Here is a 70,728-nt window from a genome sequence, read left to right as displayed (position 1 = left end):
GAGAATCCACCCAGTGTTCCATCGGTTGTTGCTAGTACCAGTACTGGTCAACAGTCTGCATTGACAGGCTCCCCTGCCACCAGGATCAGTAACCCTTCAAAAAGCAGAGGAGTACGGGTTAGACAGCATTCAGGATTCCCACCAGTTGAGGGGGCAGTTCTAGTACCTAGTGGTGTGGAAAGGCTATGGACCGGAGGACTTCACCTGGGTGGACACCACTTATGTTCATGCCCCTATGTGGGAGGAGGGTGGCACACCCTCCTCACGAGGTCCACCTGGAGAGTAACATTTAAGGAGACACCATGAGGAGGGTTTTTTGCCAGGAACAAATGTTTGTTTTCCAATTACTCTCCCTTTGCCTGCTTTTGCTTTCCTTTAAGAACAACTTTTGCCCTGCATGAAAGTCTGCTTTTGCTGTGTGTGTCAAAGATTGCTTTCGCTTTGCTATGGACTATCCTTGGCTTGCTCTAGCCCTGAAGATTCTCCCTTCAGACATACCTTGCCTTGGACCCTGTCTTGTTTTGAGAAGTACTCTTTACCTTTTAATTTGAACTGTGATCTTGTTTTGTGAACTGCATTTGCATGTTGTTTCACTGTGGAAATTACTCCTCTTGGAGCTTTGCCTTGCTCTAAAGACTGCCCTTGCCTTATACCTAGACTTCTGCCTTGGGGGCTTACTGGGTAATCTATGGGCTGTTGTTTGGGAGACTGAAGATGGGGCCTGATAGGGGCCATTTGTTTAACCTTCCCAAGACAAATAAACAACTCTCTGTCAAGGCCTGCCTAGTCTTGCCCTCCTGGGTCATAACATCCACCTTGTTTGGGCAATGTGACCTGAACAAAAGGGAGGAAGAATTCTATGCTTTTACTATAGGGGTTTGGGTGGGTTCGGGCCAGAACTGGTTTTGCTTTCAGTTGTGACGAAGTGACATACTTAATATTTACATTAAAAAATCAGAATGTCTCGAAGGTGTCTGCTTGGTTGGCTTCATCATTTGGAACCCTGCCAAAAACTTTCCACTTAAAAATACTTTGTTTCTATTGCCTGTCTCATCCCTATTTTACACAGTAGAAACAAGTCTTGAGTTCAATTATTTTAATGTCCAAGAAGCAGTAACTATTTTGTGATTGGCAGCATAATGAGATGTAGCAGACATCTCCCACACATAGCAGGAGTGCTTATCCCAATTGTATTTCTGGGCCCAGTTTCCAAAAGTACTTTCCCTTCAGTTTGTCTTACAGCAGCACACTTTAGTTCTCTCTTTAATATTATTTTGGAGCCAACGTGAGGTGAGGAAAGATCACTATACAGTTAGGACACAGAGCCTACGAATTGCATCTTCTAATTCAGCATCACTATAACCCCATTCTCCTTCTGGTTTTCTCTCTCAGCTATTACTTGCATTAGATAATGTGACACGGCAGAAAGGCAGATTGTGACAAGATTAAGTAAAGGAAAGCTCATGCTATAATAAGGGATTTAGGACCAATTGCATTTTTTCATGCAATTTTGCTCTTCTGGATATATTCATCATTTCTTGAAATGATTGGGGAATCTGCATCACTTAAATACTGATATCTATATATCACTTTCAGACCTATTAATGCCCTTAATCTCCACTGGTTCTCATTTTTTACTTAGATACCTAGCTAAAAGCATAAGAAAGGATTGAGTCTTCACCTTGTCTTATTTGGATCATATCAAATGATATTTAATTATTTAACATTTAATAATATTTAATTATTATCCAGGTAGACCTTTGTATTAGATTTTAGATTACTATTCCCATTGAGACTCTGAATTGATAAGGCTATTCTTGTGTGGTTCCACTGATGGATTCCATGCATTCACATCATTTTTTCCATCTTGTTATGGTAAGCAGAAGAAACACTATAACTGAAGCTCTTTCCCCATTCCATGAAGTTGTAAAGTTTGTCCCAAGGGTGGAAACTTATGAGAACTAAGGGAATCATCATCATCAAAATATTTTCCACGTTCCATGCATTTGTGTTTTATTTCATGTGGACCATCTAATGGGAAGTAAGTTGACCTCTTAGGTAAAAGATCGTTCTACACTACGTGCATTTATGTCACTACCCCATGAGGATTTCACTATGGGAACTAAAGTGACCACTTCGACTAGAACTCTTTCCACTCTTCATTAATTTAAATTACTTCTCCTGTGTGTATCCTTTTATGGAAAGTAAGACTGTTGCTTTGAGCAAAGCTCTTTCAACACTCCATTCACTTAAATTGCTTCGCCCTTATGTGGATCTTTTTATGGGAAGTAAGACCACCGGCCTCAGCAAAAGTCTTTCCAAATTCCATGTATTTAAATGGCTTCTCCGATGTGGATCTTTTTATGGGAAGCAAGTCCACTTGCCTGAGCAAAGGTCTTTCTATTCTCCATCCATTTAAATGGCTTCTCCCGTTTGCATCCTTTTGTGGGAGGTAAGATGGCTGCTCTGACCAAAGGCCCTTCCACGCTCTATGCATTTATATGACTTCTCCCGGTGTGAATCTTGCTATGGGAGGAAAGATGAGTGCTCTGAACGAAGGTCTTTCCACACTCCATACATTTAAATGGCTTCTCTCCTGTGTGGATCTTATTATGGGAATAAAGATGAGCGCTTTGTGCAAAGGTCTTTCCACACACCATGCATTTAAATGGCTTCTCTCCTGTGTGGATTCTTTGATGGACAGTAAGATGACGCTTCGAAATAAAGATCTTTCCACACTCCATGCATTTATATGGTTTCTCTCCTGTATGAATCCTTTGATGGATAGTAAGAACATCATTCCGACTAAATGTTTTCCCACACTCGATGCATTTAAATGGCTTTTCCCCTGTATGGATCCTTTTATGAGAGGTAAGATGGCTTCTCTGACCAAAGGTCCTTCCACACTCCATACATTTGTATGGTTGCTCCCCTGTGTGGATCTTGTTATGGGAAGAAAGCTGAGTTCTCCGAGAAAAGGTCTTTCCACACTCGATGCATTTAAATGGCTTCTCCCCTGTGTGGATCCTGTTATGGGAAGAAAGCTGAGTGCTCCGAGCAAAGGTCTTTCCACACTCGATGCATTTAAATGGCTTCTCCCCTGTGTGGATCCTTTTATGAGAGGTAAGATGGCTGCTCTGACCAAAGGTCCTTCCACACTCCATACATTTGTATGGCTTCTCCCCTGTGTGGATCTTGTTATGGGAAGAAAGCTGAGTGCTCCGAGCAAAGGTCTTTCCACACTCGATGCATTTAAATGGCTTCTCCCCTGTGTGGATCCTTTTATGGGCAGTAAGATGACTGTTCCAAATAAAGGTCTTTCCACACTCCATGCATTTAAACGGCTTCTCCCTTGTATGGATCCTTTTATGGGAAGAAAGCTGAGTGCTCCGAGCAAAGGTCTTTCCACACTCGATGCATTTAAATGGCTTCTCCCCTGTGTGGATCTTGTTATGGGAAGAAAGCTGAGTGCTCCGAGCAAAGGTCTTTCCACACTCGATGCATTTAAATGGCTTCTCCCCTGTGTGGATCCTTTTATGGGCAGTAAGATGACTGTTCCAAATAAAGGTCTTTCCACACTCCATGCATTTAAACGGCTTCTCCCTTGTATGGATCCTTTTATGGGAAGAAAGATGAGTGCTGCAAGCAAAGGTCTTTCCACACTCCATGCATTTAAATGGCTTCTCCCCTGTGTGGATCTCATTATGTGAATAAAGATGAGCGCTTTGTGCAAAGGTCTTCCCACACTCCATGCACCTATATGATTTCTCCCCTATGTGGATTATTTGATGGTAAGTAAAGGAAGACTTTCGACAGAAGAATTTTCCACAATCAACACATTTGTATGGCCTCTCCCCTGTGTGAATCCTTTCATGGACAGTAAGTTGCCTGTTTTTTCTAAAATTCTTTTCCCATTCTAAGCATTTATATAGCTTCTCTTCTCTGTCAATTCCTTTTTGAGATGTAAGGGACTTACTTCCAAGAGAAAGAGTGAAAGCCCCATTGTGTCTACTTACGGCATCTTCGCCTTTGTTTTGGATTGGACAATGTTCATTTACATGCAATTGAGCTTTGATTAACTTTACACTTTTCCCAATGCATTTCTTCCTTATTGGCCCTTGATGGAGAAGATCTTGCATTGAAGCATGAATGCTTGATGAATTCTCCTGATTCCTATTATTCAACTGGTTTCTCTCATAATGTTCTTCTTCCATTTGTACTATACGTTTCTTTATTCTTTCTTCATGGTGGATCACTTGGAATGGCTCCTCAGAATTTTTATTCTCCTGCCCATTATTGCCTCCAAAGGAAAAGAGAAATGAAAATGATAACAAGATTAGGAGAAAAGATCAAATTGTAGAAAGTCAAGTGAATTACCTTCTATTTTTTTGCGAAATTACAATATACAGATAATCCTTGAGCTACGAATGTAATGGAGCCTGCTGATTACATTTATACCCGGAGGATTTGTTAATCCGTTCTGTGAATGAGCCCCTATGCCTATTCCACCCATACATTTGTAAAATGCCTTCAGTTTTCTAAGGAGTAATAAGGCAAACTTGCTGGCTCTCTCCACCAAACTAAGCTGTTATTGTTATGTTAATGCTGGAAAAAAAGAAGGGTTTCACCTTGCAAGAAAGAACTGCTGGTTCCCCCGCCCCCCAGGTTTAGCTGTGTTTGCTATTGCCTTAGGAAGAGAGGACTTTGCTTTACAAGCAAGAGCTGCTTAGAAACTGCCCCATTTGCAAGCAGAAGCAACTTTCAGTCTACATCATTTCATGGTCTGGGCGAAAAGTGTTTGTGTGGTATTGGGCGCTTAGTACCAAACTGCTGGTTTGCTAAAAAGAAGCAATTAAGGTAGGTTACCCACTTCCTACAGAAAACATGCTTAGCTTCTGTTCCTGGCCCCAAATCATAGTAACCTTCCACTCTCCACCATAATTCTCTGCCACTGTGGAGCTGGGGAGCTTGGCACATTACTGCCCATTCGCTTTTCCAAAGCATTCATTTGCTAGCCTGCCCTCCATGTCCATAATATTTCTCAGTCATCGCAGAGCTGGACAGCTTCGCATACCACTGTCAAGATCCCCTCTCTTCCCCAAACCATTCCTTCAATGACCATCGCCCGTGCAGGGAAACAAAAGTTTGTGGGACAAAAAAAAAAGATCAATCAGACCTTCCAACTTCTCAGACACACACACACAAAAAGATCTCAAAGAAAGCTGGAAGGTCTGGTTGAACTTTTTTTTAGCCCCACAAACTTTTTTTTCCCTGCATGCGGCGACAGAGAAATGCAACCGAGCTGGAAAGCAAGTTAGTGAAGGAATGCTTTGGGGAAGAGATGGGAGCTGGGCAGTGGCACAAACCTGGCATCTATTTAAAGGGGTGGCATTCCAGCTTTGATGCAGATGGGGCAGCCAGGCACAAATGCTGCAGGCAGGATGCTTGGTAGCTTCAGCACCCTCCCCGACTCTCGGGGGCTCTGCCTAATGCTTGGGTGGCTGTGTGGATAGAGCTGCGAAGGGGGCCAGGTGGTTGAAACTGCCACCCCAGGGACAATGCAGAGGTGCAGGCTTTCAGAGCTGCCGCAAATGAAATGGCAAACAGGGATCAGGAAGTGTGAGGCAGTGTGTTCAGGACCAAAGTAGCAGGTGGAGGAGACAACCTCCAGCAGGCACAGGGCAGCAGGGATTTAAAAAAGCCCCTCAAGCAGCGGAAGTATCTGATGCTCAGTAGCGGCAGAAACCTTTTGCCGTAACTCCCTCCTGGCTTTGAAACAGTGGAAGGGGACTGGGTGAGGGACCAAGCCTCTCTCCCACCCATACTCTGTAATATGGAACTCCACCTCAAGAGGGAAAGGGAAGAGGCAAGTGGGAAGCCGGATCACTGAATAGCCGGGGAGAGGTCACCAGTGGGGAGTGCTCTGGTTGCGGGGGCCTTGAGGTATGAGGGTATGGGAAGCATGGGGCACATTTCCCGCCACCTGCCTCACTTCACCTCATGGTGGTACCGTGCACTCTCCTGCTCCGTTGCAGCCGCGAACAACTTGACGGTAGGAAAGAGTGTTAAATAGGGCTTATTTTTGGCATAGAGTTTATATTCGGCGCATGGATAAAAATCAAGCTAATGCTTATTTTCAGGGAAACACGGTATGCAAATCTCACTCAAAGTCAGTTTTCAGTTAAGGAATAATCAGGGGAAACAGTCGAGATATTAGGAGATAACATAAGATTTATTGGAGTGGGTTAATCTCAGCAGACACCTGTGAAAACTGAAACAATTTTGTAACAGGTTCTTTTTTCCTATCCAAATTAATTTCCCTTTATTATTCCTCTTGCCGAAATCACATAGCTGCAGAGAAAAAAACAGGGGTCCTTCTATTAGTGCTTACAAGAAAGTCCCAAAATTACGAATATTACAGCAGCAAGGCAGTCGTTTGCCCTTATGAACGAATGCAGAGGCTCTGCAACATTCACGCTGGTTATTCCCTCCCTCCCCACCTCTACCCCAGGTCTCCCTAGGCACCAAGCCTCAAATACTCATCCCTGTGAAGATTGAAATCCTTCACTTTCTTGGCTGCTACAGGCTTTCAGTGTGTTCACAGAGAATGAAGGCCTAAAGTAATGTAAGACCATGCGAGATCACTGGGGCGAGATCTCATGCTACTGGTCTTGTGTGATCTCATACATTAGGCCTCTGTTTTCTGCAACAGAGAATTGAACCGAAGCTGGGGATGGTTCCATGTGCCTCCGGAGGCTGGACCGGGCCATCGGAGGCTTTTTCCAAGCTGCTGATGCCTGGATCTGAGGCCAGGGGAACGCTTCTGTGGCCTCCAGTGGCCCAATCGGTGTCAGAGGCCTTTTCCAGGTCGCTCCTGCCTGGATCTGGAGAAGGCCTCCGATGCCCGCATCGGGCTATTGGAGATATATGGAAGCGTCCCCTGCCCTTAGAGCCAGGCAGCAGGAGGAACTGTGGAGACAGATCTTTTCAAGGTGAGTCCTGCACAGCAGAAAGGGAGGGGGAAGCATGAGGTATCTTAGTGGGTTGAGGAGGCTTTGGGGACCTGTTCCATCACTAGGCCCTCCATGGCCTTCCCCACCCTGAGATACCTTATGTTCACTTAACAAGCTACATGCATCTTAATGAGCAAGGGAGTGACCTCCTTCGAAGTACGAGGTTCCCACAGTTTTCACAAGTGGAATGGGCAGGCACTATTAAATTCGTAACTCAAGGATTACTTCTACTGGTTAGCCACTAATCCCAAGACTCAGGATAGAAATGAAAAGGAATAAAAGTTATTAACCCATGAACTGGAAGAAATGACAACCCTTTCTAGGACAGATAAGAAAAAGCATCTGGGCTCAAATAGCTGATATTGGTGTTATTTAGCTGAGCATCTCCTCAAGACAAGAAATTAGTTTATCACTGATAGATTGAAATAGAAATGGAAAAATTCAGCAGATGAGAAGTGGCAGAGGAAGCATCTAAACAACCATAGACCCCTTTCCTTTTAGTTGTCCCAAAGATCTTATAAGAGGAGCCCTGGTGGCAAAGTGCCAGGAGGACCCAGATTGTTGGGGGCAACATGCTGACATTGTACACCAGTCACAGAGTGTGCTAAAGCACTGTGGAGTGATATGTAAGTCTAAGTGCTATTGCTGTTGCTATTCCTTCCCTGGAGCAGGAGAAAGCCAGATATGTTTCCTTCTCCTTCACAGGAGATGAGTTGGGGATTATTAATAAGAAATAGCTAATGGTAACTTTCTGAAACTCTCTGATTAATGAGTAGCAAATCCTTACCCAGAGAGGCCACATTTGTATGATTTTCCAGCATGACTTCATTATGTAGTACTTTTTGGTCAGGATCCAGCTGAGACCACTCTTCCTTGGAGAAATACACAGCCACCTCTTCAAAAGACACACGGTCACCCTGAACAAGGAAAAAGGAACAGAACAGCCCAAGAAGGATTCTCAAGATCTGGTCCATTGTTCACCAAATCCCAAAGTAATGTTAAGCACCAAGTTAAATGGCAATAAATGGAGGATTCCAAAGTTTATGTGAGAAAATAAACAATCAAAAACCTTTGACTGAAGAACTATTTGGGCAAATTTTATTAAGTTGATCGATTCTGCAGAACTTTCAATGCCTTTCAGTAAAGTAATTCTTCTACTGGTTCAATGGGTCTCTGTTTAGCATTTGCTACCACTGTGATACGTTTACTCCTTTTTCTTGAAGGACTTTTTCTAAAAAAAAATACTTCTTGTAAAAGCCTATTTGGAAGACTAGCTAGCTGAACGAATTAACTAATAGTTTTTTTAAAAAAATCCTAATAGAATTTGAGGGTAGAAATGACAAATCATTGTGTCACGACAACAGTCTTCAGAGGAAACTAAGTTGGCTGAGAGCAACATCAACCCGTTTTCCACGTTGTAACTTGAACCCGCTATTCCCTTTCCCATGTTGCTCAGGAACACAAAAATAATCCAGTCTAAATGGGGCAGGGGGAATGGAAGGAGAGAGTGGTCTGCACACCAGCTTCTCTTCTTGAAGGAAAGGAGAATACAAATCTAATCAATTAATTTCCACAACTTACTTGATTTGGAGGCTCAACCACTGTTTCAGCTCCATCATAAACACCAGAAAACCCCATCCTTTGTTTCTCTGTGAGGAATACAGAATTTTAAAATGCATCATAATTAACAAAATAGGAGGTATTCTACAGAAGGGAAGAGATAGAAAAGGTAAGGTAGCTGGGACCTCTCTGGATTATGGGAGGGCCTTCGCTTTACCTGAGGTGTCCTTTTCCTGAGAGATCCTCCTGAGAAACAGCTCCTGAGGGGGATCTGATGGATTCCTGTTTCCCTCAGGATCTCTGATCTCCACAGTGAAATAGGAGGAAGGAGAAAGAAGAATTAATGGACATCACAAAACATAAAGTGGATTCTTGTTCTCTGAACACAACCTGAAAGTCCACCCAAAACCCATCAATGAGACTGAAAGTGGTGGGACATCTCCACAAATCCGGGAAGGAGCGATAAAGAATTAAAAGAAAATCTTTATTCCATTCTGGGTTCCCTAGTTGAAGGTCTCCCACCTGCAACTCAACCTGCTCTTTTTTCTCCTCCGCCTGGCTCAAGAGGAGACCTTCAGCCAGGGCTACTGCCTGGGAGCTAGTCTCTGCTCCGCACTCCCGCACCCAGCTCTCCATCTCTGGGGGCAGGATAGCCAGGAGCTGCTCCAGAACAACCAGGTCCAGCATCTGGGCTTTGGTGTGCTTTTCTGGTCTCAGCCATCGCCTACAGAAGTTGTGGATTTGGTTGCAAAGTCCTCGGGGACCCTGAGTCTGGTATTGGACGCTCCTGAAGTTCCAGAACTGAACTTCTGAATGGATGGTTTCCTTCTGTACGATCTTCTGCCCAGTTCTTGAACAGCCTTCCCCACAACTTCCAAGCTGAATGGCAGAAGGGCCTTTTCCAATTCCCTCACTTGCTAAAAGTTGTATCTCCATTCCTTTTCTGTTCTGTAATGAAACTCCAAATGGGTTCAAGGAATCTTGTGGATCTCCAAATGCTTTTTATTCATAGGATTCTTCCTCTAGCCTCAGGACTGACCATAGTACGTCATTCAGCCCCCTTTAGCCAAAATGGCTTGCAGGTTGTATTTCTGAGATGGAAAGAAATTCCAAGAATTAGAAAGTGTGGACTTAACCAGTGAAACAACACGTGAAGATGTTGTCCTGTCCAATCCTCCTCCTAAGACAGGCTGAACTCTGGAAGATCTGACACTAGTTTAATCTTTGGTCTCCAGAGGTTGTTTCCCATTTCTTAGCCTAATCCAGCCTTAGTCCAACGTGGCCAGTTCCAGAAGTTCAGACTTCCAGCCTTAAACCCAGAGCCGTCCGGACGATTTCCGGCAAGCCTCCACCCCCCACCATGCAGAGGAAATGAGGGGAAACGGCCCCTGCCTTCTGGCGACCCCCATTTCTCTCCTTTGCTCCTCCCCCGCCTGGCCCCTGCATGGGAAAGGGCAGCAGGGGAACATGGGATCCCGGACTTCCACCCCGAGGGAAGATTTGCCAGGCCACCACTCACGGAACTCTGGAGTCTCGTCGAGATACGCGTTCCAGCAAAGCTTCCCGGCAACCTCTAGGCTTCCGGCAAAGGTCACGCCCCGCCTCTCAGGGGAGGGAGGGGGAAGAACCGAAAGAGAAACCTCTTGCTAGGAACTTTCCTTGTGCCAGAGTTTTACGCATGCTCAGTTCCCTCCTGAGGCTAAGAGCGCCCCTTTGTGGGCTCGGCGCAAAGTGCCAGGATTCCCCGAAAGGGCGGGAAAGAGAAAGATCATCTGAGGGGAAGGGAGGACATGGATGATGGGTTTGGGAGTAGGAGAAAGGCCCCCCCTTGGGCTTGCCGAAGAAAAAGAAATATCTAAAAACCAGTCCCCAAATGGAGAAAAAGCTCAAACTGATAGATATTCCAGAAATTTTACCTCACAACGACGCTGCTCGGTGGAGAAAATGGGGGCAAATGGCGTCTCCTCTGTGACTGGAGAGTGGAATTGCAAAAAGGAAGAAAATAAGGGAAAAGGAATATGAATCTCAGATATCATGAGGGGAAATGAAAACATATGGGTCTTATGTGGAGATAGGCCCCTGGTTTGGTTGTGATGGACATGGGAGTGAGGAAGATGAATTCTGAGAAGAAACATTTACTATTAAATTCTTAAACAACTTTTTCTTTAAAAGCCTTTTTCCCCTTTCTGCTCACTGAGGGTTTTGCAGACAAGTTGACATGTTAGGGGGGGGCTGTGTGGGATGGGGTGTGCAGGCAATAGTCTGCATTGACAGGCTCCACTGCCACCAGGATCAATAACCCCTCAAAAAGCAGAGGAGTATGAATTGGAGCTTTGCCTTGCTCTAAAGACTGCCCTTGCCTAATACCTGGACTTCTGCCTTGGGGACATATTGGGTATTCTATGTTCGGGAGACTGAAAGTGGGCCCTCACTAGTCAGTGGAGGGCCGTTTGTTTAACCTTCCCAAGACAAATAAACAACTCTCTGGAGACCTACCTAGTCTTTCCCTCCTGGGTCATAACTTCCATCTTGTTTGGGCAATGTGACCTGGGGTTTGGGTGGGTCAGGCCAGAACTGGTTTTGCTTTCAGTTGTGACGAAGAGACATACTTAATATTTACATTAAGAAATCAGAATGTCTCGAAGGTGTTTGCTTGGTTGGCTTCATCATTCGGAACCCTGCCAAAAACTTTCCACTTAAAAATACTGTTTCTATTGCCTATCTCTTATCCCTATTTTACACAGCAGAAACAAGTCTTGAGTTCAATTATTTTAATGTCCAAGAAGCAGTAACTATTTTGTGATCGGCAGCATGATGAGATGTAGCAGACGTCTCCCACACATAGCAAGAGTGCTTATCCCAACTGTATTTCTGGGCTGTTTCCGAAAGTACCTTCCCTTTGCTATTACTTCAGTTTGTCTTACAGCAGCACACTTTAGTTTTCTCTTTACTATTATTTTGGAGCCAACATGAGAGGTGAGGAAAGATCACTACAGTTAGGACACAGCCTATGAATTGCATCTTCTAATTCAGCATCACTATAACCCCATTCTCCTTCAGGTTTTCTCTCTCAGCTATTACTTGCATTACATAATGTGACACAGGGTGGAAAGGCGGATTGTGACAAGATTAAGTAAAGGAAAGCTCAAACTATAATAAGGGATTCAGGACCAATTGCATTTTTACATGCAACTTTGCTCTTGTGGATATATTCATCATTTCTTGGGGAACCTGCATCACTTAAATACTTTTATCTATATATCACTTTCAGACCTATTAATGCCCTTAATCTCCACTGGTTCTCATTTTTGACTTAGATACTTAGCTAAAAGCATAAGAAAGGATTGAGCCTTCACCTTGTCTTATTTGGATCATATCAAAGTAGGCCTAATATTTGTAAGGATTATTATCCAAATAGACCCTTGTATTAGATTTTAGATTACTATTCCTGTTGAGGCTCTGAATTGATAAGGATATTCTTGTGTGGTTCCATTGATGGACTCCATGCATTCACATCATTTTTTCCAAGTGCATCTTGTTATGGTAAGTAGAAGAAACATTATCTTTTTTTAAAATAAATTTTTATTAAGTAAACATTTTAAAACAGGTTGAACAGTATGACTTTTCTGGCTGTTATTTTGCCATACATACTATACCATATACCATATATCTTCCTAGTCATTGATATTTTATACCATTTACATATTGCATTTTATACTATTTATATATTTACTTACATATTTACGTCTATTTATAACATAACTTTCATTTCCATTCTTACTTTGTATTCTTTCTGATCTCTATCTTACACTCACTTTGAGGTTGGAAATCTACACTTTCTCTCTAGAAGAAACACTATCATTGAAGCTCTTTCTCCATTCCATGCAGTTGTAAGGTTTGTCCCGAGGGTGGAAACTTCATCATTGAAATACTTTCTGCACTCCATGCGTTTGTGTTTTATTCCCTGTGTGGACCATCTAATGGGAAGTAAGTTGACCTCTTAGTTAAAAGGTCATTCTATACTCCATGCATTTATGTGACTACCCCGTGAGGATTTCACTATGGGAACAAAGGTGACCGCTTCGAGTAGAACTCTTTCCACACTCCATTAATTTAAATGACTTCTCCCGTGTGTATCCTTTTATGGAAAGTAAGACTCTTGCTTTGAGCAAAGTTCTTTCAACATTCCATTCACTTAAATTGCTTCTCCCCTATGTGGATTTTTTTATGATAAGTAAGACCACTGGACTGAGCAAAGGTCTTTCCATTCTCCATGCATTTAAATGACTTCTCCCATTTTGTGGGAAGTAAGATGGCTGCTCTGACCAAAGGCCCTTCCACGCTCTATGCATTTATATGGTTTCTACCCTGTGTGAATCTTGCTATGGGAGGAAAGATGAGTGCTCTGGACAAAGGTCTTTCCACACTCCATACATTTAAAAGGCTTCTCCCATGTGGATCGTATTATGGGAATAAAGATGAGCACTTCGTGCAAAGGTCTTTCTACACACCATGCATTTAAATGGCTTCTCCCATATGGATTCTTTGATGGACAGTAAGATGACGCTTCGAAATAAAGATATTTCCACACTCCATGCATTTATATGGTTTCTCTCCTGTGTGAATCCTTTGATGGATAGTAAAAAGATCATTCCGACTAAATGTCTTTCCACACTCAATGCATTTAAATGGCTTCTCCCCTGTGTGGATCCTTTTATGAGAGGTAAGATGGCTGCTCTGACCAAAGGTCCTTCCACACTCCATACATTTGTATGGCTTCTCCCCTGTGTGGATCCTTTTATGGACAATAAGATGACTGTTCCAAAAAAAGGTCTTTCCACACTCCATGCATTTAAATGGCTTCACCCCTGTGTGGATCCTTTGATGCGCAGTGAGACGACTGTTCAAAATAAAGGTCTTTCCACACTCCATACATTTGAATGGCTTCTCCCCTGTGTGGATCTTATTATGGGAGGAAAGATGAGCGCTTTGTGCAAAGGTCTTTCCACAGGACATGCATTTAAATGGCTTCTCCCCTATGTGGATCCTTTTGTGCACAGTAAGTTGACTGCAATTAGCAAAGGTCTTTCCACACTCTATGCATTTAAATGGCTTCTCCCCTGTGTGGATTCTTTGATGGGCATTAAGATTACTTTTTCGAATAAAGGTCTTTCCACAATCCATGCATTTAAATGGTTTGTCTCCTGTGTGAATTCTTTGATGGGCAGTAAGATAATCAATCCGACTAAATATCTTTCCACACTCCATGCATTTAAATGGCTTCTCCCCTATGTGGATCATTTGATGATAAGTAAGGGAAGACTTTCGACAGAAGAGTTTTCCACAGTCAACACATTTGTATGGCCTCTCCCCTGTGTGAATCCTTTTATGGACAGTAAGTTGCCTGTTTTTTCTATAATTCTTTCCCCATTCTAAGCATTTATATGGCTTCTCTTCTCTGTCAATCCCTTTTTGAGATGTAAGGGACTTATTTCCAAGAGAAAGAGGGAAAGTCCCATTGTGTCTACTTAAGGCATCTTCACCTTTGTTTTGGACTGGACAGTGTTCATTTACATGCAATTGAGCTTTGATTAACTTTACACTTTTCCCAATGCATTTCTTCTTTATTGTCCCTTGATGGAGAAGAAGATCTTGCATTGAAGTATGAATGGTTGATGAATTCTCCTGATTCCTATTATTCAACTGGTTTCTCTCATAATGTTCTTCTTCCATTTGTGCTATACGCTTCTTTATTCTTTCTTCATGGTGGATCACTTGGAATGGCTCCTCAGAATTTTTATTCTCCTGCCCATTATTACCTCCAAAGGAAAAGAGAAATGAAAATGATAACAAGATTAGGAGAAAAGATCAAACTGTAGAAAGTCAAGTGAATTACCTTCTACATTTTTGCGAAATTGCAATATACAGATAATCCTTGAGCTACGAATGTAATGGAGCCTGCCGATTACATTTGTACCTCGAGGAGTTGTTAAGTGGATCCCGCTCTATGAATGAGCCCCTATACCTACTCCACCCATACATTCATAAAATACCTTCAGTTTTCTCAGGAGTAGGCTGCTTCTCTTCACTGAGTGGGTAATTACTGCTAAAGTGAAGATGCCACTTGCAACAAGAGCAGAAAGAATGCTGCTCTTTCATTTTGGCCAATGGGGATTTAGGAAGATGCAACGAGAGAAGCTGCTAAAACCTGGACTGTTTCTTTTCCCTCCTTCATCCTGACAATTAAAGTGCACAAAGTCTAAAACACACAGTGTCATGGCTGACATTCTGCAAGCCAACTGTTGCAAGCTGAAAGCCTGACATTATCAATTGAGGAAGGGAAGAAAAGGATTGGAATGTAAGGAGGAAGCGGGGTGGGATAGAAATCAAGCCATGCCAGCCCAAGGCGTTAGAAGCATCAGCCAATCCAAACATCTGAATTGCGAACCAAAGGTCCTTCCCCAAGCAAAATCTAACCACCTAATTGGATATTAGCTTATAACAAGGGAATAGCCAGGGAAAAGGGAAAGTTAATTGCATCTTTTGCATGCGAAAATGCCAGATCCAGCTTTGCTGCTCTTGTAACCATTTTAGTTTTAATAAAATACTTTTTTGGCTCAACAAAGGGCTAGGGGGAGTTCCTTTCCTGGAGCAGGAAATTGGGATGGGCGACACACAGCTTTTCTTACAAGTTTAGAAGAGCCAAAGCAAAGAAGGCTTTGTGTCATAGTGTATGCTAATACTTTGCAAAATAAGGCAAACTTGCTGGCTCTCTCCCCCAAACTAAGCTGTTATTATTATGTTAATGCTGGGAAAAAAAAGAAGGGTTTCACCTTACTAGATAGAACTGCAGGTTCCCCCCCAGGTTTGCTACTGCCTTAGGAAGAGAAGATTTCGCTTTAAAAGCAAGAGCTGCTCGGAAACGGCCCCATCTGCAAGCAGAAGCAGCTTTCAGTCTACGTCATTTCACAGTTTCGGCGAAAAGTATTTGGGTGCCTATGGGGTGCTTAGCAACCAAACTGTTGGGTTGCTAAAAAGAAGCAGTTAAGGTGGGTTACCCACTTTCTACCAAAAACATGCTTAGCTTCTGTTCCTGGCCCCAAATCATAGTAACCTTCCACTCTTCACCATCTTGCTCTGCCCCGCGGAGCTCGGGAGCTTGGCACATTACTACCTAGTTCCACTCGCTTTTCCAAAGCATTCATTTGCTAGCCTGCTTTCCATGTACATAACATTTCTCAGTCATTGTGGAGCTGGACAGCTTGGCATATCACTGTCAAGATCCCCTCTCTTCCCCAAACCATTCCTTCAATGACTGCCGCCTGTGCAGGAAAACAAAGGAAGTTTGTGGGACCCAAAAAAAAAAAAAAAAAAGTCAATCAGATCTTCCAACTTCTCAGACACACACACAAAAAAAGATCTTGAAAGTTGGAAGGCCTGGTTGAACTTTTTTTTAGCCTTGCAAACTTTTGTTTCTCTGTATGCACCGATGGAGAAATGCAACCGAGCTGGAAAGCAGGTTAGTGAAGGAATGCTTTGGGGAAGAGATGGGAGCTGGGCGGTGGTGCAAAGCTGGCATCTACTGGAATGGGGTGGCATTCCAGTTTTGATGCGGAAGGGGCAGCCAGGGCACAGATGCTGCAGGCAGGATGCTTGGTAGCTTCAGCACCCTCCCCAACCCTCCAGGGCTCTGCCTACTGCTTGCATGGCTGTGTGGATAGAGCTGCGAAGAGGACCAGGTGGTCGAAATTGCCACCCCAGGGACAATGCAGAAGTGCAGGCTTTCAGAGCTGCCGCAAATGAAATGGCAAACAGGGATCAGGAAGCGTGAGGCAGTGTGTTCAGGACCAAAGTAGCAGGTGGAGGGCGGCAGGGATCTAAAAAAGCCCCCCAAGCAGCGGAAGTATCTGATGTTCAGCAGCGGCAGAAGCCTTTTGCCATAACTCCCTCCTGGCTTTGAAACAGTGGAGGGAGAGTGGGTGAGGGGACCAAGTCTCTCTCCCACCCATACTCCGTAATATGGCACTCCACCTCAAGAGGAGGGAAAGGAAAGAGGCACGTGGACAGCCGGGTCATTGAATGGCTTGGGAGAGGTCACCAGTGGGGAGTGGTCTGGTTGCGGGGGCCCTGAGGTATGCGGGTATGGGATGCATGGGGCACCTTTCCCGCCACCAGCCTCACCTCACCTCATGGTGGTACTGTGCACTCTGCTGCCCCATTGCAAACAACTAGATGGTAGGACAAAGTCTTAACTAGGGCTTATTTTTGGCATAGAGTTTATATTCGGCGCATGGATAAAAATCAAATTAATGCTTATTTCCAGGGAAACACGGTATGCAAATCTCACTTAAAGTCAATTTTCAGTTAAGGAATAATCAGGGGAAACAGTCAAGGAGATTTTAGGAGATAACATAAGATTTATTGGAATGGTTAATTTCAGCAGAGACCTGTGAGAACTGAAACAATTTTGTAACAAGTCCTTTTTTTTCTATGCAAACTAATTTCCCTTTACTATTCATTTTCTCTTGCCAAAATCTCACATAGCTGAGAAAGAAACAGGGGTCCTTCTATTAGTGCTTACAAGTAAGTCCCAAAATTACGAATATTGCAGCAGCACCGCAGTCATTTCCCCTAATGAGCGACCGCAGAAGCTCTGCAACATTCACGCTGGTTATTCCCTCCCTCCCCATCTCTACACCCGGTTTCCCTAGCCACCAGGATTGAAATCCTTCACTTTTTTGGCTGCTACAGGCTTTCGGTGCGTTCACAGAGAATGAAGGCCTAAAGTAATGCAAGATCACGTGAGATCACTGGGGCAAGATCTCACGCTACTGATCTTGCGTGATCTCATACTACTTTAGGTTTCTGTTCTCTGCGACACAGAACGGAACCGAAGCCAGGGACATTTCCACATGCCTCTGAAGGCTGGATCAGTGCATCAGAGGCCTTTCCCAGGCAGCTACGGCCTGGATCTGGAGAAGGCCTCCGATGCCCACATCAGGCTATTGGAGAGACATGGAAGCGTCCCCTGGCCTTAGAGCCAGGCAGCAGGAGGAACCGTGGCAGAGGAGATGGATCTTTTCAAGGTCAGTCTTGCATGGCAGGAAGGAAGGGGGTGGCATGAGGTATCTTAGTGGGTTGAGGAGGCCTTGGGGACCTATTCCATCACTAGGCCCTCCATCGCCTTCCCCACCCTGAGATACCTTATGTTCACTTAACGAGCCACATGCATCTTAATGAGCAAGGGAGTGATCTCGTTCACGGTACAAGATTCACACGAGTTTTCATGAGTGGAATGGACAGAGTCCATTACATTCGTAACTCGAGGATTACCTGGGATTAGCCCCTAATCCCAAAACTCAGGATAGAAATGAAAAGGAATAAAAGTTATTAACCCATGAACTGGAAGAATGACAACCCTTTCTAGGACAGATAAGAAAAAGCATCTGGGCTCAAATAGCTGATATTGGTGTTATTTAGCTGAGCATCTCCTCAAGACAAGAAATTAGTTTATCACTGATAGATTGAAATAGAAATGGAAAAATGCAGATGAGAAGTGGCAGAGGAAGCATCTAAACAACCATAGACCTCTTTCCTCAACCATAGAGTTTGTCTCAAAGATCTTATAAGAGGAGCCCTGGTGGCAAAGTGCCAGGAGAACCCAGATTGTTGGGGCAACATGCTGACATTGTACACCACTCACACAGTGTGCTAAAGCACTGTGGAGTGATATGTAAGTCTAAGTGTTATTGTTGTTGCTATTCCTTCCCTGGAGCAGGAGAAAGCCAGATATGTTTCCTTCTCCTTCCCAGGAAATGAGTTGGGGATTATTAATAAGAAATAGCTAATGGTAACTTTCTGAAACTCTCTGATTAATGAGTAGCAAATCCTTACCCAGAGAGGCCACATTTGTATGATTTTCCAGCATGACTTCATTATGTAGTACTTTTTGGTCAGGATCCAGCTGAGACCACTCTTCCTTGGAGAAATACACAGCCACCTCTTCAAAAGACACACGGTCACCCTGAACAAGGAAAAAGGAACAGAACAGCCCAAGAAGGATTCTCAAGATCTGGTCCATTGTTCACCAAATCCCAAAGTAATGTTAAGCACCAAGTTAAATGGCAATAAATGGAGGATTCCAAAGTTTATGTGAGAAAATAAACAATCAAAAACCTTTGACTGAAGAACTATTTGGGCAAATTTTATTAAGTTGATCGATTCTGCAGAACTTTCAATGCCTTTCAGTAAAGTAATTCTTCTACTGGTTCAATGGGTCTCTGTTTAGCATTTGCTACCACTGTGATACGTTTACTCCTTTTTCTTGAAGGACTTTTTCTAAAAAAAAATACTTCTTGTAAAAGCCTATTTGGAAGACTAGCTAGCTGAACGAATTAACTAATAGTTTTTTTAAAAAAATCCTAATAGAATTTGAGGGTAGAAATGACAAATCATTGTGTCACGACAACAGTCTTCAGAGGAAACTAAGTTGGCTGAGAGCAACATCAACCCGTTTTCCACGTTGTAACTTGAACCCGCTATTCCCTTTCCCATGTTGCTCAGGAACACAAAAATAATCCAGTCTAAATGGGGCAGGGGGAATGGAAGGAGTGGTCTGCACACCAGCTTCTCTTCTTGAAGGAAAGGAGAATACAAATCTAATCAATTAATTTCCACAACTTACTTGATTTGGAGGCTCAACCACTGTTTCAGCTCCATCATAAACACCAGAAAACCCCATCCTTTGTTTCTCTGTGAGGAATACAGAATTTTAAAATGCATCATAATTAACAAAATAGGAGGTATTCTACAGAAGGGAAGAGATAGAAAAGGTAAGGTAGCTGGGACCTCTCTGGATTATGGGAGGGCCTTCGCTTTACCTGAGGTGTCCTTTTCCTGAGAGATCCTCCTGAGAAACAGCTCCTGAGGGGGATCTGATGGATTCCTGTTTCCCTCAGGATCTCTGATCTCCACAGTGAAATAGGAGGAAGGAGAAAGAAGAATTAATGGACATCACAAAACATAAAGTGGATTCTTGTTCTCTGAACACAACCTGAAAGTCCACCCAAAACCCATCAATGAGACTGAAAGTGGTGGGACATCTCCACAAATCCGGGAAGGAGCGATAAAGAATTAAAAGAAAATCTTTATTCCATTCTGGGTTCCCTAGTTGAAGGTCTCCCACCTGCAACTCAACCTGCTCTTTTTTCTCCTCCGCCTGGCTCAAGAGGAGACCTTCAGCCAGGGCTACTGCCTGGGAGCTAGTCTCTGCTCCGCACTCCCGCACCCAGCTCTCCATCTCTGGGGGCAGGATAGCCAGGAGCTGCTCCAGAACAACCAGGTCCAGCATCTGGGCTTTGGTGTGCTTTTCTGGTCTCAGCCATCGCCTACAGAAGTTGTGGATTTGGTTGCAAAGTCCTCGGGGACCCTGAGTCTGGTATTGGACGCTCCTGAAGTTCCAGAACTGAACTTCTGAATGGATGGTTTCCTTCTGTACGATCTTCTGCCCAGTTCTTGAACAGCCTTCCCCACAACTTCCAAGCTGAATGGCAGAAGGGCCTTTTCCAATTCCCTCACTTGCTAAAAGTTGTATCTCCATTCCTTTTCTGTTCTGTAATGAAACTCCAAATGGGTTCAAGGAATCTTGTGGATCTCCAAATGCTTTTTATTCATAGGATTCTTCCTCTAGCCTCAGGACTGACCACAGTACGTCATTCAGCCCCCTTTAGCCAAAAGACAATTTTGAAGATATACAAATGGCTTGCAGGTTGTATTTCTGAGATGGAAAGAAATTCCAAGAATTAGAAAGTGTGGACTTAACCAGTGAAACAACACGTGAAGATGTTGTCCTGTCCAATCCTCCTCCTAAGACAGGCTGAACTCTGGAAGATCTGACACTAGTTTAATCTTTGGTCTCCAGAGGTTGTTTCCCATTTCTTAGCCTAATCCAGCCTTAGTCCAACGTGGCCAGTTCCAGAAGTTCAGACTTCCAGCCTTAAACCCAGAGCCGTCCGGACGATTTCCGGCAAGCCTCCACCCCCCACCATGCAGAGGAAATGAGGGGAAACGGCCCCTGCCTTCTGGCGACCCCCATTTCTCTCCTTTGCTCCTCCCCCGCCTGGCCCCTGCATGGGAAAGGGCAGCAGGGGAACATGGGATCCCGGACTTCCACCCCGAGGGAAGATTTGCCAGGCCACCACTCACGGAACTCTGGAGTCTCGTCGAGATACGCGTTCCAGCAAAGCTTCCCGGCAACCTCTAGGCTTCCGGCAAAGGTCACGCCCCGCCTCTCAGGGGAGGGAGGGGGAAGAACCGAAAGAGAAACCTCTTGCTAGGAACTTTCCTTGTGCCAGAGTTTTACGCATGCTCAGTTCCCTCCTGAGGCTAAGAGCGCCCCTTTGTGGGCTCGGCGCAAAGTGCCAGGATTCCCCGAAAGGGCGGGAAAGAGAAAGATCATCTGAGGGGAAGGGAGGACATGGATGATGGGTTTGGGAGTAGGAGAAAGGCCCCCCCTTGGGCTTGCCGAAGAAAAAGAAATATCTAAAAACCAGTCCCCAAATGGAGAAAAAGCTCAAACTGATAGATATTCCAGAAATTTTACCTCACAACGACGCTGCTCGGTGGAGAAAATGGGGGCAAATGGCGTCTCCTCTGTGACTGGAGAGTGGAATTGCAAAAAGGAAGAAAATAAGGGAAAAGGAATATGAATCTCAGATATCATGAGGGGAAATGAAAACATATGGGTCTTATGTGGAGATAGGCCCCTGGTTTGGTTGTGATGGACATGGGAGTGAGGAAGATGAATTCTGAGAAGAAACATTTACTATTAAATTCTTAAACAACTTTTTCTTTAAAAGCCTTTTTCCCCTTTCTGCTCACTGAGGGTTTTGCAGACAAGTTGACATGTTAGGGGGGGGCTGTGTGGGATGGGGTGTGCAGGCAATAGTCTGCATTGACAGGCTCCACTGCCACCAGGATCAATAACCCCTCAAAAAGCAGAGGAGTATGAATTGGAGCTTTGCCTTGCTCTAAAGACTGCCCTTGCCTAATACCTGGACTTCTGCCTTGGGGACATATTGGGTATTCTATGTTCGGGAGACTGAAAGTGGGCCCTCACTGGTCAGTGGAGGGCCGTTTGTTTAACCTTCCCAAGACAAATAAACAACTCTCTGGAGACCTACCTAGTCTTTCCCTCCTGGGTCATAACTTCCATCTTGTTTGGGCAATGTGACCTGGGGTTTGGGTGGGTCAGGCCAGAACTGGTTTTGCTTTCAGTTGTGACGAAGAGACATACTTAATATTTACATTAAGAAATCAGAATGTCTCGAAGGTGTTTGCTTGGTTGGCTTCATCATTCGGAACCCTGCCAAAAACTTTCCACTTAAAAATACTGTTTCTATTGCCTATCTCTTATCCCTATTTTACACAGCAGAAACAAGTCTTGAGTTCAATTATTTTAATGTCCAAGAAGCAGTAACTATTTTGTGATCGGCAGCATGATGAGATGTAGCAGACGTCTCCCACACATAGCAGGAGTGCTTATCCCAACTGTATTTCTGGGCTGTTTCCGAAAGTACCTTCCCTTTGCTATTACTTCAGTTTGTCTTACAGCAGCACACTTTAGTTCTCTCTTTACTATTATTTTGGAGCCAACATGAGAGGTGAGGAAAGATCACTACAGTTAGGACACAGCCTATGAATTGCATCTTCTAATTCAGCATCACTATAACCCCATTCTCCTTCAGGTTTTCTCTCTCAGCTATTACTTGCATTACATAATGTGACACAGGGTGGAAAGGCGGATTGTGACAAGATTAAGTAAAGGAAAGCTCAAACTATAATAAGGGATTCAGGACCAATTGCATTTTTACATGCAACTTTGCTCTTGTGGATATATTCATCATTTCTTGGGGAACCTGCATCACTTAAATACTTTTATCTATATATCACTTTCAGACCTATTAATGCCCTTAATCTCCACTGGTTCTCATTTTTGACTTAGATACTTAGCTAAAAGCATAAGAAAGGATTGAGCCTTCACCTTGTCTTATTTGGATCATATCAAAGTAGGCCTAATATTTGTAAGGATTATTATCCAAATAGACCCTTGTATTAGATTTTAGATTACTATTCCTGTTGAGGCTCTGAATTGATAAGGATATTCTTGTGTGGTTCCATTGATGGACTCCATGCATTCACATCATTTTTTCCAAGTGCATCTTGTTATGGTAAGTAGAAGAAACATTATCTTTTTTTAAAATAAATTTTTATTAAGTAAACATTTTAAAACAGGTTGAACAGTATGACTTTTCTGGCTGTTATTTTGCCATACATACTATACCATATACCATATATCTTCCTAGTCATTGATATTTTATACCATTTACATATTGCATTTTATACTATTTATATATTTACTTACATATTTACGTCTATTTATAACATAACTTTCATTTCCATTCTTACTTTGTATTCTTTCTGATCTCTATCTTACACTCACTTTGAGGTTGGAAATCTACACTTTCTCTCTAGAAGAAACACTATCATTGAAGCTCTTTCTCCATTCCATGCAGTTGTAAGGTTTGTCCCGAGGGTGGAAACTTCATCATTGAAATACTTTCTGCACTCCATGCGTTTGTGTTTTATTCCCTGTGTGGACCATCTAATGGGAAGTAAGTTGACCTCTTAGTTAAAAGGTCATTCTATACTCCATGCATTTATGTGACTACCCCGTGAGGATTTCACTATGGGAACAAAGGTGACCGCTTCGAGTAGAACTCTTTCCACACTCCATTAATTTAAATGACTTCTCCCGTGTGTATCCTTTTATGGAAAGTAAGACTCTTGCTTTGAGCAAAGTTCTTTCAACATTCCATTCACTTAAATTGCTTCTCCCCTATGTGGATTTTTTTATGATAAGTAAGACCACTGGACTGAGCAAAAGTCTTTCCATTCTCCATGCATTTAAATGACTTCTCCCATTTTGTGGGAAGTAAGATGGCTGCTCTGACCAAAGGCCCTTCCACGCTCTATGCATTTATATGGTTTCTACCCTGTGTGAATCTTGCTATGGGAGGAAAGATGAGTGCTCTGGACAAAGGTCTTTCCACACTCCATACATTTAAAAGGCTTCTCCCATGTGGATCGTATTATGGGAATAAAGATGAGCACTTCGTGCAAAGGTCTTTCTACACACCATGCATTTAAATGGCTTCTCCCATATGGATTCTTTGATGGACAGTAAGATGACGCTTCGAAATAAAGATATTTCCACACTCCATGCATTTATATGGTTTCTCTCCTGTGTGAATCCTTTGATGGATAGTAAAAAGATCATTCCGACTAAATGTCTTTCCACACTCAATGCATTTAAATGGCTTCTCCCCTGTGTGGATCCTTTTATGAGAGGTAAGATGGCTGCTCTGACCAAAGGTCCTTCCACACTCCATACATTTGTATGGCTTCTCCCCGGTGTGGATCCTTTTATGGACAATAAGATGACTGTTCCAAAAAAAGGTCTTTCCACACTCCATGCATTTAAATGGCTTCACCCCTGTGTGGATCCTTTGATGCGCAGTGAGACGACTGTTCAAAATAAAGGTCTTTCCACACTCCATACATTTGAATGGCTTCTCCCCTGTGTGGATCTTATTATGGGAGGAAAGATGAGCGCTTTGTGCAAAGGTCTTTCCACAGGACATGCATTTAAATGGCTTCTCCCCTATGTGGATCCTTTTGTGCACAGTAAGTTGACTGCAATTAGCAAAGGTCTTTCCACACTCTATGCATTTAAATGGCTTCTCCCCTGTGTGGATTCTTTGATGGGCATTAAGATTACTTTTCCGAATAAAGGTCTTTCCACAATCCATGCATTTAAATGGTTTGTCTCCTGTGTGAATTCTTTGATGGGCAGTAAGATAATCAATCCGACTAAATATCTTTCCACACTCCATGCATTTAAATGGCTTCTCCCCTATGTGGATCATTTGATGATAAGTAAGGGAAGACTTTCGACAGAAGAGTTTTCCACAGTCAACACATTTGTATGGCCTCTCCCCTGTGTGAATCCTTTTATGGACAGTAAGTTGCCTGTTTTTTCTATAATTCTTTCCCCATTCTAAGCATTTATATGGCTTCTCTTCTCTGTCAATCCCTTTTTGAGATGTAAGGGACTTATTTCCAAGAGAAAGAGGGAAAGTCCCATTGTGTCTACTTAAGGCATCTTCACCTTTGTTTTGGACTGGACAGTGTTCATTTACATGCAATTGAGCTTTGATTAACTTTACACTTTTCCCAATGCATTTCTTCTTTATTGTCCCTTGATGGAGAAGAAGATCTTGCATTGAAGTATGAATGGTTGATGAATTCTCCTGATTCCTATTATTCAACTGGTTTCTCTCATAATGTTCTTCTTCCATTTGTGCTATACGCTTCTTTATTCTTTCTTCATGGTGGATCACTTGGAATGGCTCCTCAGAATTTTTATTCTCCTGCCCATTATTACCTCCAAAGGAAAAGAGAAATGAAAATGATAACAAGATTAGGAGAAAAGATCAAACTGTAGAAAGTCAAGTGAATTACCTTCTACATTTTTGCGAAATTGCAATATACAGATAATCCTTGAGCTACGAATGTAATGGAGCCTGCCGATTACATTTGTACCTCGAGGAGTTGTTAAGTGGATCCCGCTCTATGAATGAGCCCCTATACCTACTCCACCCATACATTCATAAAATACCTTCAGTTTTCTCAGGAGTAGGCTGCTTCTCTTCACTGAGTGGGTAATTACTGCTAAAGTGAAGATGCCACTTGCAACAAGAGCAGAAAGAATGCTGCTCTTTCATTTTGGCCAATGGGGATTTAGGAAGATGCAACGAGAGAAGCTGCTAAAACCTGGACTGTTTCTTTTCCCTCCTTCATCCTGACAATTAAAGTGCACAAAGTCTAAAACACACAGTGTCATGGCTGACATTCTGCAAGCCAACTGTTGCAAGCTGAAAGCCTGACATTATCAATTGAGGAAGGGAAGAAAAGGATTGGAATGTAAGGAGGAAGCGGGGTGGGATAGAAATCAAGCCATGCCAGCCCAAGGCGTTAGAAGCATCAGCCAATCCAAACATCTGAATTGCGAACCAAAGGTCCTTCCCCAAGCAAAATCTAACCACCTAATTGGATATTAGCTTATAACAAGGGAATAGCCAGGGAAAAGGGAAAGTTAATTGCATCTTTTGCATGCGAAAATGCCAGATCCAGCTTTGCTGCTCTTGTAACCATTTTAGTTTTAATAAAATACTTTTTTGGCTCAACAAAGGGCTAGGGGGAGTTCCTTTCCTGGAGCAGGAAATTGGGATGGGCGACACACAGCTTTTCTTACAAGTTTAGAAGAGCCAAAGCAAAGAAGGCTTTGTGTCATAGTGTATGCTAATACTTTGCAAAATAAGGCAAACTTGCTGGCTCTCTCCCCCAAACTAAGCTGTTATTATTATGTTAATGCTGGGAAAAAAAAGAAGGGTTTCACCTTACTAGATAGAACTGCAGGTTCCCCCCCAGGTTTGCTACTGCCTTAGGAAGAGAAGATTTCGCTTTAAAAGCAAGAGCTGCTCGGAAACGGCCCCATCTGCAAGCAGAAGCAGCTTTCAGTCTACGTCATTTCACAGTTTCGGCGAAAAGTATTTGGGTGCCTATGGGGTGCTTAGCAACCAAACTGTTGGGTTGCTAAAAAGAAGCAGTTAAGGTGGGTTACCCACTTTCTACCAAAAACATGCTTAGCTTCTGTTCCTGGCCCCAAATCATAGTAACCTTCCACTCTTCACCATCTTGCTCTGCCCCGCGGAGCTCGGGAGCTTGGCACATTACTACCTAGTTCCACTCGCTTTTCCAAAGCATTCATTTGCTAGCCTGCTTTCCATGTACATAACATTTCTCAGTCATTGTGGAGCTGGACAGCTTGGCATATCACTGTCAAGATCCCCTCTCTTCCCCAAACCATTCCTTCAATGACTGCCGCCTGTGCAGGAAAACAAAGGAAGTTTGTGGGACCCAAAAAAAAAAAAAAAAAAGTCAATCAGATCTTCCAACTTCTCAGACACACACACAAAAAAAGATCTTGAAAGTTGGAAGGCCTGGTTGAACTTTTTTTTAGCCTTGCAAACTTTTGTTTCTCTGTATGCACCGATGGAGAAATGCAACCGAGCTGGAAAGCAGGTTAGTGAAGGAATGCTTTGGGGAAGAGATGGGAGCTGGGCGGTGGTGCAAAGCTGGCATCTACTGGAATGGGGTGGCATTCCAGTTTTGATGCGGAAGGGGCAGCCAGGGCACAGATGCTGCAGGCAGGATGCTTGGTAGCTTCAGCACCCTCCCCAACCCTCCAGGGCTCTGCCTACTGCTTGCATGGCTGTGTGGATAGAGCTGCGAAGAGGACCAGGTGGTCGAAATTGCCACCCCAGGGACAATGCAGAAGTGCAGGCTTTCAGAGCTGCCGCAAATGAAATGGCAAACAGGGATCAGGAAGCGTGAGGCAGTGTGTTCAGGACCAAAGTAGCAGGTGGAGGGCGGCAGGGATCTAAAAAAGCCCCCCAAGCAGCGGAAGTATCTGATGTTCAGCAGCGGCAGAAGCCTTTTGCCATAACTCCCTCCTGGCTTTGAAACAGTGGAGGGAGAGTGGGTGAGGGGACCAAGTCTCTCTCCCACCCATACTCCGTAATATGGCACTCCACCTCAAGAGGAGGGAAAGGAAAGAGGCACGTGGACAGCCGGGTCATTGAATGGCTTGGGAGAGGTCACCAGTGGGGAGTGGTCTGGTTGCGGGGGCCCTGAGGTATGCGGGTATGGGATGCATGGGGCACCTTTCCCGCCACCAGCCTCACCTCACCTCATGGTGGTACTGTGCACTCTGCTGCCCCATTGCAAACAACTAGATGGTAGGACAAAGTCTTAACTAGGGCTTATTTTTGGCATAGAGTTTATATTCGGCGCATGGATAAAAATCAAATTAATGCTTATTTCCAGGGAAACACGGTATGCAAATCTCACTTAAAGTCAATTTTCAGTTAAGGAATAATCAGGGGAAACAGTCAAGGAGATTTTAGGAGATAACATAAGATTTATTGGAATGGTTAATTTCAGCAGAGACCTGTGAGAACTGAAACAATTTTGTAACAAGTCCTTTTTTTTCTATGCAAACTAATTTCCCTTTACTATTCATTTTCTCTTGCCAAAATCTCACATAGCTGAGAAAGAAACAGGGGTCCTTCTATTAGTGCTTACAAGTAAGTCCCAAAATTACGAATATTGCAGCAGCACCGCAGTCATTTCCCCTAATGAGCGACCGCAGAAGCTCTGCAACATTCACGCTGGTTATTCCCTCCCTCCCCATCTCTACACCCGGTTTCCCTAGCCACCAGGATTGAAATCCTTCACTTTTTTGGCTGCTACAGGCTTTCGGTGCGTTCACAGAGAATGAAGGCCTAAAGTAATGCAAGATCACGTGAGATCACTGGGGCAAGATCTCACGCTACTGATCTTGCGTGATCTCATACTACTTTAGGTTTCTGTTCTCTGCGACACAGAACGGAACCGAAGCCAGGGACATTTCCACATGCCTCTGAAGGCTGGATCAGTGCATCAGAGGCCTTTCCCAGGCAGCTACGGCCTGGATCTGGAGAAGGCCTCCGATGCCCACATCAGGCTATTGGAGAGACATGGAAGCGTCCCCTGGCCTTAGAGCCAGGCAGCAGGAGGAACCGTGGCAGAGGAGATGGATCTTTTCAAGGTCAGTCTTGCATGGCAGGAAGGAAGGGGGTGGCATGAGGTATCTTAGTGGGTTGAGGAGGCCTTGGGGACCTATTCCATCACTAGGCCCTCCATCGCCTTCCCCACCCTGAGATACCTTATGTTCACTTAACGAGCCACATGCATCTTAATGAGCAAGGGAGTGATCTCGTTCACGGTACAAGATTCACACGAGTTTTCATGAGTGGAATGGACAGAGTCCATTACATTCGTAACTCGAGGATTACCTGGGATTAGCCCCTAATCCCAAAACTCAGGATAGAAATGAAAAGGAATAAAAGTTATTAACCCATGAACTGGAAGAATGACAACCCTTTCTAGGACAGATAAGAAAAAGCATCTGGGCTCAAATAGCTGATATTGGTGTTATTTAGCTGAGCATCTCCTCAAGACAAGAAATTAGTTTATCACTGATAGATTGAAATAGAAATGGAAAAATGCAGATGAGAAGTGGCAGAGGAAGCATCTAAACAACCATAGACCTCTTTCCTCAACCATAGATGTTTGTCTCAAAGATCTTATAAGAGGAGCCCTGGTGGCAAAGTGCCAGGAGAACCCAGATTGTTGGGGCAACATGCTGACATTGTACACCACTCACACAGTGTGCTAAAGCACTGTGGAGTGATATGTAAGTCTAAGTGTTATTGTTGTTGCTATTCCTTCCCTGGAGCAGGAGAAAGCCAGATATGTTTCCTTCTCCTTCCCAGGAAATGAGTTGGGGATTATTAATAAGAAATAGCTAATGGTAACTTTCTGAAACTCTCTGATTAATGAGTAGCAAATCCTTACCCAGAGAGGCCACATTTGTATGATTTTCCAGCATGACTTCATTATGTAGTACTTTTTGGTCAGGATCCAGCTGAGACCACTCTTCCTTGGAGAAATACACAGCCACCTCTTCAAAAGACACACGGTCACCCTGAACAAGGAAAAAGGAACAGAACAGCCCAAGGAGGATTCTCAAGATCTGGTCCATTGTTCACCAAATCCCAGAGTAAAGTTATGCACCAAGTTAAATGGCAGTAAATGGAGGATTCCAAGGTTTATGTGAGAAAATAAACAATCAAAAACCTTTGACTGAAGAACTATTTGGGCAAATTTTATCAAGTTGATCGATTCTGCAGAACTTTCAATGCCTTTCAGTAAAGTAATTCCACTACTGGTTCAATGGGTCTCTGTTTAGCATTTGCTACCACTGTGATACTTTTACTCCTTTTTCTTGAAGGACTTTTTCTAAAAAAATACTTCTTGTAAAAGCCTATTTGGAAGACTAGCTAGCTGAACGAATTAACGAATAGTCTTTTAAAAAAATCCTAATAGAATTAGAGGGTAGAAATGACAAATCATTGTGTCACGACAACAGTCTTCAGAGGAAACTAAGTTGGCTGAGAGCAACATCAACCCGTTTTCCACGTTGTAACTTGAACCCGCTATTCCCTTTCCCATGTTGCTCAGGAACACAAAAATAATCCAGTCTAAATGGGGCAGGGGGAATGGAAGGAGTGGTCTGCACACCAGCTTCTCTTCTTGAAGGAAAGGAGAATACAAATCTAATCAATTAATTTCCACAACTTACTTGATTTGGAGGCTCAACCACTGTTTCAGCTCCATCATAAACACCAGAAAACCCCATCCTTTGTTTCTCTGTGAGGAATACAGAATTTTAAAATGCATCATAATTAACAAAATAGGAGGTATTCTACAGAAGGGAAGAGATAGAAAAGGTAAGGTAGCTGGGACCTCTCTGGATTATGGGAGGGCCTTCGCTTTACCTGAGGTGTCCTTTTCCTGAGAGATCCTCCTGAGAAACAGCTCCTGAGGGGGATCTGATGGATTCCTGTTTCCCTCAGGATCTCTGATCTCCACAGTGAAATAGGAGGAAGGAGAAAGAAGAATTAATGGACATCACAAAACATAAAGTGGATTCTTGTTCTCTGAACACAACCTGAAAGTCCACCCAAAACCCATCAATGAGACTGAAAGTGGTGGGACATCTCCACAAATCCGGGAAGGAGCGATAAAGAATTAAAAGAAAATCTTTATTCCATTCTGGGTTCCCTAGTTGAAGGTCTCCCACCTGCAACTCAACCTGCTCTTTTTTCTCCTCCGCCTGGCTCAAGAGGAGACCTTCAGCCAGGGCTACTGCCTGGGAGCTAGTCTCTGCTCCGCACTCCCGCACCCAGCTCTCCATCTCTGGGGGCAGGATAGCCAGGAGCTGCTCCAGAACAACCAGGTCCAGCATCTGGGCTTTGGTGTGCTTTTCTGGTCTCAGCCATCGCCTACAGAAGTTGTGGATTTGGTTGCAAAGTCCTCGGGGACCCTGAGTCTGGTATTGGACGCTCCTGAAGTTCCAGAACTGAACTTCTGAATGGATGGTTTCCTTCTGTACGATCTTCTGCCCAGTTCTTGAACAGCCTTCCCCACAACTTCCAAGCTGAATGGCAGAAGGGCCTTTTCCAATTCCCTCACTTGCTAAAAGTTGTATCTCCATTCCTTTTCTGTTCTGTAATGAAACTCCAAATGGGTTCAAGGAATCTTGTGGATCTCCAAATGCTTTTTATTCATAGGATTCTTCCTCTAGCCTCAGGACTGACCATAGTACGTCATTCAGCCCCCTTTAGCCAAAAGACAATTTTGAAGATATACAAATGGCTTGCAGGTTGTATTTCTGAGATGGAAAGAAATTCCAAGAATTAGAAAGTGTGGACTTAACCAGTGAAACAACACGTGAAGATGTTGTCCTGTCCAATCCTCCTCCTAAGACAGGCTGAACTCTGGAAGATCTGACACTAGTTTAATCTTTGGTCTCCAGAGGTTGTTTCCCATTTCTTAGCCTAATCCAGCCTTAGTCCAACGTGGCCAGTTCCAGAAGTTCAGACTTCCAGCCTTAAACCCAGAGCCGTCCGGACGATTTCCGGCAAGCCTCCACCCCCCACCATGCAGAGGAAATGAGGGGAAACGGCCCCTGCCTTCTGGCGACCCCCATTTCTCTCCTTTGCTCCTCCCCCGCCTGGCCCCTGCATGGGAAAGGGCAGCAGGGGAACATGGGATCCCGGACTTCCACCCCGAGGGAAGATTTGCCAGGCCACCACTCACGGAACTCTGGAGTCTCGTCGAGATACGCGTTCCAGCAAAGCTTCCCGGCAACCTCTAGGCTTCCGGCAAAGGTCACGCCCCGCCTCTCAGGGGAGGGAGGGGGAAGAACCGAAAGAGAAACCTCTTGCTAGGAACTTTCCTTGTGCCAGAGTTTTACGCATGCTCAGTTCCCTCCTGAGGCTAAGAGCGCCCCTTTGTGGGCTCGGCGCAAAGTGCCAGGATTCCCCGAAAGGGCGGGAAAGAGAAAGATCATCTGAGGGGAAGGGAGGACATGGATGATGGGTTTGGGAGTAGGAGAAAGGCCCCCCCTTGGGCTTGCCGAAGAAAAAGAAATATCTAAAAACCAGTCCCCAAATGGAGAAAAAGCTCAAACTGATAGATATTCCAGAAATTTTACCTCACAACGACGCTGCTCGGTGGAGAAAATGGGGGCAAATGGCGTCTCCTCTGTGACTGGAGAGTGGAATTGCAAAAAGGAAGAAAATAAGGGAAAAGGAATATGAATCTCAGATATCATGAGGGGAAATGAAAACATATGGGTCTTATGTGGAGATAGGCCCCTGGTTTGGTTGTGATGGACATGGGAGTGAGGAAGATGAATTCTGAGAAGAAACATTTACTATTAAATTCTTAAACAACTTTTTCTTTAAAAGCCTTTTTCCCCTTTCTGCTCACTGAGGGTTTTGCAGACAAGTTGACATGTTAGGGGGGGGCTGTGTGGGATGGGGTGTGCAGGCAATAGTCTGCATTGACAGGCTCCACTGCCACCAGGATCAATAACCCCTCAAAAAGCAGAGGAGTATGAATTGGAGCTTTGCCTTGCTCTAAAGACTGCCCTTGCCTAATACCTGGACTTCTGCCTTGGGGACATATTGGGTATTCTATGTTCGGGAGACTGAAAGTGGGCCCTCACTGGTCAGTGGAGGGCCGTTTGTTTAACCTTCCCAAGACAAATAAACAACTCTCTGGAGACCTACCTAGTCTTTCCCTCCTGGGTCATAACTTCCATCTTGTTTGGGCAATGTGACCTGGGGTTTGGGTGGGTCAGGCCAGAACTGGTTTTGCTTTCAGTTGTGACGAAGAGACATACTTAATATTTACATTAAGAAATCAGAATGTCTCGAAGGTGTTTGCTTGGTTGGCTTCATCATTCGGAACCCTGCCAAAAACTTTCCACTTAAAAATACTGTTTCTATTGCCTATCTCTTATCCCTATTTTACACAGCAGAAACAAGTCTTGAGTTCAATTATTTTAATGTCCAAGAAGCAGTAACTATTTTGTGATCGGCAGCATGATGAGATGTAGCAGACGTCTCCCACACATAGCAGGAGTGCTTATCCCAACTGTATTTCTGGGCTGTTTCCGAAAGTACCTTCCCTTTGCTATTACTTCAGTTTGTCTTACAGCAGCACACTTTAGTTCTCTCTTTACTATTATTTTGGAGCCAACATGAGAGGTGAGGAAAGATCACTACAGTTAGGACACAGCCTATGAATTGCATCTTCTAATTCAGCATCACTATAACCCCATTCTCCAGGTTTTCTCTCTCAGCTATTACTTGCATTACATAATGTGACACAGGGTGGAAAGGCGGATTGTGACAAGATTAAGTAAAGGAAAGCTCAAACTATAATAAGGGATTCAGGACCAATTGCATTTTTACATGCAACTTTGCTCTTGTGGATATATTCATCATTTCTTGGGGAACCTGCATCACTTAAATACTTTTATCTATATATCACTTTCAGACCTATTAATGCCCTTAATCTCCACTGGTTCTCATTTTTGACTTAGATACTTAGCTAAAAGCATAAGAAAGGATTGAGCCTTCACCTTGTCTTATTTGGATCATATCAAAGTAGGCCTAGTATTTGTAAGGATTATTATCCAAATAGACCCTTGTATTAGATTTTAGATTACTATTCCTGTTGAGGCTCTGAATTGATAAGGATATTCTTGTGTGGTTCCATTGATGGACTCCATGCATTCACATCATTTTTTCCAAGTGCATCTTGTTATGGTAAGTAGAAGAAACATTATCTTTTTTTAAAATAAATTTTTATTAAGTAAACATTTTAAAACAGGTTGAACAGTATGACTTTTCTGGCTGTTATTTTGCCATACATACTATACCATATACCATATATCTTCCTAGTCATTGATATTTTATACCATTTACATATTGCATTTTATACTATTTATATATTTACTTACATATTTACGTCTATTTATAACATAACTTTCATTTCCATTCTTACTTTGTATTCTTTCTGATCTCTATCTTACACTCACTTTGAGGTTGGAAATCTACACTTTCTCTCTAGAAGAAACACTATCATTGAAGCTCTTTCTCCATTCCATGCAGTTGTAAGGTTTGTCCCGAGGGTGGAAACTTCATCATTGAAATACTTTCTGCACTCCATGCGTTTGTGTTTTATTCCCTGTGTGGACCATCTAATGGGAAGTAAGTTGACCTCTTAGTTAAAAGGTCATTCTATACTCCATGCATTTATGTGACTACCCCGTGAGGATTTCACTATGGGAACAAAGGTGACCGCTTCGAGTAGAACTCTTTCCACACTCCATTAATTTAAATGACTTCTCCCGTGTGTATCCTTTTATGGAAAGTAAGACTCTTGCTTTGAGCAAAGTTCTTTCAACATTCCATTCACTTAAATTGCTTCTCCCCTATGTGGATTTTTTTATGATAAGTAAGACCACTGGACTGAGCAAAAGTCTTTCCATTCTCCATGCATTTAAATGACTTCTCCCATTTTGTGGGAAGTAAGATGGCTGCTCTGACCAAAGGCCCTTCCACGCTCTATGCATTTATATGGTTTCTACCCTGTGTGAATCTTGCTATGGGAGGAAAGATGAGTGCTCTGGACAAAGGTCTTTCCACACTCCATACATTTAAAAGGCTTCTCCCATGTGGATCGTATTATGGGAATAAAGATGAGCACTTCGTGCAAAGGTCTTTCTACACACCATGCATTTAAATGGCTTCTCCCATATGGATTCTTTGATGGACAGTAAGATGACGCTTCGAAATAAAGATATTTCCACACTCCATGCATTTATATGGTTTCTCTCCTGTGTGAATCCTTTGATGGATAGTAAAAAGATCATTCCGACTAAATGTCTTTCCACACTCAATGCATTTAAATGGCTTCTCCCCTGTGTGGATCCTTTTATGAGAGGTAAGATGGCTGCTCTGACCAAAGGTCCTTCCACACTCCATACATTTGTATGGCTTCTCCCCTGTGTGGATCCTTTTATGGACAATAAGATGACTGTTCCAAAAAAAGGTCTTTCCACACTCCATGCATTTAAATGGCTTCACCCCTGTGTGGATCCTTTGATGCGCAGTGAGACGACTGTTCAAAATAAAGGTCTTTCCACACTCCATACATTTGAATGGCTTCTCCCCTGTGTGGATCTTATTATGGGAGGAAAGATGAGCGCTTTGTGCAAAGGTCTTTCCACAGGACATGCATTTAAATGGCTTCTCCCCTATGTGGATCCTTTTGTGCACAGTAAGTTGACTGCAATTAGCAAAGGTCTTTCCACACTCTATGCATTTAAATGGCTTCTCCCCTGTGTGGATTCTTTGATGGGCATTAAGATTACTTTTTCGAATAAAGGTCTTTCCACAATCCATGCATTTAAATGGTTTGTCTCCTGTGTGAATTCTTTGATGGGCAGTAAGATAATCAATCCGACTAAATATCTTTCCACACTCCATGCATTTAAATGGCTTCTCCCCTATGTGGATCATTTGATGATAAGTAAGGGAAGACTTTCGACAGAAGAGTTTTCCACAGTCAACACATTTGTATGGCCTCTCCCCTGTGTGAATCCTTTTATGGACAGTAAGTTGCCTGTTTTTTCTATAATTCTTTCCCCATTCTAAGCATTTATATGGCTTCTCTTCTCTGTCAATCCCTTTTTGAGATGTAAGGGACTTATTTCCAAGAGAAAGAGGGAAAGTCCCATTGTGTCTACTTAAGGCATCTTCACCTTTGTTTTGGACTGGACAGTGTTCATTTACATGCAATTGAGCTTTGATTAACTTTACACTTTTCCCAATGCATTTCTTCTTTATTGTCCCTTGATGGAGAAGAAGATCTTGCATTGAAGTATGAATGGTTGATGAATTCTCCTGATTCCTATTATTCAACTGGTTTCTCTCATAATGTTCTTCTTCCATTTGTGCTATACGCTTCTTTATTCTTTCTTCATGGTGGATCACTTGGAATGGCTCCTCAGAATTTTTATTCTCCTGCCCATTATTACCTCCAAAGGAAAAGAGAAATGAAAATGATAACAAGATTAGGAGAAAAGATCAAACTGTAGAAAGTCAAGTGAATTACCTTCTACATTTTTGCGAAATTGCAATATACAGATAATCCTTGAGCTACGAATGTAATGGAGCCTGCCGATTACATTTGTACCTCGAGGATTTGTTAAGTGGATCCCGCTCTATGAATGAGCCCCTATACCTACTCCACCCATACATTCATAAAATACCTTCAGTTTTCTCAGGAGTAGGCTGCTTCTCTTCACTGAGTGGGTAATTACTGCTAAAGTGAAGATGCCACTTGCAACAAGAGCAGAAAGAATGCTGCTCTTTCATTTTGGCCAATGGGGATTTAGGAAGATGCAACGAGAGAAGCTGCTAAAACCTGGACTGTTTCTTTTCCCTCCTTCATCCTGACAATTAAAGTGCACAAAGTCTAAAACACACAGTGTCATGGCTGACATTCTGCAAGCCAACTGTTGCAAGCTGAAAGCCTGACATTATCAATTGGGGAAGAGAAGAAAAGGATTGGAATGTAAGGAGGAAGCGGGGTGGGATAGAAATCAAGCCATGCCAGCCCAAGGCGTTAGAAGCATCAGCCAATCCAAACATCTGAATTGCGAACCAAAGGTCCTTCCCCAAGCAAAATCTAACCACCTAATTGGATATTAGCTTATAACAAGGGAATAGCCAGGGAAAAGGGAAAGTTAATTGCATCTTTTGCATGCGAAAATGCCAGATCCAGCTTTGCTGCTCTTGTAACCATTTTAGTTTTAATAAAATACTTTTTTGGCTCAACAAAGGGCTAGGGGGAGTTCCTTTCCTGGAGCAGGAAATTGGGATGGGCGACACACAGCTTTTCTTACAAGTTTAGAAGAGCCAAAGCAAAGAAGGCTTTGTGTCATAGTGTATGCTAATACTTTGCAAAATAAGGCAAACTTGCTGGCTCTCTCCCCCAAACTAAGCTGTTATTATTATGTTAATGCTGGGAAAAAAAAGAAGGGTTTCACCTTACTAGATAGAACTGCAGGTTCCCCCCCAGGTTTGCTACTGCCTTAGGAAGAGAAGATTTCGCTTTAAAAGCAAGAGCTGCTCGGAAACGGCCCCATCTGCAAGCAGAAGCAGCTTTCAGTCTACGTCATTTCACAGTTTCGGCGAAAAGTATTTGGGTGCCTATGGGGTGCTTAGCAACCAAACTGTTGGGTTGCTAAAAAGAAGCAGTTAAGGTGGGTTACCCACTTTCTACCAAAAACATGCTTAGCTTCTGTTCCTGGCCCCAAATCATAGTAACCTTCCACTCTTCACCATCTTGCTCTGCCCCGCGGAGCTCGGGAGCTTGGCACATTACTACCTAGTTCCACTCGCTTTTCCAAAGCATTCATTTGCTAGCCTGCTTTCCATGTACATAACATTTCTCAGTCATTGTGGAGCTGGACAGCTTGGCATATCACTGTCAAGATCCCCTCTCTTCCCCAAACCATTCCTTCAATGACTGCCGCCTGTGCAGGAAAACAAAGGAAGTTTGTGGGACCCAAAAAAAAAAAAAAAAAAGTCAATCAGATCTTCCAACTTCTCAGACACACACACAAAAAAAGATCTTGAAAGTTGGAAGGCCTGGTTGAACTTTTTTTTAGCCTTGCAAACTTTTGTTTCTCTGTATGCACCGATGGAGAAATGCAACCGAGCTGGAAAGCAGGTTAGTGAAGGAATGCTTTGGGGAAGAGATGGGAGCTGGGCGGTGGTGCAAAGCTGGCATCTACTGGAATGGGGTGGCATTCCAGTTTTGATGCGGAAGGGGCAGCCAGGGCACAGATGCTGCAGGCAGGATGCTTGGTAGCTTCAGCACCCTCCCCAACCCTCCAGGGCTCTGCCTACTGCTTGCATGGCTGTGTGGATAGAGCTGCGAAGAGGACCAGGTGGTCGAAATTGCCACCCCAGGGACAATGCAGAAGTGCAGGCTTTCAGAGCTGCCGCAAATGAAATGGCAAACAGGGATCAGGAAGCGTGAGGCAGTGTGTTCAGGACCAAAGTAGCAGGTGGAGGGCGGCAGGGATCTAAAAAAGCCCCCCAAGCAGCGGAAGTATCTGATGTTCAGCAGCGGCAGAAGCCTTTTGCCATAACTCCCTCCTGGCTTTGAAACAGTGGAGGGAGAGTGGGTGAGGGGACCAAGTCTCTCTCCCACCCATACTCCGTAATATGGCACTCCACCTCAAGAGGAGGGAAAGGAAAGAGGCACGTGGACAGCCGGGTCATTGAATGGCTTGGGAGAGGTCACCAGTGGGGAGTGGTCTGGTTGCGGGGGCCCTGAGGTATGCGGGTATGGGATGCATGGGGCACCTTTCCCGCCACCAGCCTCACCTCACCTCATGGTGGTACTGTGCACTCTGCTGCCCCATTGCAAACAACTAGATGGTAGGACAAAGTCTTAACTAGGGCTTATTTTTGGCATAGAGTTTATATTCGGCGCATGGATAAAAATCAAATTAATGCTTATTTCCAGGGAAACACGGTATGCAAATCTCACTTAAAGTCAATTTTCAGTTAAGGAATAATCAGGGGAAACAGTCAAGGAGATTTTAGGAGATAACATAAGATTTATTGGAATGGTTAATTTCAGCAGAGACCTGTGAGAACTGAAACAATTTTGTAACAAGTCCTTTTTTTTCTATGCAAACTAATTTCCCTTTACTATTCATTTTCTCTTGCCAAAATCTCACATAGCTGAGAAAGAAACAGGGGTCCTTCTATTAGTGCTTACAAGTAAGTCCCAAAATTACGAATATTGCAGCAGCACCGCAGTCATTTCCCCTAATGAGCGACCGCAGAAGCTCTGCAACATTCACGCTGGTTATTCCCTCCCTCCCCATCTCTACACCCGGTTTCCCTAGCCACCAGGATTGAAATCCTTCACTTTTTTGGCTGCTACAGGCTTTCGGTGCGTTCACAGAGAATGAAGGCCTAAAGTAATGCAAGATCACGTGAGATCACTGGGGCAAGATCTCACGCTACTGATCTTGCGTGATCTCATACTACTTTAGGTTTCTGTTCTCTGCGACACAGAACGGAACCGAAGCCAGGGACATTTCCACATGCCTCTGAAGGCTGGATCAGTGCATCAGAGGCCTTTCCCAGGCAGCTACGGCCTGGATCTGGAGAAGGCCTCCGGTGCCCACATCAGGCTATTGGAGAGACATGGAAGCGTCCCCTGGCCTTAGAGCCAGGCAGCAGGAGGAACCGTGGCAGAGGAGATGGATCTTTTCAAGGTCAGTCTTGCATGGCAGGAAGGAAGGGGGTGGCATGAGGTATCTTAGTGGGTTGAGGAGGCCTTGGGGACCTATTCCATCACTAGGCCCTCCATCGCCTTCCCCACCCTGAGATACCTTATGTTCACTTAACGAGCCACATGCATCTTAATGAGCAAGGGAGTGATCTCGTTCACGGTACAAGATTCACACGAGTTTTCATGAGTGGAATGGACAGAGTCCATTACATTCGTAACTCGAGGATTACCTGGGATTAGCCCCTAATCCCAAAACTCAGGATAGAAATGAAAAGGAATAAAAGTTATTAACCCATGAACTGGAAGAATGACAACCCTTTCTAGGACAGATAAGAAAAAGCATCTGGGCTCAAATAGCTGATATTGGTGTTATTTAGCTGAGCATCTCCTCAAGACAAGAAATTAGTTTATCACTGATAGATTGAAATAGAAATGGAAAAATGCAGATGAGAAGTGGCAGAGGAAGCATCTAAACAACCATAGACCTCTTTCCTCAACCATAGATCTTTGTCTCAAAGATCTTATAAGAGGAGCCCTGGTGGCAAAGTGCCAGGAGAACCCAGATTGTTGGGGCAACATGCTGACATTGTACACCACTCACACAGTGTGCTAAAGCACTGTGGAGTGATATGTAAGTCTAAGTGTTATTGTTGTTGCTATTCCTTCCCTGGAGCAGGAGAAAGCCAGATATGTTTCCTTCTCCTTCCCAGGAAATGAGTTGGGGATTATTAATAAGAAATAGCTAATGGTAACTTTCTGAAACTCTCTGATTAATGAGTAGCAAATCCTTACCCAGAGAGGCCACATTTGTATGATTTTCCAGCATGACTTCATTATGTAGTACTTTTTGGTCAGGATCCAGCTGAGACCACTCTTCCTTGGAGAAATACACAGCCACCTCTTCAAAAGACACACGGTCACCCTGAACAAGGAAAAAGGAACAGAACAGCCCAAGGAGGATTCTCAAGATCTGGTCCATTGTTCACCAAATCCCAGAGTAAAGTTATGCACCAAGTTAAATGGCAGTAAATGGAGGATTCCAAGGTTTATGTGAGAAAATAAACAATCAAAAACCTTTGACTGAAGAACTATTTGGGCAAGTTTTATCAAGTTGATCGATTCTGCAGAACTTTTAATGCCTTCAGTAAAGTAATTCTTCTACTGGTTCAGTGGGTCTCTGTTTAGCATTTGCTACCACTGTGATACTTTTACTCCTTTTTCTTTAAGGACTTTTTCTAAAAAAATACTTCTTGTAAAAGCCTATTTGGAACACTAGCTAGCAGAACGAATTAATGAATAGTCTTTAAAAATAATCCTAACAGAATTGAGGGTAGAAATGACAAATCATTGTGTCACGACAACAGTCTTCAGAGGAAACTAAGTTGGCTGAGAGCAACATCAACCCGTTTTCCATGTTGCAACTTGAACCCGCTATTTCCTTTTCCATGTTGCTCAGGAACACAAAAATAATCCAGTCTAAATGGGGTAGGGGGAATGGAAGGAGAGAGTGGTCTGCACACCAGCTTCTCTTCTTGAAGGAAAGGAGAATACAAATCTAATCAATTAATTTCCATAACTTACTTGATATGGAGGTTCAGCCACTGTTTCAGCTCCATCATAAACACCAGAAAACCCCATCCTTTGTTTCTCTGTGAGGAATATAGAAATTTAAAATGTATCATAATTAACAAAATAGGAGGTATTCTACAGAAGGGAAGAGATAGAAAAGGTAAGGTAGCTGGGACCTGTCTGGATTATGGGAGGGCCTTCGCTTTACCTGAGGTGTCCTTTTCCTGAGAGATCCTCCTGAGAAACAGCTCCTGAGGGGGATCTGATGGATTCCTGTTTCCCTCAGGATCTCTGATCTCCACAGTGAAATAGGAGGAAGGAGAAAGAAGAATTAATGGACATCACAAAACATAAAGTGGATTCTTGTTCTCTGAACACAACCTGAAAATCCCCCCAAAACCCATCAATGAGACTGAAAGTGGTGGGACATCTCCACATACTATGAACACCAGAGAAATCTGGGAAGGAGCGATAAAGAATTAAAAGAAAATCTTTATTCCATTCTGGATTCCCTAGATGAAGGTCTCTCACCTGTAACTCAACCTGCTCTTTTTTCTCCTCCGCCTGGCTCAAGAGGAGACCTTCAGCCAGGGCTACTGCCTGGGAGCTAGTCTCTGCTCCGCACTCCCGCACCCAGCTCTCCATCTCTGGGGGCAGGATAGCCAGGAGCTGCTCCAGAACAACCAGGTCCAGCATCTGGGCTTTGGTATGCTTTTCTGGTCTCAGCCATCGCCTACAGAAGTTGTGGATTTGGTTGCAAAGTCCTCGGGGACCCTCAGCCTTCTGGTATTGGATGCTTCTGAAGTTCCAGAAGTGAACTTCTGAATGGATGGTTTCCTTCTGTACGACCTTCTTCCCAATTCTTGAACAGCCTTCCCCACAACTTCCAAGCTGAATGGCAGAAGGGCCTTTTCCAATTCCCTCACTTGCTAAAAGTTGTATCTCCATTCCTTTTCTGTTCTGTAATGCAACTCCAAATGGGTTCAAGGAATATTGTGGATCTCCAAATGCTTTTTATTCATAGGATTCTTCCTCTAGCCTCAGGACTGACCATAGTATGTCATTCAGCCCTCTTTAGCCAAAAGACAATTTTGAAGATATACAAATGGCTTGCAGGTTGTATTTCTGAGATGGAAAGAAATTCCAAGAATTAGAAAGTGAAACAACACGTGAAAATGCTGTCCTGTCCAAACCTCCTCCTAAGATAGGCTGAACTCTGGAAGATCTGACCCTAGTTTAATCTTTGGTCTGCAGAGGTTGTTTCCCACTTCTTAGCCCAATCCAGCCTTGGTCCAACGTGGCCAGTTCCAGAAGTTCAGACTTCCAGCCTTAAACCCACAGCCGGCAGGACGACTTCCGGCTAGCCTCCCCTCCCCTCCCCATGCAGAGGAAATGAGAGGAAACGGCCCCTGCCTTCTGGCGACCCCATTTCTCTCCTTTGCTCCTCCCCCGCCTGGCCCCTGCATGGGAAAGGGCAGCTGGGGAACATGGGATCCCGGACTCCCACCCCGAGGGACGACTTGGCCCGCCGCCACTCACGGAACTCGGGAGTCTCCTCGAGATGCACATCCCGGCAAGGCTTCCCGGCAACCTCTGGGCTTCCGGCAAAGGCCACGTCCCCGCCTCTTAGCGGTGGGAGGGGGAATAACCGAAAGAGAAGCCTCTTACTAGGAACGTTCCTTGTGACAGAGGAAGAGTCTTGCGCATGCTCAGTTCCCTCCTGAGGCTAAGAGCGCCCCTTGGTGGGCTCTGCGCGAAGTGCCAGGATTCCCCGAAAGGGCGGGAAAGAGAAAGGTCATCTGAGGGGAAGGGGAGGACAGCAATGATGGGCTTGGGAGTAGGAGAAAGGCCCCTCTTGGGCTCGCCGAAGAAAAAGAAATATCTAAAAACCAGTCCCCAAATGGAGAAAAAGCTCAAATTGATAGATATTTCAGAAATTTTACCTCACAACGAGGCTGCTTGGTGTAGAAAGACGGGGCAAATGACGTCTCCTCTGTGACTGGAGAAAAAGTGGAATTACAAAAAGGAAGAAACAAAGAATTTAAATCAGTGGTTCTCAACCTTTTTAATGCCGCAACCTCCAACCGGTCGTAAGTTGAAGACTACTCAACCGGTCATAAGTCAAGGACTACTCAACTGGTGCAGCACCGTTTTGCAGAATGGGACTTTTGGCGGGCTCAGCAGGGCAGAGACAGCCTGGACAATTCCTATTGGCTTTCAAAAGCCAATAGAATAAAAGGGAGTAGCACAGCTAAGGAAAGGGGGAAAAAAATGGCGGGCTGCGTTGTTTGGCAACCCCCGTGAAATTGTTGTTCTACCCCAAATGTAGTCCTGACCCACAGGTTGAGAACCACTGATTTAAATGGAGGGAAAAGTGGTTAAAAATCAGTTTTAAAAGAATGGACTTAACCTCTCAATTTTTTATTTATGTATCTATATCTGTATCCAGATTGTCATATAACCTTTAATGAGCAATATTTGAAAAAGAATGTCAACTCAGCAGGAGCTGCTCAAACCCTGACATTTGTCCCACACCCAAAAATCTCCAAATATTTGTATATATTAGTAATTTTAATTCAACCACAGAGGATTTAATACATATCTGGAATGGAATCACACCACTGATATTTAATTGATCGTATTGAAGTCAAATCTATACTTTGTCCTAGTCCTTAGCACACCACAGAAGGGCAAAATATGGTTCCAATGCTTGAAATGCTTCTGCATTTCAAGGGCTTTTGGTCATTCTGCCTCCTTTTGTAAGAGAGGAAATTTTCATCCTGAAGCTCTTTCCACACTTTTTAAGAATTTCTGATTGATTAGAAAGCTACATGAGTCGTACCCTTTTCTAAGCCGTTTACAGAATCAGCCTATTGCCCCCAACAATCTGGGTCCTCATTTTACCAAATCGGAAAGATGAAAAGCTGAGTCAACCTTGAGCCAGTGAGAATCAAACTGCTGAACAGCAGGCAGTTAGCAGAAGTAGCATGCAATACTGCATTCTAATCACTGCACTACCAAATAATAAACCAAATAATACTGTGGACATAGTATACTTAGACTTCAATAAGGCATTTGACAAAGTAGACCACAACCTACTGTTCGGTAAGCTAGAAAAAGGTGGAATCAGATGGCTCTGTAGCTGACTGACCCATCGAACTCAGCGAGTAGGCCTCAATAGTACTATATCCACTTGGAGAGAAGTAAGCAGTGGGGTACCACAAGGCTCCATCTTAGGCCCAGTACTCTTCAATATCTTCATTAATGACTTAGATGAAGGAATAGAAGGGGAACTCATCAAATCTGCAGATGACACTAAATTGGCAGGGATAGCCAACACCCCAGAAGACAAGCTCAGGATCCAAAAAGATCTTGACAAACTTAAACAATGGACCCTATCCAACAAAATGAGTTTTAATGTGGAGAAAAGCAAAGTTTTACATTTAGGCTGGAAAAATCAAAGATTTAAGTACAGATTAGGCGAGACCTGGCTCAAAAACAGTACCTGTGAGAGGAACCTTGGAATCCTAGTTGACGATCACTTAAGTATGAACCAGCACTATGTAGCAGCAGCCAAAAAATCTAATACCACTTTATAAAACCCTATTAAGACCACATCTGAAATATTGCAACCAATTTTGGTCACCATACTACAAAAAATATGTTGAGACCTTGGAAAACGTTCAGAGAACATGATCAAAGGCCTGGAGACTAAAAAATATGAAAAACGGCTGCAGGACTTGAGTTTGGCTAGTCCACGGGTCAGCAACCCGCGGCTCCAAAGCCACATGCGGCTCTTTGAGCTACCTCCTGCGGCTCCGGAGCCTGCTCCGACATTTGCAGAGAGAGAGAGAGACAGAAAGGCACTTGCACTTCCCTTCTCTCTCTCTCTCTCTGTTTCTCTCTCTCTTTTTCTCATGGGACTTGCCCCCTCGCAGGGCTCCTGATTGGCCCTGCACCTGGGTGCCCCGCCCCCTGGGAGAAGGGCGGCCAGAAAACCCCTTTCCCAAGCTGACTCAGTCCGAGGCGCACATGGCTGGGGAGCCGCACAGGGAAGCCCTGGGATCCTCCCAGGAAGCGGCCCACTGAAGCTTCCGCTAGCATGGGAGGCTCCAGCATCGCTGGTGGACAGAGCTGACCGGTCGGTGGGCCGTTGCAGCGGTTCCGACCCGAAGATGCCGGCAGCGCAGAAGGTGGCCGGCTCGGCGGCCTGGGGACGCCCCGGGGAACGATGCCGTCGCTGGCCATTGCCCCAGCTGGGACTCCACACTGCCCAGGCTGACCCTCTGCCCATGGGATGTAGCCATGGCGCTGCTGGGGGGAGCCAGGCAGCAGGAGGAACCGTGGCAGAGGAGGCCACCAGAGCTCCTCTTATAAGATCTTTGGAACAGCTAAAAGGAAAGAGGTCTATGGTTGTTTAGATGCTTCCTCTGCCACTTCTCATCTGCTGAATTTTTCCATTTCTATTTCAATCTATCAGTGATAAACTAACTTCTTGACTTGAAGAGATGCTCAGCTAAATAATACCAATATCAGCTATTTGAGCCCAGATGCTTTTTCGTATCTGTCCTAGAAAGCGTTGTCATTTCTTCAGGTTCTTGGGTTAATAACTTTTGTTCCTTTTCATTTCTATCCTGAGTCTTGGGATTAGGGGCTAACCAGTACAGGTAGTCCTTTAGTTACGAATGTAATGGACCCTGCCCATTCCACTTGTGAAAACCCGTGGGAATCTCGTACCTTGAAGGACATCACTCCCTTGCTCATTAAGATGCATGTAGCTCGTTAAGTGAACACAAGGTATCTCAGGGTGGGGAAGGCCATGGAGGGCCTAGTGATGGAACAGATCCCCAAGGCCTCCTCAACCCACTAAGCTACCTCATGCCTCCCCCTCCCTTCCTGCCATGCAAGACTCACCTTGAAAAGATCCATCTCCTCTGCCACGGTTCCTCCTGCTGCCTGGCTCTAAGGCTGGGGGACGCTTCCATGTCTCTCCAATAGCCTGATGTGTGCACTGGAGGCTCCCTAGGACACACCATCTACCAGAAGAAAACACACACAAACCGCTATCTGCAGGCTCTCTCACACCACTACCCAGCACAGATCAACTCCGTAGCCAAGACACTCATCTCCAGAACAAAACTCTTAGCTGGTGAACAACACCTAAAAACTGAACTACACACTCTCACTAATGTACTAACATCCAATGGATTCCAAAGAACTAAGATTACCAAACTAATCCAAAAAGAAACCCCCCCTAAAATCCAAGATAGAGAACAAGAAAACGGCAAAGCCCTCCTCCCATACATAAAAGGCACTACAGACAGAATCAGCAAGATCCTCAACAAACACAACATAAAGACAGCATTCTACACAAACAGAAAAATATCCACCATCCTAAGAAACCCCAAAGACAAAATTGAGTTAGAAAATCAAGGAGTATATGAAATCCCATGCACTGCTTGTCCCACCACATACATCGGACAAACCAACAGAAGAATAAGTGCACGCACTGAAGAACATAAAACTCAGGCAAAAAAGAGGAACCAACTTCTTCCCTGGTCCAACACCTTAAAGCCACAGGACATGAAATTGACTTTAAAAAGACCAGAACTATCGCCAAAACTGAACACTTTAATAACAGAATAATCAGAGAAGCCATCGAGATAGAAAAACGCCCACGCAGCATGAATAAACGAGATGATACCTCCCGCCTACCAGCCATTTGGAAACCCGCCCTTATTGACAAACGAGTCCCTAACACAAAGAATGACACCAGACCCACACTCATGAAAACCACACAGGATGTCACCACCACATGTCCATGCAAAAAGCAAACCCAAAGCCACACCGATGATGAGGCACGACCACAAACCAGAAGCCAGACCACAGCTGCATCATTAGCCACTTTAAACCCCTCCAATCCATACATGAAGCAAACTGACACCCACCATAAAGATGAGGCATGACCACATGAAGCCAAACAATAGCAATGCAGCTCACAACGTGAAGCCAAACAATAGCAATGCAGCTCACCATCTCATATCCCCCTGCAACTCAGACTAACCTGAGCATAACAAAGCCTCCACCCAAACAGAACACTCCCCCATCCAATCAGAGCACAGGCAAGCTCCTAACCAATCAGAACACACCTCCATCCAATCAGAACCCAGCTAAGCTCTCATCCAATCAGTTCATACCCTCACTGGCAGTTAAAAGGAAGAAACAGCTATGATCACACATTGCTCCTAGAAGTCGAAAACACCAGCCTGAAGATGACGAATGGGACTTCGTCGAAACGTCACCAAGGCACTTCCCATTTGATGCGGGAGAAAACCCGAATAACCAAAGACCTACACATACATACATACATACATACATACATTGATTAGATATAAGACCAAAAACTCGACTCTTGGGTACGTTCATAATAAAGTCCAGAAACAAGTCGATCACCAAGAGACGAGGCACGACCACAAACCAGAAGCCAGACCACAGCTGCATCATTAGCCACTTTAAACCCCTCCAATCCATACATGAAGCAAACTGACACCCTCCATGAAGAGGAGGCACGATCACAAACGAGAAGCCAAAAAAAAAAATAGCAAAGCAGCCCAAAATCTTAAACCCCTTTGCAACTCAGACTAACCTGAGCACAACCAAACAGAACACTCCCCCAGCCAATCAGAGCACAGCCAAGCCCCTAACCATTCAGAACACACCTCCACCCAATCAAAACACAGCCAAGCTCCCACCCAATCAGTTCATACCCCCACTGGCAGTTAAAAGGAAGAAACAGCTAAGACCACACATTGCTGCTCAAAGCACGAAGCTGAAAACACCAGCCTGAAGATGACGAATGAGACTTCGTCGAAACGTTGCCAAGACACTTCCAATTTTACGCGGGAGAAAACCCGAACAACCAAAGACCTACATACAAATACCCGCGAAAACCTCAGAAAACAAACAAATATATATATATATATGTGTGTGTGTGTGTGTGTGTGTGTGTGTGTGTAAAAAAGGATATATGCAGTGTTATCTTTATTTTAGATATCAAAAGGGTTTTGCAGCTCCCAGCATTTTGTTTTCAATGGGAAACGGGTCCAAGTGGCTCTTTGAGTGTTTTGGGTTGCCTACCCCTGGGCTAGTCTAAAGAAAAGAAGAAATAGGGGAGACGATAGCAGTATTCCAGTATTTGAGGGGCTGCCACAAAGAAGAGGGGGTCACATTATTCATCATAGCACCAGAGGGAAGAACAAGAAACAGTGGTTGGAAAGTGATCAAAGAGAGAAGCAACCTGGAATTAAGGAGAAACTTCCTAATAGCGAGGACAATTAACCAGTGGAACAGCTTGCCTCCAGATATTGGGGGTGCTCCATCACTGGAGATTTTTAAAAAGAGACTAGACAGTCACTTGTCTGAGATTGTATAGGTCAGGGGTAGGCAACCTTGGCTCTTTTATGACTTGTGGACTTCAACTCCCAGAATTCCTGAGCCAGTATGGCTCAGCTTGGAAACTTTCCCTTTCCCCTCAGCATGGCTGGCTCAGGAATTCTGGGAGTTGAAGTCCATGAGTCATAAAAGAGCCAAGGTTGCCTACCCCTGGTATAGGTTCTCCTGCTTGAGCAGGGGGGATGGACTAGAAGACCTCCAAGGTCCCTCTCAGATTCTAGTGTATTGTATTGTATTCTAATTCTAATTCTATTCTGAATGAGGGTGTTGGAGCCCCAAATTTATAAAGAGGGGCTGGAGCCAAATGACCAAAACGTCCCGGCGTACAGGTCAGTGCTGTCCTTGAAACAAAAGCTTAAGCCCAAGATCATCCTCAGAACCAGGGGCTACAGTCCAAGCAATTTAGGGTTCCTCAATGTCAAGTGGTGGGGAAGAAGAGTGAACGTGGGTATGATGAATCTAAGTACAAATTCCAGCAACCTTGACTGTGGTGTGAGTAGTGAGAAAAACAACAAAGGGAACTTTCCAGTGTTCAGTCAAAGGGCCAGAATCAGTCCAAGACTTGACAAGTACCCACTCACCAGGAAGGAAGGAACTGAGTGGATGATTTAATCCCAGATGACGGAGGGCCTGAACAGCTTGCGAAATGGAAGAAACATTATTAGCAAGAGAGTGCATATATTCCCTGAGGGCCTGATCTCCAAAAACAGGGAGGGAAGTGGATAAGGAAAAATAGTAAAGAAAGGGTCATCCATATATGATCTCAAAGGGGGACAGCCAAGAGCTTGCTTAGGGGTGGTTCTCATACACAAAAGAACGAGGGGTAAAACCTGAACCCAAATGAGGTGCATTTCCTGGGCAAGCTTGGCAAGATGATGTTTGAGAATGCCATTGGTCTTCTCCACACATCCTGAAGATTGGAGGTGGTAGGCCGAATGAAGCTGCCAATCAGTACCTAGGGGCCTGAGCGACCTGCTGGATAATATTAGAGATAAAGTGGAGTCCATTGTCAGAGCCAATGCCTTGGTACAGGAAGGGAAAACGCGGAATAATTTCCTTCAGGAGGGCCTTGACCACCTTACCTGCCCTGTTAGTACAGCAGGGAAAGGCCTCAATCCATCCAGAAAAAGCATCCACAAAAACCAGCAAATATCAAAAGCCCTGTTTCCTTGGCAATTCAGTAAAATCAACTTCCCCAAAACTAACAGGAGCTTGGCCTGCCCTAAGCCTCCCAAGGGGAACTTAATAGCCTTTAATGGATTATTGTGTTGGCAAATCACACATTTCTCGATCTTTCTGAAGGCCTTGTCATAGATTCCAGGACAAATATAGTTCTTTATAAGAAATTCAACCATGGCCTTATAATCCCAATGAATGCTGACATGCAATTCTCTTAAGAGGACCCATAATTTGTGTTCACGGAGAAGACGTTTCCTTCTCCAGCCAATGTCCATGATAAACAGCAAAGGGAACTTTCCAGTGTTTGATTATTTCAGTATCATGCCTCCATCAGAACCTGAATCTGCTGAGGAAAATGAGCTGGAATGGGACCCTATGGAGGTCAAGGGAGAGGTGTCTGTGGCTTCAGAGGAATGTGGGGAAGAGCAGGCCGAGGCAGGCCAGGGCCTTTCAGGATTGGGAACAGGATGAACATGAGAGACAGAGATCAGGCGTCATTCCATTTTCAAGTAAGATGGTGGTACCTTGTTTGGCTACGACTGCTTCAGCTCTCAAAAGTGTGGGGGTTAGGGAGGGAAATAAACAATCTGGACTGAAACGCTTTTCAGAAATGGGGATAACTAAGCTGAGTTGGGCTGTTCAGAAGAGTCTGCATGGCCTCAGAATACTACAGAGGAGGAAATCAAGGACAGAGATGCTGGTTGACACGGAGGTGAGAGATCAGCTGCAATGTCTGGAGGAGCGGGGAGGAAGAAAGGAAGTTGCTGGAGGTGGAAACAGCATCGTGCTCTGTGTTTTGAGCAGCGAAAGCAACGTTTCGGGCCGCAGGGGCAGAGTGGAGGAGCAACCATTGCAGCTGGGAAGTTTCCCTCTGTTGCTGACTATCTTCGGAAAAAAAGGAGGAGGTGTGATCATAAGAGGAAACGTTGCAAACGCAGAGGCCTAACATCTAGACTAAAAGCTAGACCATACAGAGTGTGTCTTCCATCTATTTTGTTTGCAAATGCTTGCTCCTTAGAACCAAAAATGGATTGCTTGAGGCTGGATTTAACAACAAACTGGGAGATGAGAAATTGCTGTGTCATTATTGCAACAGAAACTTGGTTAAAGCCCTCTGTCCCAGATAATGCTATTAGCTTGATGGGATTTTCAACATTTCGGCTGGAAAGGAGTTTTATTCTTGGTGGCAAATCCCGGGCAGGGGGTGTCTGTTTTTATATAAATGACAGATGGTGTAATAATACCAAGGAGGTTTCAAGTCTGTGCTCCCCAGATGTGGAGCCTCTGACCATCAAATTTTTATTTTTTTATTTTATTTTATGAGACTTATATACCGCTTTAAGTGCAAGCACTCTCTAAGCGGTGCACACCAGTAAGCAATGTATATATATATTTACATTGCCCCCAACAATCTGGGTCCTCATTTTACCTACCCCGGAAGGATGGAAGGCTGAGTCAACCTTGAGCCAGTGAGATTTGAACCGCTGACCTGCTGAACACAATCAGCTAAAGTGGCCTGCAGTATTGCACTCTAATTGCTGCGCCACCTCAGCTCTTCTATCTGCCTAGAGAATTCTGTTACCATTATCACAGCTGTGTATATCCCCCCTGATGCAAACAGAGAAGAGACCCTGAAAGTTCTCTGTCACACCATCACTGACTTACAAACTACTTACCCAGAGGGTGCATTTATTGCAGTGGGAGACTTTAACCAAATGGATTTAAAAGCTACCCTGCCACATTTCCATCAATATGTGGACTTTGCAACTAGAGGGGGACAATACACTGGATCTTGCTTATTCCAACACCAAGAAGGCTTTCCAAGCTATCCCCCACCCTCACCTGGGCTCCTCTGAACATCTCTCAGTACTGTTTATTCCAGCATATAAACCATTATTAGTCAGAGTGAGGGTTTGGACAGAGGGAGTGATAGAAGCATTACAAGACTGCTTTGAGTGCATAGATTGGGGCATGTTTAAGGAAGCAGCTACTGATAATCAACATACAAATGTTGAAGAGTATGCCACCATGGTATCTGCATATATCCAAAAGTGCATAGAAGATGTCTGTGTCCTGAAAAGCTTCGTTGTCAGGGCAAATGAAAAACCGTGGCTGACTTCCGGTTCCAGATCGCAACATCTTTGGACGTGCAGAGGGAGGCTTCTCTCCGCCATTTGTTTTCCCTTTGTCGGAAGACCTTGGAAAGGGTCAAAAGTCGCCCTGGAGGGGCGACCACCATTGGGGAGGACCCTTGTTAGATTGCAGAATGGCGACAGCCCTTCCGTCTGATCCGAGGCAGCTCCTCAGGATCATTGAAGAAAAGATCACCAAGTCGCACCAGCCAAAAATCCAAATAACAGCTAAGCATATGAAGCAGGAGTGGAGGATTTGGGTGAGACCTTTTACTTTTCTTTTTCCCTAACCACCTTCCTGTGAAAGCTCCTTGAAACTCTTTCTCCTGCTCTCAAAACAGCAATGTTTGCATACTTGGGATTTTAAAGCTTGGAAAGAAAAAAAGAACAATTAACTTCAACAACCAAATAAATGGATCGTGGTCTTGTGGATACCTCGGGGTCCCAAAACTTTTTATTATAGAGACCTAACGTTTTCTTTCTTTAACTATCAATTTTGGAAAATATTGGGGGTTTTTGTGTGTTTTAACTCAATAAAAGGTTATTTGGCATCTGGGAAATGATTATATGGTCTGCTGGGGACATCTTGTGGTGAAACCTGGCATAGCAACTGAAATATTTTCAATTGTGCCTGTTGACTACCTTGATTTGTACTTCTAATTATCAAAAACGATAAGACGCGGAAACAGCTGTAAAACAATAATTTTTACAAAGTGTGGAGGTGGACAATGGCTGATTCTTACTAAACATAGCCTCCACTAAAGGACTACCTTTAATCACCATGGAAATGGAGGAACCCTATCCACAACTTAATTACAAACTTATCCTTGAAAAAATCCTTGAAGCTACTGAGCTAATCACCTCAAGGGTGAAAGCCAAAGATATTTTTACAAAACTACAAATTGAACCTCAGACTCAAACCGATCAACCTATAAGCCAAAAAATAACAGAAGATGAACAATTTAACATCAAAGAAGACTTTATTCAACAACATGCACAATCGAGAACTTTGATACTCAATTATTGACTTTAATTACAGCACCTGTAACTCCAAAAGCAAAAGGAATTGATCAACAAACACACTATATTGAGAACTCAGACAATTTAGATAGCCAAACAATAACCACAATATCGGATATGACTTTCTATTCTACTCAGATGAACCTGCAAGAAGAGGACCAGACTGAATCGATGATAAGTACTTTAAACCAAACATGGAGATTTTAATTACTAGGGCAACAATAAATACAAAGGGGCCAGTTGTTTTGGAAGATTGATAACTGAACCTTCTCCCTTGATTCAAACAACAGGTGTGGGAATGAAATGAGATACGTCCAAGGTTTTAAAGGCACTGGCATGGAAAACCACTTGGCACAAAAAGAAAGCCAGAGTTAGATTTAAAAATGGGATTTAGAATTCCATCTAATGGGTAAAGCAGTTTTTTAGAGATATTGATTCCTTTAATATTTAGGATTTAGATTTATAATGGGAATTAAAATTAACTGTTAGATTATAACTTTAATTGCTATATGGGAATAGATCTGATAATGAAATATATTTTGCTATTAAATGAGGAGTTACTAGAATGAGAACTAGAATATATTTGTTTATAAAGGTAAATTTTGAAATAATGTGTATTTTAGTTACGTTAATTATTTTATAATGAAATGAGGGAAATTAAGGTTATCCAAAGCTTAAACAGTAGTTATAAAAGGCTAAATTGGAATATATAAATTGGAATTAAATAAAACCCCAAAACAGGACTTGGATATGTATAATTCAAATGTTATTGATAAATGTATTGATTGATTGAGCGTTAGCTAGAAATTTATTAACATGAATATGATATAATATTTGTGGGAAATAGTGAGGGAACATTTATTGATGTAACCTGAGATATATACGAAGGATTTTGTTATTGACTATTTACCCTATCACCACGCTGCTTCCCAAGTATTTGGATGTAAAAATTTGTAAAACTAATAAAACTTGTTTAACAAAAAGAAAAAAGAAAAACCGTGGCTGACTTATGAGGTCCACAAGATGCTGACAGCATGGAATGTGGCTTTCAAATCTGGTGACATGCTGGCACTTAGAACAGCCATAGCAAATCTGAAAAGTGCCATAACATATGCAAAACAAGCTCATTGCCAGAAAATTCAGAACTTTTTTCAGGACTCAACACCAGGCAAATGTGGCAAGGGATCCAGCCCATTATGGATTACAAGGTGGCTCCATCAAGATGCAAGGATAACACAGACTTCCTAAACAAACTGAATGCATTTTTTGGTAGATTTGAGGCATCAAATAGCACTCCTGCTAGGAAAGCTGTGCCCCATCCTGATGAGCAAGTGCTAAGCTTTGATGTCACCTCTGTCCAGAAAACACTGCAGTTAACATTCAGAAAGCAGCAGGCCCAGATAATATCCCTGGACATGTCCTCAGGGAATGTACAGAGGAGCTGGCTTGTGTTCTCATATATATTTTCAACCTCTCATTGAAGCAGGCAGGTCTCATCGTGTTTTAAGATAGCCATCATCTTGCCAGTGCCAAAAAGATCCACAATTACAGGCCTCAATGATTACAGACCGGTTGCACTGACATCCACCATCATGAAATGCTTTGAGAAGCCGATAAAGGACATTATTATATCTAGCCTCCCACCAGCATTTGACCCATTTCGGTTTGCCTAAAGACCAAATCACTCTATGGAGGATGCTATTTGTTCCGTTCTCCATCTGAGCTTGAAGCACTTAGAGGAAATACATACTCACGTGCGTTTGTGGTTTGTCGACTTCAATTTGCAGTTTAACACAATCGTTCCCCAGCATCTAGTAGACAAACTGGGCCATTTAGGCTTAAACACTCCTTGTGCAAGTGGGTTCTTCATTTTCTTACCAACAGGTCCCAATATGTGCGAGTTGGAACAAATACCTCTAATACCATTTTCTTGAACACAGGTTCTCCTCAGGGCTGCATCTTAAGTCCGCTGCTGTTCACCCTGTTGACCCGTGACTGTTGTGCTAGGTTTGCCACCAATCATATTGTAAAGTTCACAGATGATACAACAGTAGTGAGCTTTATTTAGGATGACAATGTGAAAGCTTACCGCAAGGAGACTGAGGGGTTGGTGATCTGATGTAAGGAAAACAGCCTAGTTTTAAATAGCAGAAAAACCAGAGATCATTGTCGATTTCAGAAAAGGCACAGCCACTCTTCTCTGTGCATAAATGACTCACCTGTGGAGATGGTTACCAGCATCAAATTCCTGGGTGTGCAGCCAACGTAGGCTGGCTTGGTCTCTCAACAGTGAGAAACTGGTGAAGCGGGCATAGCAACGCCTGCATTTTCTGCATCGCATGAGAAAAGTACATCTTCCTTCCCCTATCTTGACCACTTTCTACAGGGGGATGATCAAGAGCATCCTGTCATACAGCATCAGTCTGGTTTGGAAGCATCACTGCTTCAGACAGGAAGGCAGTGCAGAGTGGTGAGAATGGCTGAAATTAATCATTGGCTGTTCCCTCCCTCCCATCCAGGACATAGCACAGAAGCGTTGCTTGATCAGGGTCCATAAGATTATGGACACTACACATCCTCTTCACGACCTGTTTTCCTTGTTACCTTCTGGGAGCAGGCTTCGTGGTATCTGAAGCAGAACATCCAGATTCAGCCATAGTTTCATTCCATACAGCATTAACGTTGTGAACTCTAAAGCTTCATCTTTCTGTTATATATTCAAGATGGACAGTACTTAATATTTATTTGCTATGTATATGTAAGGCTGTGGGTCTATACATATGTTGTACATAGCATGTTTTAGGTGTCACGTATGTTTCACTTTGAGAGCGGGCAATTAAATTTCATTTTTGATGTGTGCCATTGTGCCCACAGTAAAAAAAAATGACTAGGTTATCTTATCTTAGCAAGGGCTACCCCCTCCTGATCCTAGAGCATGGAGAGTGGAGAAGAGGGAACAACACAGGCAGGCTCAACTTCTTGGGAGGAGAGCACCCCGCCCCTCTGCATAAGATATACCTGGAGAATGAGACTTAAGGAAACACTATGGGGAGGGGCATTTGTTGGGAAAAAATGCTGATTTCTTGGAGGCAAGCTTGTATTTCCACAGACTTGTTAGATTTTGGATGTATGTTTCATTCCTTGTTATCTATGTGGCCTTGAGTAAATTACTCTTCTAATCTAACTGTATGTGAAACTACTTGCAGCCAGAAGCTGCTGAGGTTGGGTGTGTCTTACTTTGTTCTGGGGCTTGCAAGAAACATGGGAGCATTTGGGGACAATTGGAGCAAATAAAGGACGGTTTCAACTGCCAGTTGACTGTTTTGCCTCTGTGCTTCCCTGAGTCATCACACTGTGCCTATCCTGTGGTGTATGTCAGAGCCAGCACAGCCAAATGTGAAGGTACAAGAGCACCAACATACCAAAGGGACAGAGGAACTAAAGTGGCAGACTTTGCTATGCAGTCAGCCAAGGTATTTCCCTTTCCATGTTTAGTATCATCCTTGCAATGGGCCCTCACATGCATAACAGCTATCTTGTGCAGGAGCAAAACAGCAGCCAGCAGCCTTAAAATGTCCTGCCCATATTTAATGGGAGTGCCTTAAGCAGTGACCAAACCACGCTCCTTCCACAAGGCCCCATGTTTGTCAAGGCACAGACAGTAAACAAATGCCTGAGAGAGTTGCAGCAGGAGCGGTGGCCAGTCATGGATTATATTAACGACTTCCAGGTGGTCACACAGGACCTCCAGTGGAATGAGGCCACCTTAATGGACCAGTTCCAGGAAGGCCTTAAATCCAATTTTCTCGATGAGTTGCTCCTCATTGACTCCCCACCCCCATGCTCCAAGAATTGATGCACTTGGACAGAGGTCTTCCTGACACCCACCAAACAGCTGCCGGTGCCATCGGAAGAACCCATGCAGTTGGGCACCATCCGACTGCACCTTCCCCACGCCCAGGATAGAAGGCGCCACGAAGGCCTTTTTGTGTACTGTGGTGGACAAAGCCATATGGCAGCCAACTGTTCTGCTAAAGTGACCAAGTTGACAATGGGAAATGATTAGGGCACAGCCTACAGAGCACAGTAGGCTGGGCTCACCTGGCAATGGGCCAATCCCAGCCTCCATGGCTGACTTCTTTGAAACACCTTGTGCTCATAGTGAACATGTCCATGCCGAGTCAGGGAGATGTGAAGGTTTAGGTGGACTCTGGAGCCACTGCTAATTTCATACTCAGACTTTGCCACACAGAGGTCCATTCCCCAGCAGCAGGTGACATCACCGGTCTTGGTGGAGACAATTGATGGTTGACCACTGCAATCGGGACTGGTGGTCACAAGACCCCTCCACATGCTCATCAGGTTGCATATGTAGGAGTTAGTGTTCCACATAGCTATTGCCTGTTGGTATTTGAGCTGGAGTGTTAGCAGGTCCATAATATGCAGATCATCTGATTGTCAGGGTTGGTAAAGTTCACCAGCCAGAAATGTGCTGCTCACTACCTGCATACCTGCACAGGGGTTTGTCTGAAAGTCCCAAATTCAAACTCATCGAGCGGCTCTAGCAGGCCAGGATATTTACTAACCTGGACCTGCGAGATCTACAACCTGGTCTGAGTTCAAGTTGGAGATGAGTGGAACATGGCTTTTCAGATGTGTTATGGACGCTTCGAATATATGGTTATGCTGTTTGGCTTGACCAATCTGCTTGGCATTTTACTGCATTTTTTGCACGATGTGTTCAGGGATCTGCTGGATCAGTTTGTAGTCGTTTGACTCAACGACATCCTGATCTGCTCATCCTCCCCACTAGAGCATTGGAAACATATTTGGCTAGTGTTGCAGTGTCTATGTGAGAACCACCTCTTTGCCAAGCAGGAGAAGTGCCCATTTATGCAAACCACGATTGACTTTCTGGGTCATTGCATTTTGCCCGAAATCTTGCTATGGGAAGAAAGATGAGTGTTCTGAACAGTCTTGCCACACTCCATATATTTAAATGGCTTCTCTGTGTGGATTCTTTGATGGATAGTAAGATGATGCTTCGAAATAAAGATCTTTCCACACTCCATGCATTTATATGGTTTCTCACCTGTATGAATCCTTTGATGGATAGTTAAGATCATTCCGATTAAATGTTTTTCCACTCGATGCATTTCAATGGCTTTTCCCAAGGATGTTTTTAGGGAAAGAGGAAAGTAAACAAAATTAATACATGAAATACAGACTATAGAAATTAATTAAGGACTGTTTTTACAAATGTAACCCAGACATCACACTGTTTACCAACTATTGAATGACTTACGTTTGTGTAAAAAACTAATAAAAATTATAATAAAAAATAATTAGTTTTTCCCGTGAGTGGATCCTTTTATGAGAGGTAAGATGGCTGCTCTGACCAAAGGTCCTTCCACACTCCATACATTTGTATGGTTTCTCTCCCGTGTGGATCTTGTTATGGGAAGAAAGCTGAGTGCTCCGAGCAAAGATATTTCCACACTCGATGCATTTAAATGGCTTTTCCCATGTGGATCCTTTTATGGGCAGTAAGACGACTATTCCAAATAAAGGTCTTTCCACACTCCATGCATTTAAATGGCTTCTTCCTTGTGTGGATCCTTTTATGGGAAGAAAGATGAGTGCTGCAAGCAAATGTCTTTCCACACTCCATGCATTTAAATGGCTTCTCCCCTGTGTGGATCTTATTATGTGAATAAAGATGAGCGCTTTGTGCAAAGGTCTTTCCACACACCATGCATTTAAATGGCTTCTCTCCTGTGTGGATTCTTTGATGGACAGTAAGATGACGCTTCGAAATAAAGATCTTTCCACACTCCATGCATTTATATGGTCTCTCTCCTGTATGAATCCTTTGATGGATAGTAAGACGATCATTCTGACTAAATGTCTTTCCACACTCAATGCATTTAAATGGCTTCTCCCCTGTGTGGATCCTTTTATGAGAGGTAAGATGGCTGTTCTGACCAAAGGTCCTTCCACACTCCATACATTTGTATGGTTTCTCTCCCGTGTGGATCTTGTTATGGGAAGAAAGCTGAGTGCTCCGAGCAAAGATATTTCCACACTCGATGCATTTAAATGGATTTTCCCATGTGGATCCTTTTATGGGCAGTAAGACGACTATTCCAAATAAAGGTCTTTCCACACTCCATGCATTTAAATGGCTTCTTCCTTGTGTGGATCCTTTTATGGGAAGAAAGATGAGTGCTGCAAGCAAATGTCTTTCCACACTCCATGCATTTAAATGGCTTCTCCCCTGCGTGGATCTTATTATGTGAATAAAGATGAGCGCTTTGTGCAAAGGTCTTTCCACACACCATGCATTTAAATGGCTTCTCTCCTGTGTGGATTCTTTGATGGACAGTAAGATGACGCTTCGAAATAAAGATCTTTCCACACTCCATGCATTTATATGGTCTCTCTCCTGTATGAATCCTTTGATGGATAGTAAGACGATCATTCTGACTAAATGTCTTTCCACACTCAATGCATTTAAATGGCTTCTCCCCTGTGTGGATCCTTTTATGAGAGGTAAGATGGCTGTTCTGACCAAAGGTCCTTCCACACTCCATACATTTGTATGGCTTCTCTCCTGTGTGGATCTTGTTATGGGAAGAAAGCTGAGTTCTCTGAGCAAAGGTCTTTCCACACTCGATGCATTTAAATGGCTTCTCCCCTGTGTGGATCCTTTTATGAGAGGTAAGATGGCTGCTCTGACCAAAGGTCCTTCCACACTCCATGCATTTAAACGGCTTCTCCCCTGTGTGGATCCTTTTGTGCGAAGTAAGTTGACTGCTACAAGCAAAGGTCTTTCCACACTCGATGCATTTAAATGGCTTCTCCCCTGTGTGGATCCTTTTATGGGCAGTAAGATGACTGTTCCAAATAAAGGTCTTTCCACACTCCATGCATTTAAATGGCTTCGCTCCTGTGTGAATTCTTTGATGTTCAGTAAGATAATCATTCCGACAAAATGTCTTTCCACACTCCATGCATTTAAATGGCTTCTCCCCTGTGTGGATCCTTTTATGGGCATTAAGACGACAGTTCTGAATAAAGGTCTTTCCACACTCCATGCATTTAAATGGCTTCTCCCCTGTGTGGATTCTTTGATGGGCATTCAGATGATTGTTCCGAATAAAGGTCTTTCCACACTCCATGCATTTAAATGGCTTCTCTCCTGTGTGAATTCTTTGATGGACAGTAAGATAATCATTCCGACTAAATGTCTTTCCACACTCCATGCATTTAAACAGCTTCTCCCCTGTGTGGATCCTTTTGTGCGAAGTAAGTTGACTGCTGCAAGCAAAGGTCTTTCCACACTCCATGCACCTATATGATTTCTCCCCTGTGTGGATTATTTGATGGTAAGTAAAGGAAGACTTTCGACAGAAGAGTTTTCCACAGTCAACACATTTGTATGGCCTCTCCCCTGTGTGAATCCTTTCATGGACAGTAAGTTGCCTGTTTTTTCTAAAATTCTTTTCCCATTCTAAGCATTTATATGGCTTCTCTTCTCTGTCAATCCCTTTCTGAGATGTAAGGGACTTATTTCCAAGAGAAAGAGGGAAAGTCCCATTGTGTCTACTTACGGCATCTTCGCCTTTGTTTTGGATTGGACAATGTTCATTTACATGCAATTGAGCTTTGATTAACTTTACACTTTTCCCAATGCATTTCTTCCTTATTGTCTCTTGATGGAGAAGAAGATCTTGCATTGAAGCATGAATGGTTGATGAACTCTCCTGATTCCAATTATTAAACTGGTTTCTCTCATAATGTTCTTCTTCCATTTGTACTTTATGTTTCTTTATTCTTTCTTCATGGTGGATCACTTGGAATGGCTCCTCAAAATCTTTATTCTCCTGCCCATTATTGCCTCCAAAGGAAAAGAGAAATGAAAATGATAACAAAGTTACGAGAAAAGATCAAATTGTAGAAAGTCAAGTGAATTACCTTCTACATTTTTACGAAATTGCAATATACAGATAATCCTTGAGCTACGAATGTAATGGAGCCTGCTGATTACATTTATACCTCAAAGATTTGTTAAGAGGATCCCGTTCTATGAATGAGTCCCTATGCCTACTCCACCCATACATTTGTAAAATGCCTTCAGTTTTCTAAGGAGCAGGCGGTTTCTCTTCGCTCGGTGGGTAATTACTGCTAAAGTGAGGGTGCCGCTTGCAACAAGAGCAAGAAGAATGCTGCTCTTTCATTTTGGCCAATGGGGATTTAGGAAGATGCAACGAGAGAAGCTGCTAAAACCTGAACGGTTTCTTTTTCCTCCTTCATCTTGACAATTAAAGTGCACAAAGTCTAAAACACACAGTGTCATGGCTGACATTCTGCAAGCCAACTATTGCAAGGTGAAAGCCTGACATTATCAATTGGCGAAGGGAAGAAAACGATTGGAATGTAAGGAGGAGGCGGGGGTGGGATAGAAATCAAGCCATGCCAGCCCGAGGCATTAGAAACATCAGCCAATCCAAACATCTGAATGCAGAACTAGAAAGCCTGAGAACCAAAGGTCCGTTCCCCAAGCAAAATCTAAACATGTAATTGGATATTAGCTTATAACAAGGGAATAGCCGGGGAAAAGGGAAAGTTAATTGCATCTTTTGCATGCGAAAATGCCAGATCCAGCTTTGCCGCTCTTGTAACCACTTTGGCTTTAATAAAATATATTTTTGGCTCAACAAAGGGCTAGGGGTTGTTCCTTTCCTGGAGCAGGAAGTTGGGATGGGCGACACACAGCTTCTCTTACAAGTTTAGAAGAGCCAAAGCAAAGAAGGCTTTGTGTTATAGTGTATGCTAATACTTTGCAAAATAAGGCAAACTTGCTGGCTCTCTTCCCCCAAACTAAGCTGTTATTATTATGTTAATGCTGGAAAAAAAAGAAGGGTTTCACCTTACTAGATAGAACTGCAGGTTCCTCCCCAAGGTTTAGCTGTGTTTGCTACTGCCTTAGGAAGAGAAGATTTCGCTTTAAAAGCAAGAGCTGCTCGGAAACGGCCCCATTTGCAAGCAGAAGAAGCTTTCAGTCTACATCATTTCACGGTCTGTGCAAAAAGTGTTTGGGTGCCTGTGGGGCGCTTAGTACCAAACTGCTGGTTTCCTAACAATAAGCAGTTAAGGTGGGTTACCCACTTTCTACCGAAAACATGCTTAGCTTCTATTCCTGGCCCCAAATCACAGTAACCTTCCATTCTCCACTGAGCTTGGCACATTACTGCCCAGCTCCACTCGCTTTTCCAAAGCATTCATTTGCTAGCCTGCTTTCCATGTCCATAACATTTCTCAGTCACCGCGGAGCTGAACAGCTTGGCATACCACCGTCAAAATCCCCTCTCTTCCCCAAACCATTCCTTCAATGACCGCCGCTCATGCAGGGAAACAAAGGAAGTTTGTGGGACCAAAAAAAAAAAAAAAGGTCAATCAACCTTCCAACTTCTCAGACACACACACACAAAAAGATCTCGAAAGTTGGAAGGTCTGGTTGAACTTTTTTTTAGCCCTGCAAACTTTTGTTTCCCTGCATGTGGCAACAGAGAAATGCAACTGGGCTGGAAAGCAGGTTAGTGAAGGAAGCTTTGGGGAAGAGATGGGAGCTGGGCAGTGGTGCAAAGCTGGCATCTACTGAAATGGGGTGGCATTCCAGCTTTGATACGGAAAAGGTAGCCAGGCACAGATGCTGCAGGCAGGATGCCTGGTAGCTTCAGCACCCTCCCCGACCCTCCGGGACTCTGCCTACTGCTTGGGTAGCTGTGTGGATAGAGTTGCGAAGAGGGCCAGGTGGTCGAAACTGCCACCCCAGGGATGATGCAGAGGTGCAGGCCTTCAGAGCTGCCGCAAATGAAATGGCAAACAGGGATCAGGAAGCGTGAGGCAGTGTGTTCAGGACCAAAGTAGCAGGTGGAGGAGACAGCGTCCAGCAGGCACAGGGTGGCAGGGATCTAAAAAAGCCCCTCCCGCAGCGGCAGAAGCCTTTTGCCATAACTCCCTCCTGGCTTTGAAACAGTGGAGGGAGAGTGGGTGAGGGGACCAAGTCTCTCTCCCACCCATACTCCGTAATATGGCACTCCACCTCAAGAGGAGGGAAAGGAAAGAGGCACGTGGACAGCCGGGTCATTGAATGGCCTGGGAGAGGTCACCAGTGGGGAGTGGTCTGGTTGCGGGGGCCCTGAGGTATGCGGGTATGGGATGCATGGGGAACCTTTCCCGCCACCAGCCTCACCTCACCTCATGGTGGTACTGTGCACTCTGCTGCCCCATTGCAAACAACTAGATGGTAGGACAGAGTCTTAACTAGGGCTTATTTTTGGCATAGAGTTTATATTCGGCGCATGGATAAAAATCAAATTAATGCTTATTTCCAGGGAAACACAGTATGCAAATCTCACTCAAAGTCAATTTTCAGTTAAGGAATAATCAGGGGAAACAGTCAAGGAGATTTTAGGAGATAACATAAGATTTATTGGAATGGTTAATTTCAGCAGAGACCTGTGAGAACTGAAACAATTTTGTAACAAGTCCTTTTTTTCCCACGCAAACTAATTTCCCTTTACTATTCATTTTCTCTTGCCAAAATCACATAGCTGCAGAGAAAGAAACAGGGGTCCTTCTATTAGTGCTTACAAGTAAGTCCCAAAATTACAAATATTGCAGCAGCACGGCAGTCGTTTCCCCTAATGAGTGACCGCAGAGGCTCTGCAACATTCATGCTGGTTATTCCCTCCCTCCCCACCTCTGCACCAGGTTTCCCTAGGCACCAGGGTTGAAATCCTTCACTTTTTTGGCTGCTACAGGCTTTCGGTGCGTTCACAGAGAATGAAGGCCTAAAGTAATGCAAGATCACGTGAGATCACTGGGGCAAGATCTCACGCTACTGATCTCGCATGATCTCATACTACTTTAGGTTTCTGTTCTCTGCAACAGAGAATGGAACCAAAGCCAGGGACGCTTCCACCCGCCTCTGGAGGCTGGATCGGTGCATCAGAGGCCTTTTCCAGGTCGCTGCTGCCTGGATCTGGAGAAGGCCTCCGGTGCCCGCATCAGGCTATTGAAGAGACATGGAAGTGTCCCCCGGCCTTACAGCCAGGCAGCAGAGGAGCTTTGGTGGCGAAGTGCCAGGAGGACCCAGATTGTTGGGGGCAACATGCTGACATTATACACCAGTCACAAAGTGTGGTAAAGCACTGTGGAGTAATATGTAAGTCTAAGTGCTATGGCTGTTGCTATTCCTTCCCTGGAGCAGGAGAAAGCCAGATATGTTTCCTTCTCCTTCCCAGGAGATGAGTTGGGGATTATTAATAAGAAATAGCTAATGGTAACTTTCTGAAACTCTCTGATTAATGAGTAGCAAATCCTTACCCAGAGAGGCCACATTTCTATGATTTTCCAGCATGACTTCATTATGTAGTACTTTTTGGTCAGGATTCAGCTGAGACCACTCTTCCTTGGAGAAATACACAGCCACCTCTTCAAAAGACACACGGTCACCCTGAACAAGGAAAAAGGAACAGAACAGCCCAAGGAGGATTCTCAAGATCTGGTCCATTGTTCACCAAATCCCAAAGTAAAGTTATGCACCAAGTTAAATGGCAGTAAATGGAGGATTCCAAGGTTTATGTGAGAAAATAAACAATCAAAAACTTTTGACTGAAGAACTATTTGGGCAAATTTTATCAAGTTGATCGATTCTGCAGAACTTTCAATGCCTTTCAGTAAAGTAACTCTTCTACTGGTTCAATGGGTCTTTGTTTAGCATTTGCTATCACTGTGATACTTTTACTCCTTTTTCTTGAAAGACTTTTTCTAAAAAAATACTTCTTGTAAAAGCCTATTTGGAAGACTAGCTAGCAGAATGAATTAACTAATAGTCTTTTAAAAAAATCCTAATAGAATTTGAGGGTAGATATGACAAATCATTGTGTCACGACAACAGTCTTCAGAGGAAACTAAGTTGGCTGAGAGCAACATCAACCCATTTTCCACATTGCAACTTGAACCCGCTATTCCCTTTCCCATGTTGCTCAGGAACACAAAAATAATCCAGTCTAAATGGGGCAGGGGGAATGGAAGGAGAGTGGTCTGCACACCAGCTTCTCTTTTTTTTCTTTTTCTACAAATTTTATTTATAATACAATTAAAAACAAACAAACATTGGATTTGACATGACATTCCAGTATATACATTCTTATCAAGTTATTCCACTTTTTACAATCAATTCTTCATCTCTAAATATACATCTAAGTTTTATATACAATACTTGTTCTAAAATGACATATATTTCTATCTTAACATTCGTCTTTAATCCCTACTGTCCTCTTCAAATTCCTCCAGTGGTAAAATTTATCCCAGGTTTCATAATAAACTGATCCACATTTATCTTTTAATATCATTGTTAGCCTGTCCATTTCCGCACATGCTAATATTTTATGTATTAACTCTTCCTCTGTGGGAATTTCCTTGCTCTTCCATTTTTGTGCTAAAGCAAGCCTAGCTGCAGTAGATTGTTCCCTTGTCATATTTTTCTGTCGTTATTCCCAACAAGAAGAGTTCAGGTTTTAACTCTAAATCCAGTGTTAATATATCCCTCAACCAGTTTTGTGTCCTGTTCCAATACTCACGGATCTTTGGGCATCCCACCACATATAGTAACATGAACCTAATGCTGTTTTACATTTCCAGCATAGGGGTGAAATGTTTGAACCCATTTTGGCTAACCTTACGGGTGGGAAATGCCATCTATAGAACATCTTGTAAAGATTTTCCTTATATGAGGTAGCTAAACTGAGTTTCCTATTCCTTTCCCACAGTTCTTGCCAAATATGTAGGTCAATACTAAAATCAAAATCCCTACTCCAAATTAACATGGTCTCCTTAACCTGTTCTTCATACAGTCTGATCTAAAAGAAAATGATACATATTTTTAATCATTTTATCCTCAGGACCTAATAAAATTTTATCTAGTTCTGTCAGTTCTATCTTTATACCCCCCTCTTTTTATCTTGCCTATATCTTGCTTGTAGTTGGAGGTATGCCCACTATTCTAATTCTATCCCTGCATCTTGGAGATTCTTCCTTGATTTTAATTCTCCTCTCTCGTCTAGTATGTTTTTATAGGTTATTACTTTTCCCAACTGAATAAACCTTGGGTGTATGTACATTTCTAATGTTGAGATCCAATTAGGGACCTGCCTGTAGTTCTGTCGTCGAATTTTGATCCATACATCTGTTAGTGCCAGTCTGATGTAGTGCCTCTGGAAGTACTGGTGAACTTTATGCTTCTCATCCCATAACATGGCATGCCATCCCGTCTGCATGTCATGACCCGCTATTCCCTTTCCCATGTTGCTCAGGGAACGCAAAAATAATCCAGTCTAAATGGGGCAAGGAGAATGGAAGGAGAGTGTAGTCTGCACACCAGCTTCTCTTCTTGAAGGAAAGGGAGAATACAAATCTAATCAATTAATTTCCATAACTTACTTGATTTGGAGGTTCAACCACTGTTTCAGCTCCATCATAAACACCAGAAAACCCCCTCCTTTGTTTCTCTGTGAGGAATATAGAAATTTAAAATGTATCATAATTAACAAAATAGGAGGTATTCTACAGAAGGGAAGAGATAGAAAAAGTAAGGTAGCTGGGGACTTCTCTGGATTATGGGAGGACCTTTGTTTTACCTGAGGAGTCCTTTTCCTGAAAGATCCTCCTGAGAAACAGCTCCTGAGGGGGATTTGATGGATTCCGCTTTCCCTCAGGATCTCTGATCTCCACAGTGAAATAGGAGGAAGGAGAAAGAAGAATTAATGGACATCACAAAACATAAAGTGGATTCTTGTTCTCTGAACACAACCTGAAAATCCCCCCAAAACCCATCAATGAAACTGAAACTGGTGGGACATCTCCACATACTATGAACACCAGAGAAATCCAGGAAGGAGCGATAAAGAATTAAAAGAAAATCTTTATTCTATTCTGGGTTCCCTAGATGAAGGTCTCTCACCTGCAACTCAACCTGTTCTTTCTTCTCCTCCACCTGGCTCAAGAGGAGACCTTCAGCCAGGGCTACTGCCTGGGAGCTAGTCTCTGCTCCACACTCCCGCACCCAGCTCTCCATCTCTGGGGGCAGGATAGCCAGGAGCTGCTCCAGAACAACCAGGTCCAGCATCTGGGCTTTGGTGTGCTTTTCTGGTTTCAGCCATTGCCTACAGAAGTTGTGGATTTGGTTGCAAAGTCCTCGGGGACCCTCAGCCTTCTGGTATTGGATGCTCCTGAAGTTCCAGAGCTGAACTTCTGAATGGATGATTTCCTTCTGTACGATCTTCTGCCCACTTCTTGAACAGTCTTCCCCACAACTTCCGGCAAAAGGGCCTTTTCCAATTCCCTCACTTGCTAAAAGTTTTATCTCCATTCTTTTTCTGTTCTGTAATGCAACTCCAAATGGGTTCAAGGAATCTTGTGGATCTCCAAATGCTTTTTATTCATAGGATTCTTCCTCCAGCCACAGGACTGGCCATAGTACGTCATTCAGCCCCCTTTAGCCAAAAGACAATTTTGAAGATTTACAAATGGCTTGCAGGTTGTATTTCTGAGATGGAAAGAAATTCCAAGAATTAGAAAGTGTGGACTTAACCAGTGAAACAACACGTGAAGATGCTGTCCTGTCCAATCCTCCTCCTAAGACAGGCTGAACTATGGAAGATCTGACCCTAGTTTAATCTTTGGTCTCCAGAGGTTTTTTCACACTTCTTAGCCTAATCCAGCCTTAGTCCAACGTGACCAGTTCCAGAAGTTCAGACTTCCAGCCTTAAACCCAGAGCCGGCAGGACGACTTCCGGCTAGCCTCCCCTCCCCCCCATGCAGAAGAATTGGGGGGAAACGGCCCCTGCCTTCTGGCAACCCCCATTTCTCTCCTTTGCTCCTTCTCCACCTGGACCCTGCATGGGAAAGGGCAGCTGGGGAACATGGGATCCCGCATTCCCATCCCGAGGGAAGACTTGGCCCACCGCCACTCACGGAACTCGGAAGTCTCGTCGAGATGCGCGTCCCGGAAAGCTTCCCGGCAACCTCTGGGCTTCCGGCAAAGGCCATGCCCCGCCTCTCAGGGCAGGGAAGGGGAAGAACCGAAAGAGAAGCCTCTTGCTAGGATTGTTCCTTTTGCTAGAGGAGTCTTGCGCATGATCAGTTCCCTCCTGAGGCTACGAGTGCCCCTTTGTGGGCTCTGCACGAAGTGCAAGGATTCCCCGAAAGGGCGGGAAAGAGAAAGGTCATCTGAGGGGAAGGGGAGGACAGCAATGATGGGCTTGGGAGTAGGAGAAAGGCCCCTCTTGGGCTCGCCGAAGAAAAAGAAATATCTAAAAACCAGTCCCCAAATGGAGAAAAAGCTCAAACTGATAGATATTCCAGAAATTTTATCTCACAACGAGGCTGCTTGGTATAGAAAGATGGGGCAAACGGCATCTCTTCTGTGACTGGAGAAAAAGCGGAATTGCAAAAAGGAAGAAAAGGCTTCCCGGCAACCTCTGGGCTTCCGGCAAAGGCCACGCCCCGTCTCTCAGCGGAGGGAGGGGGAAGAACCGAAAGAGAAGCCTCTTGCTAGGAATGTTCCTTGTGACAGAGGAGTCATGCGCATGCTCAGTTCCCTCCTGAGGTTAAGGTGGGCTCTGCGCGAGGTGGCAGGATTCCCCGAAAGGGCGGGAAAGAGAAAGATTATATGAGGGGAAGGGGAGGACAGCGATGAAGGGCTTGGGAGTAGGAGAAAGGCCCCTCTTGGGCTCGCCGTAGAAAAAGAAATATCTAAAAACCAGTCCCCAAATGGAGAAAAAGCTGTTCCAGAAATTTTACCTCACATCGAGGCTGCTTGGTGGAGAAAGAGGGACTGAAGAAAAAGTGGAATTGCAAAAAGGAAGAAAAGAAAATAAGGGAAAAGGAACGTGAATCTCAGATATCATGAGAGGGAAAATAAAAACATTTTTATACAAGGATGGAGTTGAGAATTCACCTCAGGAAATGGGAGTAGGATGCTTAAGACCTTTGGCGAAGGGAAGGCAAGGGGATAGGTCATGAATAAAGAGGAAAAAAATGAAAAAGCGAAATAAGAGATGAAAACAAGGATCAGATGAAAGAATATACGTGCAGATGAGGCCCTGGGGATCAGAGGAAGGGTCACATGTGGAGATAGGACCAGATCTGGTTGTGATGGACGTGGGAGTGAGGAAGATGAATTCTGAGAAGAAACATTTACTATTAAATTCTTAAACAATTTTTTTCTTTAAAACAGTGGTTCTCAATCTTTTTAATGCTGTGACCCCCAACCGGTCGTAAGTCGAGGACTACTCAACTGGTGCAGCACTGTTTGCAGAATGGGACTTTTGGCGGGCTCAGCAGGGCAGAGACAGCCTGGACAATTCCTATTGGCTTTCAAAAGCCAATAGAATAAAGGGAGTAGCACAGCTAAGGAAAAGGGGAAAAAAATGGTGGACTGTGTTGTTTGACGACCCCCGTGAAATGGTTGTTCAACCCCAAATGGGGTCCCAACCCACAGGTTGAGAACCACTGCTTTAAAAGCTTTTTTTCCTTTCTGCTCACTGAGGGTTTTACAGACAAGCTTGCTAACAGTTGACATGTTAGGGGGGCTGCAGGGGATGTGCAGGGACAATGAAACTAGACAGATTCACAGCTTTAATGTAATAATAGTAGTAGTAGTAGTAGTAATAATAATAATGTTGGAAGGGACTTTGGAGGTCATCAACCCCCTGCTCAGGCAGGCAACCCTATACCACAGGTCGGCAACCTGCGGCTCCGGAGCCGCATGCGGTTCTTTGAGCCTTCCCCTGTGGCTCCCAGCCTCCTCTGCCTTTGCAGAGAGAGACAGAGACAGAGAGAGGCAATTGCCCTTCCCTGCTTCTCTCTCTCTCTCTCTCTCTCTCTCTCTCTCTCTCTCTCTCTCTCTCTCTCTCTCTGTGTGTGTGTGTGTGTATGTGTAAAAGAGAGCGCACTCACAGTGTTCTCCAAGGAGCTGAAAAGCTTACTCGGCGGAGCTCCTCCCTTTGCTGCGTCTCTGCAGGAAGCAGGAAGGGCAGGAGAGAGCTAGCTACCCCAGCTAGGCTGACTCAGGAATTCTGGGAGTTGAAGTCCATGAGTCATAAAAGAGACAAAGTTGCTTACCCCTGAGCTTGTTGCACAACAGCTTGAAGCTTGCCAGGTGAGCAGCAGATAGGAGGGGGGGGAGAAAGAGAGAGAGAGAGAGGGAGGGTGGGAGAGAGAGAGAGGAAAGAGAGAGAAAGAAAGAGAGTGGGGGAAGAGGAGTGGCAGACCAAGGGCAGATAGAGAGGGAGAGAGACAGAGAGAGAGAGAGAGACCCTTTTGACATCTAAAATGAAGATAACACTGCATATATCCTTTTTTTCCCTTTGTGTGTATGTAATTTTATTCTCTTAAAGCATTCTCTTGGTGATCATTGTTTTAATAGTATGGATATTCCCAAGAGTCATATTTTTACTTTTATTTTTAATGTGTGTATATATGTATGTATATATATATATATATATATATATATATATATATATATATATATATATACACATTATATATATAGGTGTGTGTGTGTGTGTGTACACACACACACACACCTATAATAAAGGTAAAAAAGGATATATGCAGTGTTATCTTCATTTTAGATATCAAAAGGATTTTGCGGCTCCCGGTGTTTTGTTTTTGGTGGGAAATGGGTCCAAGTGGCTCTTTGAGTGTTTTGGGTTGCCTACCCCTGCCCTATACTATTTCGGACAAATGGCTGCCCAGTCTCTTCTTAAAAACTTCCAGTGTTGGAGCATTCACCGCTTCTGGAGGTAGATTGTTCCACTGGTTTATTGTTCTAACTGTCAGTTAGAATTTCTATTTAGTTCTAGTTGCTTTTCTCCTTGATTAGTTTCCATCCGTTGCTTCTTGTCCTGCCTTCAGGCGCTTTGGAGAATAGCTTGACTCCCTCTTCTTTGGGGCAGCCCCTGAGATATTGGAACACTGCTATCATGTCCCCCCCTCATCCTTCTCTTCGTTAAATTAGACATACCCAATTCCAGGAAACTAGAAACTTTAGGGAGCTGCAATCCAGGTAACCAATCAATAGTATATATGTTATGCATGTATTATCAGGGGGAGGGAAAGGGGATGTGTTGGATGGGCAGAGGGGTGTATGAAAATCACCTTTGATTATAAAAAATGCTGTAAAACTGTAAACAGGGCCTCGGTAGCTTTCAAAAAGTCTGGTTAAAAATAAGTTTTAAAATGGACTTAACCTGTTGATT

General features: G+C 43.8%; 3 protein-coding genes and 1 pseudogene across 7 annotated transcripts; all 4 read right to left on the bottom strand.

The window, feature by feature from the left end:
* Positions 1–1,690: 1,690 nt before the first annotated feature.
* On the bottom strand, positions 1,691–21,456 carry LOC120301592 (gastrula zinc finger protein XlCGF26.1-like). Of its 5 annotated transcripts, XM_039329040.1 has the most exons (7): positions 20,778–21,456; positions 19,759–20,349; positions 19,454–19,541; positions 19,258–19,325; positions 18,468–18,597; positions 13,101–14,392; positions 1,691–3,767 (listed from the first exon to the last, which is right to left on the bottom strand). In XM_039329040.1, the coding sequence occupies exons 2-7, from the start codon at positions 20,170–20,172 to the stop codon at positions 2,490–2,492; spliced, it is 3,270 nt and encodes a 1,089-aa protein (XP_039184974.1). In that variant the 5' UTR covers positions 20,173–20,349; positions 20,778–21,456; the 3' UTR covers positions 1,691–2,489. The 5 variants fall into 5 exon arrangements, with proteins under 5 accessions (XP_039184974.1, XP_039184971.1, XP_039184972.1 ...); XM_039329037.1 differs by lacking the exons at positions 13,101–14,392; positions 18,468–18,597; positions 19,258–19,325; ... (1 more) ...; positions 19,759–20,349; positions 20,778–21,456 and adding exons at positions 7,801–7,930; positions 8,595–8,662; positions 8,791–8,873; positions 9,096–9,664; positions 10,093–11,343 and having other exon boundaries at positions 1,691–4,300; XM_039329038.1 differs by lacking the exons at positions 13,101–14,392; positions 18,468–18,597; positions 19,258–19,325; ... (1 more) ...; positions 19,759–20,349; positions 20,778–21,456 and adding exons at positions 7,801–7,930; positions 8,595–8,662; positions 8,791–8,878; positions 9,488–9,664; positions 10,093–11,343 and having other exon boundaries at positions 1,691–4,300.
* Positions 21,457–22,817: 1,361 nt separating this feature from the next.
* On the bottom strand, positions 22,818–32,028 carry LOC120301597 (zinc finger protein 383-like). The gene is made up of 6 exons (XM_039329046.1): positions 31,461–32,028; positions 30,442–31,032; positions 30,137–30,224; positions 29,941–30,008; positions 29,154–29,283; positions 22,818–25,077 (listed from the first exon to the last, which is right to left on the bottom strand). The coding sequence occupies exons 2-6, from the start codon at positions 30,853–30,855 to the stop codon at positions 23,777–23,779; spliced, it is 2,001 nt and encodes a 666-aa protein (XP_039184980.1). The 5' UTR covers positions 30,856–31,032; positions 31,461–32,028; the 3' UTR covers positions 22,818–23,776.
* Positions 32,029–33,497: 1,469 nt separating this feature from the next.
* LOC120301606 lies at positions 33,498–67,902 on the bottom strand (annotated as a pseudogene).
* LOC120301601 (zinc finger protein 25-like) lies at positions 55,273–57,702 on the bottom strand. Its single transcript, XM_039329049.1, has one exon. It carries the CDS (start codon positions 57,547–57,549, stop codon positions 57,313–57,315), a length of 237 nt encoding a protein of 78 aa, XP_039184983.1. The 5' UTR covers positions 57,550–57,702; the 3' UTR covers positions 55,273–57,312.
* Positions 67,903–70,728: the final 2,826 nt, after the last annotated feature.

This window comes from Crotalus tigris, unplaced genomic scaffold, assembly GCF_016545835.1.
Source record: "Crotalus tigris isolate CLP2741 ecotype Arizona unplaced genomic scaffold, ASM1654583v1 scf7180000024386.1433019, whole genome shotgun sequence".
NCBI classification, from domain to species: Eukaryota; Metazoa; Chordata; class Lepidosauria; order Squamata; family Viperidae; genus Crotalus; species Crotalus tigris.
This window is presented reverse-complemented; position numbering and strand designations above follow the sequence as displayed.

Coding starts and splice junctions, on each gene's coding strand:
- LOC120301592 (XM_039329040.1), bottom strand. CDS start 20,172: ATGGAGATACAACTTTTAGCAAGTGAGGGAATTGGAAAAGGCCCTTCT. Junction 19,542..19,758: donor AAGAGCAGGTTGAGTTGCAG/GTGGGAGACCTT, acceptor TTCACTGTGGAG/ATCAGAGATCCTGAGGGAAA. Junction 3,768..13,100: donor AAAGAATCCATATGGGAGAA/GCCATTTAAATG, acceptor CACATAGGGGAG/AAATCATATAGGTGCATGGA.
- LOC120301597 (XM_039329046.1), bottom strand. CDS start 30,855: ATGGAGATACAACTTTTAGCAAGTGAGGGAATTGGAAAAGGCCCTTCT. Junction 30,225..30,441: donor AAGAGCAGGTTGAGTTGCAG/GTGGGAGACCTT, acceptor TTCACTGTGGAG/ATCAGAGATCCTGAGGGAAA. Junction 29,284..29,940: donor TGGTTGAGCCTCCAAATCAA/GTAAGTTGTGGA, acceptor TTCCTTGTTCAG/GGTGACCGTGTGTCTTTTGA.
- LOC120301601 (XM_039329049.1), bottom strand. CDS start 57,549: ATGCATCGAGTGGAAAAACATTTAATCGGAATGATCTTAACTATCCAT.